The sequence below is a fragment of the Ixodes scapularis genome, unplaced genomic scaffold (assembly GCF_016920785.2).
Source record: "Ixodes scapularis isolate PalLabHiFi unplaced genomic scaffold, ASM1692078v2 PGA_scaffold3__209_contigs__length_174095766, whole genome shotgun sequence".
Lineage (NCBI taxonomy): Eukaryota > Metazoa > Arthropoda > Arachnida > Ixodida > Ixodidae > Ixodes > Ixodes scapularis.
In genome coordinates this window covers 131,002,974-131,075,062 of record NW_024609868.1, presented here as the reverse complement: position 1 = coordinate 131,075,062, position 72,089 = coordinate 131,002,974, and the positions used below count along the sequence as shown (strand labels likewise).

Here is a 72,089-nt window from a genome sequence, read left to right as displayed (position 1 = left end):
GTGGTGAAGTCCTGAATGTTGGGGATAGGGTAACGGTCGGGGACTGTAGTCACGTTCAAGCTGCGATAGCCGCCGCAGGGCCGCCAGTCGCCTGCTTTCTTCGGGACTAGGTGGAGTGCAGAGTACCGACTACTCGAGGATGGGTGAGCAGTGCCGATCTCAACCATGTGTTGGAACTCTTAGTGAGCGACGCGAAGCTTTTCGGGAGCTAGCCGACGAGGCTTCGCGTGTGTAGGTTGACCGCTGGTGATGATGCGGTGGACGACATCTTGCCTGACCGGTTTGTTCCAGTCGGGAGCTGCCGTTAACGATGGGAATTCGCTCAGCAAGTCCCCGTAAAGCGAATGTATCGGTTGGCGAAGTGTGAAAGTAAACGGATTGAGTGTGGAGGTGTGGTCGGGGACGAAAAGGCCCGTGGTGGAGTCATGAATTTTCCTTCGGGCCATGTCTACTAAGAGAGAGAAGTGGGACAAGAAATCCACTCCTAGAATAGTGTGACTGACCTTGGCTACAAGAAAGATCTAACGAAACGTTCTTCGCAAGCCAAAGTTGATCAAGATTGACCTCCTCCTGTAGACGGGGATGTTGGAGCTGTTGACCGCTTGCAGGTGGCAGATAGGAGTAAGTGTACAGTCAAGGAAGGCAGACAGACAGGAGTAAGTGTACAGTCAAGGGAATTTCCCGGTGGCACACTCACTTCAGCTCCTGTGTCGACAAGGAACTTCAGTCCACTGGTAGCGCCCGTAATGTAGAAGAGGCGACCCTGCTTACTTGGGCAAGCGCTCTTCGCTACTAGCGATCACGCGTCTTGTTTTCCGACCAGCTGCAAGGCCTGGTGCAGCGTTCCGCAGCAGCTCCAAAGCGCTGGTGATACCAGCAGTGTTGTTGCTTTTGCCGCTGTTGGTTATGCCTCGGCTGGTGGTTCGCCTCTGGCGAGGGAGAACGACGTCGGGAGCTTCTGAACTGTGAGGATCACCTAGGGCTGCGAGGTCGTGAAAGGCGCAATGTGCTTGTGACAAGCTCCTGTAGTTGTTGCACGTCTTCTCGCAATGCTGCGATTTCATCCCGAGTAACTGCGGCCGCTATTGGTGCGCAAGTCGCTGGAGTGGCGGGCTCGAGGCGCTGTACTGATGAGATGGTAGATACTGACGGGTGTTGGCTGGCATCCTCCATGATCTTATCGGCGTGGAGAGCTAAGGCTGGCAAGAACAAGTCGGATGCTGTCGCCAGGATCATTTGCGTCGACGGGGGAAGCCGCTGCAAAAACAGCTCTTTCAAGAACTGGCTGGCGGACGTCGCGGCACGGTCACCGAGGAGCGCCTGCATCTGGCGCAGAAGCTGCGATGGTCGCCGAGTTCTTCTGCTGAGACTAACTTCTGCAGGCGTTTGCGTTCCGAAAGCATTGTGCGTTGTAAGATAGCTGCCTTGAGAGGATAATACGGGTTCGTCGCAGGAGGTTGTACGAGGATGTCTTATACCTCCAGCGCTACTTCGTACGGCAGCGATGCCTAAACATGGCTGAACCGTACAGCTGCAACGGAAAAAGAGTAGCACAAGTGAGCGATCACCGGAGCGGCAAAATCGCGATACGCGGCGCTATTGCTTCCGATCGCGCCGATAGCGAGAGTGCCAGTCACGTTCCATATCTCGACGCGGGGGCGGTCGGCAGAAAATTGAGGGATAATATAGCTTTCAATATCCGGGTTTTAGGATGGGCTGCTTTCTGATAGCCACCCCCGCGTTAAGACATGGACCGTGACTGGCACTCTCGCTATCGGCGCGCTCGGGAACAATAGCGCCACCTATCGCGATTTTGCCGCTCCGGTCATCGATCACTTGTGTTATTCTTTTTCAGTTGCAGCTGTACCTCTTGGGATGTTATGTTGGCCAGTCGGAAGCTTCCCTCGACTTGAAGAAACCAGACTTTTGGGTGCTGCTCTCAAAATGGAGGCAGGCGAACAGCGTAGGCGCCGACGGTCGTTGCGGAGGTTGCAGGAAGCCCAGCATCAGCTCGGGGACCGTTGTGACGTTCCATGCTGGGACGTCCGGGTCACCAGTGTAGAGAAAGACAGACGAAACGCGACTACGTCTGACGCATTCCAAAATAGAACTGATCTCGTTTTTAATTGCGCGCGATCTTCTTCTTTTCCTTGTGGCTATCGCCACACTGGCAACCCGATGTTGACGAGTGGAAGACAAAAAAAAACGGCTTTCATCACTCCGGGTGGACTCTGAGTTCAAAGTGACTGAGTTCGGACTCTGTACGGCGACATCGACGTACAGCGCGTCGAGGAAACCGTGCTGGTGGGTATAAAATGGCAGGCATGCCTAGTCTACCACGATGATGTTGTTGTTTTTCAAGCACCTTCGATAAGCATCTCCAGCTCCTAAAGGCGGTACTCCAGGGCATCAGAAGCGCCGGCCTCACATTCAAGCCGACGAAATGGCGGTGTGCCTATGGCAAAATTAAGTTTCTTGCCCATGTCATGAGCAGCGAAGTTGTACGCGGTGATCTAAAGTAGACAGCCGCCATAGTTTCTTTTCCAAGACCATTCAACAAGGAGGCCCTCACGAGATGTTTGTGTCTGTGTTACTACTACGGGCGACTTGTCCAGAACATTTCCCGGATCGCTGCGCAACTCACTCCCCCCACAAGAGGTGCCGTCGCCTTCGAGTGGAACGAGAAACAACAGCATGCGTTCGACGAACTAAAGCGACGTCTCCAGTCAACTTCAGTATTGGGCCTTTTAGCTTAAGATGACGAAACCTAAATCCATAGAGACGCAAGCAACACCGGGTTTGGGCAGTAGTTGTACAGGTGAAGGACGGCGCCGAGAGATTCATCGCTTATGCAAGTCGGGCCCTTTCAAAGGCAGAAAATTACTACCCCACAACAGTAAGAGGAAGGCCACAAAGTTGTCTGGGCAATCACGGAGTTCAAACCTTACCTGTATGGACGCCCGTTCCGAGTTATCACCGACCGTCACTCACTGTGTTGGCCTTCCATCTTCACGGGCCCCGCGGGACGACTTGCGCGTTGGAGCCTACGGCTGCAAGAGTTCGACATCACGTTCACCTACAAGTCCCCGCGGTTTCAGTGAGAAGCTTCTGAAACGCCTCTTTGTATTCTACAAGTTTCTTCGCCGCCTTGGGCATTCGAACTACGAAGTGCTTCCCGAAGGATAATGTCATTAATCACGCCCCCCGCTGATACCCAAAGTCCTTCAGGTTATTCGCCTCAAGACGTACTATGACCGATACCACACTGGATGCTCTTTCGATTCTTTGGAAATAACTGTAGCTGTTCTTGTTATTTTTTCCCCTTTATTTGCATCAGAACGATGCGATTTGAAAAGAGGGCGTAAAACCGCACGCTTGGCCGAGCGGACAGAGAGCTCGGCTCCCATGCGGAAGGAACGTGCTCGAATCCCGCCAGTTTTGTCCAGCTTCCATTTTCGTTTCTCCCCTGGAAGGTTCCAAGTCATTCTTGTTATTTGTTGCGTGCTCTGCATTAAAACATGCTGGAACGCGAAGCGGCTTAGAGGCGGCCGCAGCGCGATGCATCAATTCAGTCTTTCGTCAGTGATTGATATTGCTGCTACGCCGGCATCGATGCCCGCGACGCCCAGTCACTGCACGTTTTGTTTGAGTGCAAGTTCACCACATTAGACCCTTAGTCGTTTTTTTAACACTGCCGTATCATGTTTGATTCGTGACAGCATTCAGAAGTCAGCTGAACTTGGCATCGCTGTGTTGTAACCGAGTGAACCTCTTGTCGATTTTTGAATACGAGGAAGGCCCAGTGAACATTTCATGGCCCTTTCCGGTTGTTACTTGGTGTTTGAGCTATTACCTTAATGTTTTTTTCCCAGGCATGTGTTTTATTTCTCACGAAACTTTAAAGGAAAACTGTGTAGCATATCCCAGTACTATCTAAAGCAGATATAAACAACAATGTTGGCGTAAGCTAGGATGACTTTTTTACATTGGAGGAACTGGCTAAAAATACAGATAAGGATGATAAATAACTCAATATACACAAAATGTAGATACATACATGAACTACTTTTCTAAAATTACAACATTTCGGCAAATATCTGCCTGGTTAGGTGATCATTATTAAAAGAAGCTGCAGGTACTCTAACCAACTGTGTTATTTTGGCGTCAGGCTATTTAAAAATTTCGGGCTATTGAAACGTCGGGCTATTTAAACACACTTGGTTAGAGTACATGGAGCTTATTTTATTAGCTGCTTTTCTACATAATCACCGCATACATTTAGGCAGATATTATTAAGTGTCACAATAGAGTAGATGCCCTCCCCAAGAAGGTTTTCCCTTGGGTTTTCTGTTGTTCCATCACGCGTCAACAAGACCATCACTAGCCGCAGACGTGTAATATGTACGGAGGAAGCTGCAGGAAGCTTCTGGGAGCACCACCAGACATCCTTGATGATGGGGGTCAGGAAAGAACGTGTATGGCGACAAATTGTATTGTTTCACTTGTAATGGAATGACAAACCCATGCGGCCACGTTCTTGGAAGAGGTCATCCAGAAGCTTAGGCCACGTCATAGCTGCCAAAATCGATCCCATGTTTATGTGAAGAAGCAACTGGAGTATGTAACTACATCACATGTGTATTTATTTACTTTGTATTTCTTTTTACATTTCATCCGGATTGTGGCGTAGAAAAAGTTATTGCAGCTTACGCTAACTGCGTGGCATGTATATGTTCCCGATAACCGTTGCGTACGATAGAAAATGATTCTTTCAACTTTCAAGTAAATTGACCAAGTAAAAAACTTATTGATTCCCCTCGCGATGAGCAAACGAGAGGAATTCCCATCACAGGAGTTTTGATGTAACTATTGGGAGGTCAAGTCGGCTGCTTCTCGCGCAGAAGTTGCGGGGACGTAAGAGCGGTGCCAAACATTTATTGGATGATTGAAAAAAAAATAGTGGATAGACCTCAAGGCCTCTAGCGCTGAAGTCAACCCACTAGTCTTGCAATCAAGGCCCATCAGTGCTCGGCGTCGTTACGACGTCACAGCAATTCCTGCGCAAGAAGCTCACGAATTTCTCTCCGCATAGAAAGGCGGCTCGTTCTTCAAGGGTCAATAGAGGGCTACCTGCAATGTTCTGAACTGGAAAATATTAAATTCGATTAGAATATACCAGGTTCATATTTAAAATTCGCTAGACTTGTGAGACAGAACATTGTGATGCAAATACGTTTATGATATTTACAGGCTTGTATATTTTGTTAAAACGTTAATTATTATTTGAACAGTATACGTGTTGCATAAATCCCCGTTGTTCAAAAGAAGACGCATGTAATACTTACGTTCATATTATAACTGTTTCTTGAGGGCGGTATACATGTTATGCATAGTAACGAATATATGTTATGAAAGTTACTATAGACGAAACTTAACTTCGAAAATAAAATATTACATAGGGTTTTAGAAGAGAATCATTAATCACTGTAACTATCCTATTAAAGTTGATAGGCTGGCTAAAAATAGTGTATATTAGACTCTTTTCAAAAACAGCAAATTCCTGTTTGCAACAAATGAGTCAATCCGTATGATATTTTTATTCTAACAAGGAAGATTCAGTTAGTTTAAATACAAAATTCAAGTATTGTTGTATTAATCATTATCATGCCACGAAAATTCCACGCAGCACGCAAAACAAAAAAAAACTGTCAAACTGGTGTAAGTTTCACAATCGCCGGAGTCTAAATCGGACCTGATATAGTTTTTCTCTATTTTTTCGGTGCATTATACTTTGCTTTGGCACTACGGTTTTCCTCTGGTTCGTCATAAAATTGCCAGTGCCACATTTAAATCGAAAAGTCTATGTATCCGCGAAACAACCAGTAGCGGAGCACACTTCTTGCACTTGTTTGGAAAGCTAGGCACAAACTAGCCACATAAAAACCAAACAACCAGAAGTTGTGGACGATCGACCCGCCACCCTGCGTTTAACAAAACAAGACGCGCCACCGTCGGGGAAGAGGGCGGTTCCCTGCGTCAAACGGACTAGGAGGGTGGCAGTGCGAGCGAAGACAGCTTCTTCTCCACTGGGCCTTCGGTGTGGGACGATGGGTAATAATTTAAAGACCATTTCGCAAATAAAACGGGTCGTCTGGTTGATCGCCCGGGGCGGACGGCGGAAGTGGAATGCCACAAAGTGAACGAAGCCTTAGCCTGGCCCTTGTCTAGCGATGTAGGCAGATAGAGAACGCCCAAACAACTAGGCAGTGAAGTCTAACGTTGTTACTTATTTGGCGATGTAGGTCCAAGATATCCCGACTCTGGCTAAAGTACAAGTGCGGCCGTACCTTGGCTTCTTCGTGCTTTTTAAGGCCCCAAATTCCCACACAATAATCTACATTTAACTCTTTCCAGACCACGGGAAAAGTAGGAATGTTTCAAGAATCTGTGCGAACGATTTTGTTTTTCTATCTAACTGGCGTAGGAAGCATTATAACAGATCAAAATATGGCCAATTAGCTGTCCTTCAAAAAAAGCGGAGGTTAGTATCATGTGAAAAAATATTTGTGAATTTGATTTCTTAAAAATAATCGGGGGTCGAATCTACGCTGTGAAAATGGTTGGCCACGGGAGCTGTGGTATATCACCGGCCACGACTTCCCGCTGCACTATACCAAATAGCTGACAAAAGAAAAGTAAATGCCACTGTACCAAAGCTTTGCATATAGACCCTTTCCACGGCAAACGCCACCAGCCGGCACTCCAGTTTTGGTCATCTCAGAGACCTTCCGGCTCATAGTAATAATAAACGGAGCTAACTTAAACAATGCGGCTTGAAATGTCGATGAAACGTTACCAATTTTCCAGGTGAACGCCAAGAAATCGAAGAAGCGCTAGATCCGTTACACATTTTCGAATAATCTTGTAAACCAACTAGAATTATCCAACACATAAAATTGTACAGCCGAAGGCCCTCGTTAAATCTCCAACGTTGTTGTCCGTGTAGTAGTTATGCCTTCTAGCACTGGTGACACAAGCAAACTCGGCAGGCTTGCAAACACGGAGCGACCGGAAACCGCTTGGGACGCAAGCGGCAGAACATGTTTGTAAACAGAGAAGGGTCTTATAATATCAAAGGCTGGTGACGTCACTCCTTACGTCGCACGCTGCCGTCGCCGCGGCAGTTAGTGCAACAGCAATATTTACCGAGAAACGTATGCGGTGAGCGCTGCGTGCTTCGCATTATTATCAGGAGCGCCTTATCACCAAATATTTGGCTTGAGTGCTTGTTTTGTGCTTGTCCTATTATTGAAACGGATACTGTACTGTATGCTGTGTGCGTGATAGGCACTTTTAAGTTCAATCGCTGAAGGCTTTTTGTTTTTCGTGAGGACGACGCATTTTCCAATTCCGCTGTAAAATGCGATGTATGTTAGAAAGGCGTCTAATGGCTGAAAAGTCTAGAGGTATGGCAAGTTTAACGGTAATTGAGAAAAAATTCGTAAAATAAAAACTTCCCCACACCCATGGCTATTGATTCTGAATCTTATTGTACTCTAAATAACGCTGTTTATTTTTGGATCGTTGGAGAGTTTGCCTCCGTAACACGCCTGCTTTTCAATGACGCAATGCTGATATTTGTGAAGCACAGCTAGTGCACCTCACATCTCCAGCTCAAGAATTTCTTTGTTTTCTACGCTTTTTATTGTTTTTTTTATTATGGATTTGATTGCAGTTTCCTTGTTTTTAGATTTCTTGGGCGTCTTTTTGGGAACATAAAAAGTGCAGGTCGGCTCAGGACAGCCTTGGAAATCATACTGATGCTTACTGATAACCACCTGTTAAGCGACGCCTATAATATAATTTAAAGTGTTCTCAGAGCTTTAGAGGTCTAAAAAATATGCCACAATACAATTTAGTTACATAATTAACAACATTTTTGTAACAAAGACTTATGCAAGCTGTTAGCCATGTTAGACAAGCGCCACCACCTTTCGCAGTACTATTTTGATCAGCCTACCACATTGTGATAAAGCGTAAACCTACCTTGAAACCAAAAGTAGCGTCCTTTGGCTATTTATGAGATTGTGGAAAACAATCTTCCGCATTAAATTTGATTTTTGACGGTGTTTGCAAACCATTGATTGCAAGCAATCGATGGCTTATGGGCAAAGTAAAGAATGAGTTACACCCAAATGATTTCGATGCTTGTGATAGCTCTGTTACGGTGCATATTATGCAAATAAAATTCCTCAAAAAACACTTGATTAAGCTGAAATTAGCACGTACGTTGTAGCATATGTTAATGATGAATTACAAAATGCATTATTTTAAGACAGCTTAAAGAAACACCGTACTAATATAAAATGTCTATATCATAAAGGGAGTGACCACATCGCCAAAAACATCATAAAAAATCACCATGGAGTAAAAGAAGTACCTTTATTCATGTGAAATAAGATATCTTGTTTTACGTTGAGTAGTGCAAGTAACGAGCAGGACACATTCAATGTAACCACCTTCGGCGTTTTCCTGAGATTCTGATGTCACGCCGTCTACAGTCACACAAATTTACAACCAGGAAGTTGCACGGAATATTTATGTGTACGTTCGGGGAATTGGTCTCCGGGTGTCTTATTGGTGGAAGCCCAATTTTCAAATATTACATACCTTATTGCCAGCCGACTTCGCAAGTTTGTGATCGGAGTATTACTGTTCAAAAATAAGCATGCGACTTGCTCTACTCTGTTTCACCTTATGATGTACCCCAGGAAAGGCTACAAACGCGAGCTCCTTGCTCTAAGGCACACCTCAGCGGCAGAAGCTCTCGCGCGTTAAAAGTAGCTCACAACGCTGTGAGCTCGCGCTTCTAGCCTGGTCTGCGGTACAACATAAGGTGAAACGCCTTTCCAGAAAAGGGCTGCTGGCCGGTTTCATTTTCAATGTTCGTGCGTATCGCGCGTGATTTGCTCGCTTTCCGAAGCGACGCACACGCGCGTGCTGAGCTGTGGAGATCGCACGGTGAGCTGTGGATTTGTAAACATTGGAAAGGTGTATAACCTTGCTCCAAATGTATTGGCAGTTGAGACGAACACTTAGTATTCTTTATAAAATTCAATACTCTGTTTAACGATAAGTGGCAAAAACGTCGTGGCTGCGAAACCCGCGATCCAATAAAAGGAAAGGGGGGGGGGGGGGCAAGGCACGTGACAAACACTTCATGGTCGGTAGCACGGAGACCTTGTTACTGCCACAAGAACAGCGCCGTTGCCGACACAAAAAAAAAGGTAGTTCCAGGCTTTTTTTTTTTTTCTTTTAACGGCAACGAAACTCGCGTGATTTTTTTTTTAGATGATATCAAAAATAAATATAAGAATTCACGAATTCATCTGTATCAATTATATTTAAAACAAAAAATCGAGGACACATCGATATCCTCTCTCGATTTTTTTTTTATCCTTGACCGTAGCGTTGTGACCGTTGGGTCCCTTTTTTTCGCTCAACTATTACGATCAAGTTTCTTCTCTTTAGGTGGCGCTTATTATAGAATTTTCGGACAGCAACAATACAACACACCGAAGCGAGACGAAGACGTGCTACTTTTCAACGATTATTGGTGTGTATTTACCCTTTACCGAAAACAACATGGCTTTCGAACGATGTTTTACCGATCGCAGCAGTGTAATTAACCATTTCCCTTTCCAAACTTCGTCCTGCCTTAGGACCCGCCACAGATTTGCGGGTAAATTGCCCGCATGGTTGTCTCATGAACTGTTCCCAAAGAGCTCGCTATTCGAACAAACGGCAAAGTTGCGGCAGTGGACATTTTCCTGAAGTTGGTGGGTTTCGCAGCATACGATTCTTGACCAGCAGATAGCCGGTTTCTCCGGGCCTCGCTTTTGGCGCAGTGACACAAACGCTTCCCGGACGTGACATCAAGCGCTTTGGTGCGACGCTGTTCTTGGGTCGCGGCGGCCCCACCCTTCACAGTTCGCCCAGTTATCGTGAAACGGAATATAGGCCATAGTGACTTCACCAATATATGTATTTGCAACCGTAAAGCGTTGTGGAAGGCGATTCAACATGTGTGATGGCGTGTTAGACGAATTTATGGCGGTATCTTCGCGACGACAGCACGAGAGCTGACCAAGCTGACCAATCAAATACTTCTGTGGACTCCCGTTAAACGATATAATTAGACCAGACCCCAGTAATGAACGAGAAATCACGAAACACCATGATTTCCTCCTATTTGGCTTCTCCATTTACGACATGTTTAATTGAAATAATAGCACATGCTGCGTAACTAACTTTTGTTGTAGAATTACTTTCTTCCTAATTTACGTGTATTATATTCTTTCACAATAAAGAGATAGAGTAAAATAATTTCGTTTTAATACATTAGCCTTTAATGAAAATTAGTTTTAGAATCTATCTATATATATATATATATATATATAAAACACCCTGTATATATATATATATATATATGTGGGTGGTTTCATCTCAAATCGTGCAGGCAAAACGGGTCGAATTTTTAATTTCGATGAAAAACATATATGTTATGGCGCCGTTTCTAAAACCGCAGTCGACACAAACCGCAAGCTCGTCGGATTTTTTGTTCTCGACTTACGAATTTTTAAAGAGGCCGCGGCGAAAAGCAGTGTTTTTCACACCCGTCGTTGGTCGGATGTTTCGCTTGATCTCCCGCCATGGATTTTCAGTCCACATTATATTATCTTTTGTGAAGCACTCTGTGGACACATTTAAAAGGCTACAATACCATGAAATAATTTTAGGCCTTTTGCTTTTTTTCTGTAAAAATGTCAAAAACGCCTCCTCGGTCAATTGTTGACGCACTTTGACAATTAATTACTGGCGATCTACTTGGGTTACACCGATATTTTTTTATGTCCACGGAGAGCCCAAAACACGCTCTTTATATTTATTATAAAATTCTTTGGCTGTATAAAATATCCTTTGCGGTACGTTTACGTTAATATTATGCAAAAACCAAAAAGTACCATTTTTGAAATTGATTTTCTAAAAAAAAACATTTTTTATTTTTTTTATTTTTTGTTGAAATGTAGATATGATAGTTGTCTACACGGAAATCAAGCCTAGAAAATGTATATTGTGTTTGTATGTTCTACATTTAAGCATCAATATCGTACAAAAACGTGTTTTTACGGCTCGAAATGGACTTGCGAATTGCGCGTCTTCACGAGCTTGGAAATAGTTTTTTTCTTTTTTTCAACGTTCCCACATAAAAATGATATACAGTATTTCCACCCTGATATATTTATTAAATATTTAAATTTTATTATAGCCGGCAAGTTACATCGGAGGAGTTCCAAAAAGAGAAAGCAACACTTCTTAACACACCAGCAGGTGTCGTAAATTTTTAACGTGTAGGGGTCGGCAGACGTCTTATTGATTCGGGGCCCTCATTGGCCTGCATGAACGTCCCGCCCTTTCGGAGCCAGCGGATGACCACGACCTTTCGCGCTCGTTGTGTTAGATGGGACGGCCCGTGACAGTAAAGCGAGCAGCGCACCCTGTGTCACCGAAAGTGAAATGGTACGATTGTGTCGTTGGCGCGGCGAACAGTGACAGCCACCCAGGAGGAGTCTGTCAGAGTATTGCACAAGGGAAAGCAAAGGAATCGTTGCCTGAAAGGATGAGGACACCACGGCCTTACAATGTCGACGGTCAACAACTGTTCTGCCAGCCAAAACAACGCCGCGTGCGCGCTAAAACCGGCGGCGCGGGACAGAAATCCCGCAGACGCACACACGAAGATGGGCCGGTTTCGTTAGGGATGTGGTGAAATTTGAAACCAGCCATCCGTGCATGCGTGAAACGATACCGCATGTTTGCCCTAGCTTCGAGCGCCCTATCCTTACCTTGAAACGGCCGTGCTCTCTCTCTCTCTCCGGGGAGATCCGATAGCACCGAAGGGTTATCTATTAAACTTGAGGAAGAAAACTAGAAGGGAGTGTTTAAGTTTAATTATCCCCACCAACCCGCTCGTTCTGTCCTTATAAAGTTTTATCTCTTTTGGAAACAGCAAAGCCCGGAGACTGACATTAAAACGAGCGTGTTGGTAAATATACTTGTGTTTGTATTCTACCCGGAGACTATAGACATTTTCCACAGGGGCGCCGCCATCTTGAATTGTCGTCACTTCCAGTATGGGCGACGACAAAATAATAAAACGTTTCAAAATGTAACTAGCAAAAAAATAGAGGGGAGCCAAAACGAGAATGTGTGACGGTGAGGTTCATGTCCTAAATGCCTTCTATTGGCGTGGCGACGGCAAAACAATGTTTTCGCCCATACTGGAAGTGACGACATTTCAAGATGGCGGCGCCCTTGTCAACTATAACCGTTTGTGAAGAGTGGGCTTCTTCCGAGATGAAACGTTAGCGCCGGCTGACGTGTTCTTTTGAAAAAGGGAAGGGGAAAGAGAAAGTTTGAGTAACTGCAGAAACTACCTCGAAAGCTCTTCTCCCAATATGAAGCTTGAAGCATAGTCTCGGTTACCTTCTCGCGCATCGCCTGCTCGAATCTATTCTTCTCTTTCTTTCGTACAGCCACTGTTCCGCACAGCCGTCGTGGATGTGCGTAATAGAGGGAGGAACAGATTCGAGCATCATCTGGACGCCGCCATCATGCCAGACTTCAATGTCGTGGGACCGACTCGTGTGTGTTTCTTCACCCCGCTGAACTTTGTTTCTCGGGTGCGGTTTTTTCTGAACGTTTTTTTTTTTTTCGTTTTTTTTTCAATGTTTTCTTACTAACTGTTTGTTAGCACTGTTCAGTTGTTGGGTTTATTTCGTCATGGCGTAGAGGCCTGGCGGTGATGTAGACAGCGTGTTCGCACGCATTTGGTTGCGTCCCGTTTAGGGAATGCCCGGGGGGAGTTGGTTTTTGTTCTTGCCATGTGCGGCTGAGTTTTCCCGTCTTTATTAAATTATTGGTATTTTTTTGTTTTACCTTTACGCGCCGTCGACTTCTTTGTCTGACTCTCCACCAGGCGTGGACCTATCGCCTTGCCACCGCTCGAACCTAAATACTTTTTTTTTTTTACGCAATTTCCTTAAGATCGGAGTTGGGCAATTTAATTCCTATTTATTTATTTTTATTTCCTACCCCTCTCCATGACACACTCTCTGTGTGTTTCGGACCGTTTCTGTGTCACCACTTTTGTGTATTACGGAAGTGAAAGGACATTCCCTGGTGACCTGTGCGATGTGCGGTGAACAAGCCCCAGTGTTTGGTTTCGTAAAGAAGTGTATATAATATATCGACGATGTGGTGACTTTCTTTGTCTTAGTAATATGACAGCTAATAGCTAGTCGTGCTAGTTTACTTTGAAAGGTTTATAAATCGAAACAATACAACGTCTGTGCCTTTTGGTTATTGAAAGTCTACTAGGCCTGCTGATTTGGTTAGATATGTATCTCATGGTTCCCGCTCTTATCAAAACATACATAAATATTCAATACCACAAAATTCGTTTATAATTGATTACAAAATGCAGAAGAAAATTCAAGAAAACTTTTTCACAATTTATAGAGACGCATGGGTCGCTATGTCTGACTTAGGTCTTGCAAAACAAAGACGTCTTTTTTCGATATTGAGGCCTAAATATAAAACATGCAAACAAAATATACACTTTCTAGGCTTGATTTTCGTGTAGAAAACTATCATATCTACATTCGAACAAAAAATAAAAAATATAAAAAATGGGTTTTTTGAGAAAATCAATTTCAAAAATGGCACTTTTTGGTTTTTGCATAATATTAACGTAAACGTACCGCAAAGGATATTTATACAGCCAAGGCATTTTATAATAAATATAAAGAGCGTGTTTTGGGCTCTCCGTGGACATAATAAATACCGGTGTAACCCAAGTAGATCGCCAGTAATTAATTGTCAAAGTGCGTCAACAATTGACCGAGGAGGCGTTTTTGACATTTTTACAGAAAAAAAGCAAAAGGCCTAAAATTATTTCATGGTAATGGAGCCTTTTAAATGTGTCCACAGAGTGCTTCAAAAAAGTTGATATAATGTGGACTGAAAATCCATGGCGGGAGATCAAGCGAAACATCCGACCCACGACGGGTGTGAAAAACACTGCTTTTCGCCGCGGTCTCTTTAAAAATTCATAGGTCGAGAACAAAAAATCCGACGAACTTGCGGTTTGTGTCGACTGCGGTTTTAGAAACGGCGCCATAACATATATTTTTTTCATCGAAATTAAAAATTCGACCCTTTTTGCCTGCACGATTTGAGATGAAACCACCCATATATATATATATATATATATATATATATATATATATATATATACAGGGTGTTTTTTTTAAGCTTAACGGAATTTTTAAGAAGAAACCATGAAAGTTAGGTTAATGCGGTCTGCGCAGGTGACTTATACGGCCAGGGGGACATAGTATAGGTGGCTAATCGTAACGATCAGTCGGCTAGTTAGTTATTATTCGTAATTAACTTTTTAATTGATGAAAATAGACATAGTTCCAATTATAAACTTGCTCAGCGTCATCGAAAGCCAGAAAATCAGTCATTTTCAGAAAGACTTTCAACGCGTGAGAAGCGTAGTTGTGCACTAAAGTTACCGCTCGTGGAGCAGACACAAGGCTGAGGCTAGATAATGGACGGAAAAATTGCGCGGGCGCCTTATTGCAACCGCTAGCTTTGTACGTGCTGCACGAGTGCTAACTTTAGTGCACTACTACGCTTTTCGCGCGCTCAAAGTCTTTCTGAAAATAACTGATTTAGGGGTTTTCGATGACGCCCAGCAAGTTTCTAATTGAAACTATATGCCTATTTTAATTAATTAAAAAGTTCATTAACGAATTCTAACTAATTAGCCGACTGATCGTTACGATTAGCCTGTATATTATGTCCTCCTGGACGTATAACTCACCTGCGCAGACAGCATTAATCTGGCTTTCATGGATTTTGAAAAAAAAAAAATTCTGTTAAGCTTAGAAGAAAAAAACTCCCTGTATATCACTCTTTCCCCTCTTCGTTCACAATATATATATATATATATATATATATATATATATATAACGGGCATGGTGGCGGGAGGCCGAAGGCGTGGGTATAAAACTGAGAAGAAAAAACCCTTAGTGAAAAACAGCAACAACGGACGATTTAATCTTCGACGTTTCGGCCGGAGTCCGGCCTTCGCCAGGAAGGCCGGACTCCGGCCGAAACGTCGAAGATTAAATCGTCCGTTGTTGCTGTTTTTCACTAAGGGTTTTTTCTTCTCAGTTTTATATGTATATATATATATAGCAGACGCCTATCCGGGGTGACGCCTTAACCGACGGACTCCATTTTTGACCAGCACCCTGTGTCTCTGTGTACTGTTAGTTTCGAATTCGCTTATTTGGGTAGACGACAGCCGTTACCGATTTAAGGCCCATGCTAGCTCCTAGTTGCAGCAGTGACGTGGCACATCATTTCACCTTGCATATGTTGGATAGGGCCTGTCTTTCAATATTCTGAACCCCCCCAGACAGGCTGCACAGTGGGTTCATTCCCCGCTCCTGGCCCAGTGTTTCGCCAGCTCTCTATCTTTTCCCCTTCTCTTAATAGTAATTAAATAATCACTCTCTCCCCTCTTCATTCACAATATTACTACGGCTGCACTTTTCAATCGCTCCTCACTCCTATTATATATATATATTCGCGCACAAATGACACGACTTCGTACGTTCAGCGTAAACATTACACAAGAGTAGCCTAAGGCGTTACGGGACATTTCCGGTCATTAAATTCCACTACAGGAGCTGCTCACTTGCATCGGCAGAGGGTCTGAATGGGTACGCCAACGTTTGCGGCGTTACGATCAAGGCCGACCTTCAATCGGAGAAACCCATCGTTTCCTACACCGTTTTTCCCTGTCAGCTGGAGGAAGCGGACGTTGCCGTGTCTTCTGACTGCTGCTTGGCAACGCAGCGTGCAATGCTCGTTTTCGTCCGGGATCGCGCTGTTTGTCTCGCGCGGGAATAACTATATAAGCCTCCGGAGGCAAATGGCTTCGATATATTCTCTGCGAGAAAGTGAAAGCCAGTGGAAACATGTCTCGTTCCTTTCTGTGCCTGCTGGTTGTAATGGCCGGTAAGTTGTGCTGCCATTTTATTCGGTACTTCTATAAAAAGCCCTATTATTTTCATGTTTTTTTTTTCAATTTAGTAAAAATCTCCTTAATTTAAATAACTCGCGTTGTAAGTTAAGGATATGCAATGTTGCTCAGGGCATATTTTTGTTTTATTATTTTATAGCACAGAAAGGAAGAAACTATCTCATTTCTACAGGACGTCACTGCGTTAACGTCATAAGAACTGGGCCTTGACTTCGTTTCATTCGAGTTGAGCGGGGAAGGGGGGGGGGGGGGGGGAGAGTGCAATTGATCTTCAATTGTCAAAACTTCCTATAGGGCGAGTTGGTTGCTCATTTAGTGGACGTAACAGACAAGTCTTAAACCTGTCACTCAAGCTTCCAAAGACAAGCGACAGTTTTTAGAGTGTGCTGCAACGCCGACAAACACAATTTTCAATTTAATTTTATTTCGAAGCTCAAGGATACCACTGATTTCGGTAACGTGAGAACAATGAAAACTATATTCAGTGCGTTACCTATCTCTCAGGTATCGGCACACTTGTTTTTATCTCGATTTCTTTATCTCGATTATCTGATATCCTCGACGACATTTGAGTTATGTTGCTATCGAAGTAATTTAACATAAACACATCGAAAGCGAGACTTTTTTATCATCAGATCACATGTCCACAACTAAAACCATTGTAGGTTTTGATTTAGTCGCTAAACGATACGCATCATACTAAACTTTCTTTATGTCGAAGTCATGCGCGCATATCAGAAAATTTTAGAAGCGAGGTAGACGAGGTATTCAGTGAACGCCATACTTGTGGGTGCTGTTTAGACCGCATGCTCAGAACGAGCTCACATTAATAGGCTGCTAAGACCAGCAACCTTGAGGCTGCTAAATGCACGCTGATGGCGAGCTTTCGCAGACATGGGAAGCTCGCCATCAGCACGCGCTCAGCAGCAGCGCACACGGATGCGGCCGCCAGTGAATACTCCCTATAGGGCGTGATTCGTACCAAATCGCCTTTTTAAAGGGATACTGAACCGAAAATTCGAGTTCACAAAACAAGGCCGGGCGGATAGGCGGGAAGCTGCAAAACCAAGAAATATAATTCATACGGCGATATATCTAACGGATCGCCGCATTTTTTGGAAAAGAAGTGCGGCGATTGAACCCGGCCGACGAGGCCGACGCGACAAGGCACGTCACGATTCCCATTCTCTCTCCTCCTCGCTACATCCCGTCAAGCTGGAAAACCGAAGCGAGGAGGAGAGAAGCGAGGCCGCTTCTCCTCATTCTCACATTCTCCCGGAGGACAGTTACGTCAAAGAACTCGCTTGATCGCGCCCTTCTTTTCCAAAAGTACGGCCATCCGTTTGAGATATCGATGTACGAGTGATGTTTTGGAGTTCATAGCGTCCCGTTCAACACTTCTGCAGCCTTACTTTGCGAAATCTAAATTTCGGTACAGTATCCCTTTAAGCGCGCTCGAAGTCACGGTGCTGAAATATTTGACTTAGGTAAAGACTTAAGGATATTAATCCTAAGTTTTTTTTTCGTATTATGACGTTTTATTTATATTTTAGATGCCCGTCACATTCTTTTTGTTTTGTGATAATCAATTGCCGCAGGTGATAACATATTATTTTGTTTTATTCCAGTTCTTGCAGTCACGGCAGCTCAGTTCGTACGTACACCATTTTTTCACTGTGTACTTGGTTGCATTCCCCTAGTTTATACATCTTGATGAAGGTGTCAAATGAAGCCAAAATATTTTGACATTCAATGGCTTCGTAAAATTTGACCCATTCGATGTCATATATATATATATATATATATATATATATTTGTGTGTGTGTGTGGGTACGCAGAAGCGTGCACAGGCGCAGCAGTTGAAGGATGAAAGCAGTACGAAAAGTTTCTTTGATAATATGAGTAGGAAGAAAATAAAGCAAGAAGTAGGTGAAGAAGTAAAACTCTGAAAGTAAAATAAAAATATAATATACACTAAAATTCGAGATAGACAGAGGTATTTAAACGAATGTGAAGGAATGTATAAAATAATAAACGAAGTTTACTCGCAAGAAATTACACCAATAGATTAGTGGGAAAATAAAAATCTTGCTTAGCGGGTAGGCGTCGACGTTTCGGCACTGTCACTGCCTTCTTCGGGACTGAGCCAGTTTGACGATTACAAGTCTATTTGATGCGAAATTTGAGAAGGAGGGGAAACTTTATCAAGAAGGTTGAGATAATTTAGTACGAGGTAGTTTTGGGAGTTTCCATCGTGCTACTATCTTGGTCAAAAGTGTATGAGGACAGTTGACATCTGGTCCAGGTAACAATGTTCTCAGGTCCAGATAACTCAAAGTTATCTGGACCCGAGACCAACTGCCATCAACGACATTTTTTGCACAGTTATTAGCATGATAGCCTCTCGCAAAACTACCATGTACTAAATGGCATCAAACTTCGCGATAAAGTTCAACCACCGTTTCGAAAGTGCATAAAATAAACTTCTCAGCGTCAAATGGGCTTAAGTCCCGAAGAAGGTAGCGCTTCTGCCGGAACATCCACGCCTCCCCGCGTAGCGCACTTTTATTTATTTGGCCACTAATATTTAGCGCTAATTCCTTGCCTGTAAACTTGTTTTATTATGTTATATATTTCATTACGTGCGTTTAAATTGTTCTGTTTGTCTCGAATCTTGGTGCATATAATATTTTTGTTAATATACTGTCAATAGTTTACTTCTTCACCTATTTTTTTGCTTTATTTTCTTTTCATTAGCATTATCAAATAAACTTTTTTTTTGCCATCCTTCAATTGCTGCGTCTGTGCAACCTCCTTCGTACCCATATATTTCCCGGAAGCGTAGCTATACCTTTTGCCCGTTATATATATATATATATATATATATATATATATATATATATATATATATATATATATATATATATATATATATATATATACACATATATATATATATTGTGAACAAAGAGGGGAGAAAGTGATTATTTAATTTATTTGAATTTATGAATCAAACTTTTACGAAGCCGTCGAAAGCTAAAATATTTGGCGAAGCTAGGATTTGCACTCTAGGCCTCTCAATGTCCGGTCGGGTGTGCTAACCACTACATCACTCCACTGTAATTTTCCGGAGTTTTTTATCTGCTTTTTTACTGCACAGGAATGAAATGTGGGCAACCACGAGTTTTGAAAGCACACACCGCCGCAAGGAACGCAGTACGTCGATTGCTGGCCCCTGGTACGTGCATGTGCTCCAGGATGCTTATCACTGTTTTTCTCGTCACATGTACACGCATTTGTTTTGCTTGTGAGCTCTAGATACACTGTATCATCATCCTATGAGGGTATCAAGAGTCACGTTTGAATATATCATCGGCCCTTTCATCATCGTACGTGGTCTCACGGAGGAAATATTCGAAAATATAGATATGATCTAACCGCATTTGAACGAATGAATCAAAATTTTCGAAACTGCCAAAAAAGAAACAATTTGACGGATTCAAATTTTTTGTGTGGGCCTGTGTTCAAACAATCGCCCCGCGAAATATTTGAGCTTTCGGTGGTTTTGTAAAACTTTAATTATTTCGATCCTGCACGGTTCATTAATGTGCATATTTTCGATTATTTCTCTTATGGAGACCACGGATGATAACAAATGTGGCCGTGATATATTCAAACGCGGCTCTTGATTCCTGCAGATGATGACGGCGTGTCTCTAAAGCTTATAAACATAAAGAATACATGTGCACGTGACAAAACAAACAATGAGAGGAAGTCTGGAGTTAAACGAGCACGTACAACGTGCCAGCAAGCGTCGTATCGCGTTCCACGTGGCAACGTGTGCTTCCAGAACACCTCTGATTGAATACAATGCATTTCTGTTGATTAATAACACAAATAGGAAACGCCAGAAAGTCGTGGTGGAGCGGTAGAGTGGTTAGCACATCCCGTAGGTCATTTCAGGACGCGGACTTCTAACTCTTACGCCGTCAAATATTTTGACTTTCGGTGGTAATGATGTCGCATTTCGAAGCGTTCTTGGTGTTTGAAAGCATTTAGGGAATCAAGGTTTCGGCCTGATATAATAACTTATTTATTTATTACCATTTATCATGCATGAAGCATTGAAAGGTCTTGATAGATGTAGTTCGTGTGCTTAACAGTTACTTTTCAACTTTGGTGTTTTCCCTGTTCGTTTTTTGGTGCGGTGTCACGTTTGCAGATTGATCCCTATTCGTAATATTTGCGAATGAAGCGACAGCTTAACATTCCCCGCATCACTAAAATTCGGAGTACAACAAGGAAATGCCTTAGGACCCTCATTTTTGCTTCTTTTTATTCACGACTTATCTCTTTATTGATATCGCAATTTCTCAATTTCTTCACTAAGGATTCAGATCTCCACTACCGCATTGTTCATCCAGCAAGTGTTTTTCTTACTTAAAGTGACATTTACATTTACACCTTTTGATATTTCATAAAACAAATTAACATGACTCCTCCGTCGTTCGAAAATATGAGTCAAGTTTTGTTGCCTTTTTTGGTCAATTATTATCTATAATTTCCACTCTCAGCGAAAGAGTAACAGAATGTCTCTCAATTCTTTTTGTGAAAATATGGCCCTTTTAGTTCTGGGGCATTTCTTTATTACAAAATAAAAGATAGCATGGAAGCGAACCGACGAAATAACATAATAGAACACATCCCTTTGTCCCTATGTATTAGCAGCTCCTGCTAAGGTTACAATTATTTTTACTTTTTATTCTATTTACATTAACGGGTGAACGATATGTGTACTGTAAAAACGGGAGTTTCTTATAATTACTACAATTCTTGCGTTTAAAAAAATTCAAGAAGGTACTACTGATCATGGCGGGCGTCAAAGACTGCGCAAGACACACTAGTTAGCAAAATAAGTACCTAATTTTGACTAATTAAAAATTTAATTCATTAAAATTGACGCGTGGCTCCGACTAAAAACTTGCTCAGGGCCGTCGAAAGCCGTGGATGATATTCTTATGGTTCGCATTTCTGCAATCCTTGCGTCGGTTGCACGAGTGGTAAAAAAAAGTCAAATTGCACATTTTAGTGATTTATACAGCGTAAGGTTGGTGTGTCAGTAGGGACGACACTGGTCTACACTGTAGATGAGCAATTTAGCCAGTGCAGTACGACGGCTAACCTGGGGTCTTTAACGTACTCACGCAGTAGTGATACAAGACCGCACGCCGATACGATGCTCATCCAGATTGAAACAGGCAGAAGTGGGGCTCGAACTCAGAATCCCTGGGTTCTGCAGCGCGAGCTTTCGCTCCACGCGCGTCGAGCTGGGTATGCGCTTCAGCCTAACAAGGGAAAGCTACACTGTTTATGTGCTCCTGGTTGTTCTAAAATTGACTGATTTGAAAATGATCTATGGCGCTCATCGGGTTTCTCAATTGAGTATATGTTTATTTTCGCTCATTAAAACGTAAATAAATTTTTTTGAATAGGTAATTATTTTGCTAAATATTATGTCTCGTAAAATTCCTGACGTCCGCCGTGGTCGGCAGTCAATTCTCAAAAAGAGATTTTTTTTTTTTTTTTTTTTTTGCAAAGCATATTTTGGAGGTTTAAAAAAATCTTCTCATATACACGCGGTATATAATACGACTGTGTTCGGGAACAGAGGCACCGAATATTACAAATATTATTTTTTTGCTTCCCTTATAAGATACACATCATAAACATTTTGAGGGTCCTAAAATAGAACTTGCACGTGTTTTTTGGGGGGAAAATAGCTTCATATATATATATATATATATATATATATATATATATATATATATATATATCTGTAAAAATAGGTACTATAAATACGTTAATAGACTGCAACCTCTTTTTACATATTTCTGTGTTACCTGGCTTAAGTACAAAAAGCTAATTAATCTCTTATTTCCCCTCAACTTGACGCTGTCCGGAATTTGACCTCAAGGGTTCATCTCCTCGTGTAAGTATAACCCATGCCATATTGTTCATTTTGTGAATTATCCAAAATAAATACGTTAATTTTCTACATGTAAATTTTGTTTTTATCCTAAAACGTACAATATTTGTGTATTGGCATGCAAAAGTGTGTTCAGTGAAATACTATTGTATATTCAAGCCGCTTCGGTTTTTTTTATATAAGGTTTGAAGTGACTACGGCTTACGTCACCAAAAATAAATTTCCTGCTTACGGCCAAAATATAGACCATCGGCGAAGTTCTGACGTAATTTTTATGAATATATGTGGCGATAAATATCCGATACCAGCAAACCTAAACGTATTTAAATTGTTTGTTGGGGGAACTTACCTGCATTTTTATTATTACCGTTATGTTCATTCATAGTTAACTGATACATAGTTTTGATATGTAATATCCCTTTTAAATTTGACGAAAACCTTGAAAAAGTATGTGTTTAACGCAGTGGCATTTCGATTTTATTTACAATTTTTTGTTGAGGGACATTTTTATATGTCGAATAGTTCGTAGATGAATCTTGCTTATGCTTAAATATTATCTCTATGTTTTTATTGTAAGCTGATATCTTGTTATTATATATAATACACATTTTAAACTTGGTCAATATGTTTCAAGACTGCATTATTAGACGAATTGGATTTGCGTTTGCATGCCCTGTTTTGCTAACATATTTGTTCCGTGGATATTTATGATCCACATACAACATGAAGCTTCTCGTGTGATTTGAGTTTGTACTAAGCATAATCTTGATCTAAAACTGAAGCTCTCATAATAGAGGGTATCTATGATAATTTTTGTGGTGAATTGAAGTTACGTTCGTAAAATCCCTGTCCGACGGGCAAATTAAATTCCTTCAGAACGAACTCCTTTAAAGTATCGGCGAATTTGCACCCGATATTACGCCTATTGGCGCAGGCTAGTTCGCCGATCCTTTAAAATAGCTCCCGGTGAACGCCTTCCACGTGCGCGTCTGACAGGGGTATACGCCTGTGAGCCTTCCTATTAACTTATCTCCGAAGAATCGCGCGTACTGCTATCAAGGGTACAACTTTATTGGTGTCTTCCTTATCACAAGCACTCGTGAGTTATAAGTCCATTTTATGAGAAGCAGAACCCTACACACCTATCATATTTCTACACAAAACAGTCCTCTACTGGATATAAATTCAATTGGTCAAAGCGACTTCACCAACTCCGTTCGGCACACGAAGGAGCTTCGTGCTTCGCAGCGGACACCTTGAGCTAACACATCAAAACCAGAACTGTGAAACGATCAGTGACACCTCCTCCCGCGCGCCCCTGCGCCCGTTCGGAAGCTTACGTTATCCACTCATCGCAATGAATTGCTTCAATAGATTGTCTTCAATGGCTCCTAGCGTTTTATGCTATGAATATTTAGGTGAAGCTGAATGCAGTTTTAGTTCTCTGAAAATCTCTTAATGAAGTTCCGGGTCTAGTGATTGTTCCCTGATAGGCGAAATTGCCATCGTTCTAATGTTCCTTTTTTTTTTTTTTTAGCACCGTATCGGAGTGTTTGGATCTGCAAGCGGCAACAACCGACGCAACTTCGGCGCCAACGTAGGCATCAGGGGAGAATATGACGTACATCGCTTCAGAAATGGCGGAAAAGTGACGGCCTACGGTGAAGGATCGCAGAGCTTCGGCCGAGCAAACGGACAGTCGTTTCGAGGAAAGCCACAGGGAGAAGTCGGCATCCGCATGACGATCCCGCTGGGACGTTAGACTTCCGAGACACGTGGACACTTAAAGACATGTTGTGAGGCACTGTGATAACGAAGATTGACTGCCATATTGCGAGCAAATGCACGCGTTCTTTTTTTGGTTCGACCTGTTTAAGGTCTTCGAGCATTATATTTGTGACATATGTGTGTTCGTCCTTAGAGATATGTAATAGCAATATCAATTTCTGCGAACCTTGTTCCACTGGCTAGAGACTCCATCCCACCTCCCCCTTAATTCCTCATCAAAGACTGACGCAGTTGAATAAACAAAAATAAGGAAGTACACTGACTCTTAATTTGAGTTGCTGGTCTTGACTTACTTTCATTTTTGATCGCATGGTCAAGGAAGACCGATTGGTGTAATTGTTGCTGAGGCCTTATCAACTTATCTGTGCATTAGGTAAAAACCAGTAGAACTAGGAAAAGTGGAGTCGAGTAAATAGTTATTATTCATTCGAATGCTATAAAAATGTCTTATATATGAGAATAACACAAGCAAGCGTCCGGACTTCCGCTTCCCTATGCGTTGGCAGCCGCGATCAAGTCTAATTTATTTGAGTGTGTGGAAAGGAAAATGAATTGTCTATATTCTGTTGAGTTATACTCCCCTTAGCTTGTTCTAGTACTCTTGCCTTCAATTAGTAGGGAATTTTATTACATAAACGGAGAGTCTATGGAGCTTGTTTTAGTATGGTGACACAGGGGGGAAGCGACGGGGTGATCGTTTCACAGGCACTCCCCCCCCCCCCCCGGGAATCAGCATGCTAGAGGGGGGGGGGGAGGGGGAGTGGATAGTATGAGGTCAATGCTTCAACGCGCCTATCTAAGCCAAAGAATGACAACAAACCAACAGACGCTCCTCCCTATCGTTTCTACTATAAGAAACTCATGCAACTTTTTTGTGTTTTTTATTCGGACGTATTCTGTGTTCATTGAGCCGAGCCTCGTACTTCTACCGTTAATTGTTAGAAAGAAGAAGGGACTCAATCTTTGGAAAGAAGGTACAAATGAAGCAAGAAACAATTCCCACCAGTTGAAACTCTTTTCGAAAGCAACCCCCTCCTCTAATCCTCCATTTTTGTTTTTTCTTTGAAAAGTTTGCACCGCCGTCGTGAAGTTAGGTCAATGGTTCATTCGAGTTCAGTGTTCAGTGCACGGGCCTCTCTTGCTTCCTTATTTCTTTTTATTATTGCTATTGTTATTATTATTTTAATTTTGACCTTTCACAGCTTTGTAGGAAACATTGACTAGAGCCACTGCATCGCCGCGGTCAAGTTTATTCGCCGCGCCTCGCTGTTTCATATTTGAAGCGGAGTCGCGTTTCGGCCTTAGTTTTGAAACCATTGTTGGCAACCGGCGCCAGCTCATTTTTGCGCGGGGCAGTTATAGAGTTCTGCTGATTTTGTTGGTTGCGTGTGTGTTCGTGCTGCCGGTACCAGCAGAAAGCCAAGCGTCTGTCTTTTGGCACTCTGCCCCTTTGCTTTCGCTCATATAACCATAGACTAGAAATGGACTGACCTTAAGTGTTTTTTTGTTTTTTTTTGCCTTCCCTCTCCAAACTGGAGAGAAAGAAAGAGTTTCAGTTTGAGTTTCAATTATTAAAGGTAGTAGGGCGCCAGCTAAAATCAAAACAAGCGAAGCATACACGCGTAGCGCCGCTTAAAATAACCAGTTGTCCTTTGTAGTCAACCGCATGCGTGGCGCTTTTGGTCGTGGCGTCTAGTTTTACAGGCAAGAAGGCACAGTCCGGCTTTCTTCATACTGCATGAGCAGGATTAAGGCGTTAGCTTGCGAAGTGTCGATGCCACTCTTGTACCTCCGAAATTTCCCTCCTGCCGAATTCCGCCGTCAAAAGATGTGATGATGTCACTAAAGCTTCCGCAGGGAACCGTCACTGAAGTGTGCCAACTGCTCGAATATTTCCATACGGAAGTTATACAGTCTTGTGCCTGCGTGTTTGCACCATTTTAAGATACGTACAATCGGAATACATTGGAAGCTTCGGCCATGAAATAAGAACGAAAAGGACACCGCTGGATGGATCTCGAAAAAGTGACTGCTGAGAAGGAAAAACCAATCGAAATCTCGGGAGGCATCGGGAGCGCAGCAGGAAATAATCTTGAACAATGAGCAGCATAGAAACACAAGACATTAGGTAGGAACATTTTTGTATATATATATATATATATATATATATATATATATATATGGGTGGTTTCGCCTCAAATCGTGCAGGCAAAAAGGGTCGAATTTTTAATTTCGATGAAAGAAATATATGTTATGGCGCCGTTTCTAAAACCGCAGTCGCCACAAACCGCACGTTCGTCAGACTTTTTAGAGCGCAGCTCTTATGGGCCCGTTTCCGGCTTGAGCGGCGTCGGCGTCGCCGTTGGCGTCGCCGTCGCCGTCGGCGTCGGCGTCGGCGTCGGCGTAACCGCGAGGTCACGTGACCCCCCCCCCCGAGGTCACGTGACCCACCCAGGTCACGTGACCCCCCCTCCCCCCGAGGTCACGTGACCCACCCAGGTCACGTGACCCCCTTAGGTCACGTGACCCCCAGAGGTCACGTGACCCCCTTGAGGTCACGTGACCCCCTTAGGTCACGTGACCCCTAGAAGTCACGTGACCGCCTTGAGCACGTGACCCCCTAAGGTCACGTGACCCCCTGAAGTCACGTGACTTCTGGGGATCACGTGACCCCCAAGGTCATATGACCCTTCAGGTCACGTGACCCCCGAGGTCACGTGACCCCCAAAGGTCGCGTGAGCCCCTGAGGTCACGTGACCCCATGAGGTCACGTGACCCACCCAGGTCACGTGACACCCCTAGGTCACGTGACCCCTAAGGTCACGTGACCCCCTGAAGTCACGTGACTTCTGGGGATCACGTGACCCCCTAAGGTCATGTGACCCTTCAGGTCACGTGACCCCGGAGGTCACGTGACCCCCAAAGGTCACGTGACCCCATGAGGTCACGTGACCCCCTTGAGGTCACGTGACCTCAAGGAGTCACCTATCCCTCAGTACGCTTCCATCTTCCTCCTCAAGAGCTGCGCTCTAACCGGCGTTACAGGGAATTGTAAACGGCTTTCATTTTTTTGTTCTCGGCTTATGAATTTTTAAAGAGGCCGCGGCGAAAAGCGGTGTTTTTAACACCCGTCGTGGGTCGGATGTTTCGCTTGATCTCCCGTCGTTGATTTGCAGTCCACATTATATTATCTTTTTTCAAGCACTCTGTGGAAACATTTAAAAAGCTCCAATACCATAAAATAATTTTAGTCGTTTTGCTTCTTTTCTGTAAAAATGTCAAAAACGCCCCCTCGGTCAGTTGTTGACGAACTTTGACAGTTAATTACTGGTGATCTACTTGGGTTACATTGATATTTTTTGTGTCCACGGAGAGCCCAAAACACGCTCGCTTTTTACGAATTTTAAAATGTCTCTGCTGTATAAAATATCCTTTGCGGTACGTTTACGTTAATATTATGCGAAAACCGAAAAGTACCATTTTTGAAATTGATTTTCTCAAAAAACCCATTTTTTTATTTTTTTTATTTTTGTTCAAATGTAGATATGATAGTTGTCTACACGGAAATCAATCCGAGAAAGTGTGTATTTTGTTTGTATGTTTTATATTTAGGCCTCAATATTGGAAAAAGACGTCTTTGTTTTGCAAGACCTAAGTCAGACATAGCGACCCATGCGTCTCTATGATTTGTAAAAGTTTTCTTGAATTTTCTTCTGCATTTTGTAATCAATTATAAACGGATTTTGTGGTACTGAATATTTATTTATGCTTTGATGAGATCGGGAACCACGAGATACATATCTCTAACCAAATCAGCAGGCCTAGTAGACTTTCAATAACCAAAAGGCACAGAGGTTGTATTGTTTCGATTTATAAACCGTTCACAGTAAACTAGCCCGACCAGCTATTAGCTGTCATACTAGTAAGACAATGAAAGTCATTACATCGTCGATACATTATATACAATTCTTTCCGAAACCAAACTCTGGGGTTGGTTCACCGCACATCGCACAGGTCACAAGGGAATGCCCTTTCACTTCCGTAATACACAGAAGTGATGACACAGAAACGGTTTGAAATACGCAAAAAGTGTGTCACGGAGAGGGGTAGGAAATAAAAATAAATAAATAGGAATTAAATTGCCCAACTCCGATCTTAACGAAAATTGCGTCAAAAAAAAAAAAGTATCTAGGTTCGAGCGGTGGCAAGGCGATAGGGCCACGCCTGGTGGAGAGTCAGACAAAGAAGTCGACGACACGTAAAGGTAAAACAAAAAAAAGCAATAATTTAATAAAGACGGGAAAACTCAGCCGCACATGGCAAGAACAAAAACCAACTCCTTCGGGGATTCCCTAAACGGGACGCAACCAAATGCGTGCGAACCGCCAGGCCGCCAGGCCGCTACGCCATGACGAAATAAACCCAACAACTGAAGAGTGCTAACAAGCAGTTAGTAAGAAAACATTGCAAAAAAAAAATGTTCAGAAAAAATCGCACCCGAGAAACAAAGTTCAGCGGGGCGAAGAAAGACACACGAGTCGGTCCCACGACACCGAAGTCTGGCAGGATGACGGCGTCCAGATGATGCTCGAATCTGTTCCTCCCTCTATTACGCACATCCACGCCGGCTGTGCGGAACAGTAGCTGTGCGAAACAAAGTGAAGAATAGAGTCGAGCAGCAATGCGCGAGAAGGTAACCGAGACTATGCCTCAAGCTTCATATCGGAAGAGGAGCTTTTGAGGTAGTTTCAACAGTTACTCAAACTTTCTCTTTCCCCTTCCCTTTTTCAAAAGAACACGTCAGCCGGCGCTAAGTTTTTCATCTCGGGAGACGCCCACTCTTCACAAATGGTTATAGTTGGCAAGGAGGCTGACTTCGACCCAACTAGTCTCCGGGCAGAATACAAACACAAGTATATTTACCAACACGCTCGTTTTAATGTCAGTCTCCGGGCATTGCTGTTTCCAAAAGAAATAACCCTTCATAATGACAGAACGAGCGGGTTGGTGGGGATAATTAAACTTAAACAGCCCCTTCACGTTTTCTTCCTGAGAGAGATAGAGCACGGCCGTTTTAAGTTAAGGATAGGGCGCTCGAAGCTAGGGCAAACAGGTGGTATCGTTTCACGCATGCACGGATGGCTGGTTTCAAATTTCCACACATCCCTAACGAAACCGGCCCATCTTCGCGTGTGCGTCTGCGGGATTTGTGTCTCGCGCCGCCGGTTTTAGCGCGCACGCGGCGTTGTTGACCGTCGATATTGAAAGTTGTTGACCGTCGATATTGAAAGGCCGTGGTGTCCTCATCATTTCAGGCAACGATTCCTTTGCTTTCCCTTGTGCAACACTCTGACTGACTCCTCCTGGGTGGCTGTCACTGTTCGCCGCGTCAACAACACATTCGTACTATTTCACTCCTTGTGACACAGATTGCGCCGCTCGCTTTACTGTCACGGGCCGTCCTAACACAACGACCGCGAAAGGTCGTGGTCATCTGCTGGCTCCGAAAGGGCGGGACGTTCATGCAGGCCAATGAGGGCCCCGAATCAATACGACGTCTGCCGACTCCTACACGTTAAAAATTTACGACACCTGCTGGTCTGTTAAGAAGTGTTGCTTTCTCTTTTGAACTCCTCCGATGTAGCTTGCCGCCTATAATAAAATTTAAATAATCAATAAATATAACAGGGTGGAACTACTATATTTCATTGTTATGCGGGAGGGTTGGAAAAGGCAAAAATATGTCCAAGTTTGTGAAGACGCGCAATTCGCAAGTCCATTTCGAGCAGTAAAAACACGTTTTTAAATGATATTGATGTTTAAATATAGAGCATACAAACAAAATACACACTTTCTCGACTTGATTTTCGTGTAGAAAACTATCACATTAAATTTTAACAAAGAATACAAAAAATAAAAGTGAGTTTTTTCAGAAAATCAATTTCAAAAATGGTACTTTTTTGGTTTTCACATAACATTAACGTAAACGTACCACAAAGGATATTTCATACAGCCAAGTTATTTTATAATACATAATAATAGCGTGTTTTTAGCTCTCAGTGGACATAAAAAATATCGATGTAACCCAAGTAGATCGCCAGTAATTAATTGCCAAAGTTCTCAACAATTGACCGAGGGGGTGTATTTGACATTTTTAGAGAAAAAAAGCAAAACGCCTAAAGTTATTTTATGGTATTGGAGCCTTTTAAATGTGTCCACAGAGTGCTTGAAAAAAGATAATATAATGTGGAGTGAAAATACACGGCGGGAGATCAAGCGAAACATCCGGCCCACGGCGGGTGTGAAACACACTGCTTTTCGCCGCGGCCTCTTTAAAGATTCATAAGTCGAGAACAAAAAGTCTGACGAACGTGCGGTTTGTGGCGACTGCGGTTTTAGAAACGGCGCCATAACATCTATTTTTTTCATCGAAATTAAAAATTCCACCCTTTTGGCCTGCACGATTTGAAATGAAACCACCCATATATATATATATATAATGTTTGTCTTAAGAGGGCAGGGGGGGCAGGGCCAATCACCCCCCCCCCCCTTTCGAGAGGCAATCCTGTGTACGCCGCTGGTGTAGTGCCTGCCTGCAAAAACTCAAACGGGTATTTATGATTATTATTAGAATGCCGTGTCATGTCTAAATACGAAAAATTCCCGGCTGCGGAAGACTATAATTGGTGACAGGTTATGGAGCGCAGGGCAAAGCTTATCATGCTCGCGCATCATCGTGGCCCGCTCTTTGTTGATCTCATTCATTGACTAATGCCTGAATCTCTTACCATGAAACCACATTAGGATTCTTCAGGCTCACGACTCCCTAATTCGCTTAAGCCGTCAATGATGTATGAGTTCAGACTGAGAAAGCTTGTTTTTAAAGTGCGAACGATAAAAGTTAGAAAGACATTTTGAGTAACAGCGAGCTTCTACATCGCTTTACAGATATACAGTTGTAAACTCAGTTCATCCCAAAGCTGACTGTGCACGAACTATAAAGAATGTCTGACGTTCCAAACTAGACTATGCAGGGCTGATATGGCAAAAAGAAATTAAACGAGGAAAAAACAGCACGCCCAAATCAATATAGCCCAATCTCCCCCCCCCCCCTCCCCCCATAGAAAAAAAAACGTTTGCGAAGCTTTAAAGCAACATCTCAAGGGGGGAATACGGCTCGTTACCAGTGCACTTATTACGTAATTGCGACATGGGTGAGTAGCTGAGGTCAATTTATTTTCTAGTCTTGGGGTCCTTGAATCTCGTTGCTTGTGTCACGAAAGCTGTGTCGCAACGATACCTCCACTTTGAGGCTTCGCAGTATATAACCCGAAGGCCGTAGGTTGTACGACGCCACCCAGACTTTGCATGAGGCTTCTGTTGGCAAATCTGCAAAAGAAAAGATTCGGCTTTTTAAGTTTCCACTGGTAAGCAAACCAAACTCTACTGCGAACAGAAATAGCAATCCCCTTACGTTTGTGAAGTACCAATTATGTAGGCCTAAAGGCAAAAAAAAAGAAGAAGAAATATAGATATTCGCCGACCGATTTGAATAATTACATCAAGAAGTTGAGCCACATAAACCAAGCCGCGTTTTGCCAATATTAACGGAAACGCACGAAACTGCATGCTATGCCATCCAATTCCTAAACATCAATTTATTATTTCTTGTCATGCACTCAGATAAAAAAAAAATTCATTTCTGGTCAATAACTATAGTAATAGGAAATAGAAAGGAGATATCGCAGAATATAATGGCGAAACAATCTAAATTATGGAGAAGCAGCAAGCCGTCTTCATTTCATTTCATTTTCATTTGTTTATTTTCTGTGCTCATGAACAGCTTGACACCTTGGTAATGATGCACAACAAAATGTTCACAGGTTAGTTACGAAAGTCTTAAAAGCTACGAAATTTGGTTAAAAAAAATCAATATCTGCTCCCCTGAGGGTATTGTAGAAGTGTTGAATACGGGTCATGGGACTGGTTTGGATGATGTGATTAACATGAAAAGTTGGAAAAACCCGCAAAACTCGACTCGGAACGTCTTACTAGCCAGACTGCATCCTATTTGAAGCGCTTTTGCCAACGCGCTTGTCACTAAATAACCTAATTAAATAAAGAATGAAATATGTTACTTTGAGCAAATTGACGCTGCGTGTGCATAAAGTCATTTCTGAGAGCGTACGAGACTAACGCCTATATGCGATAAATGGCCTAGCGATCAGTCGGCAGACAAATGTCACAAATCAGGGTGCCGTTTTGGTACGACGTAGAACAAAGCTCATTGATCTTTCATGATTGCTTTCGGAAGTTAATGAGAGACAGTTTGTTACACTCTCAATAAGGTACAAATGTCACCTACTATTGACTCTGAGCATCTTCTGTTATTTTTTGAGCACTGCCAGCAAAGATCGCGACAAGCGCCGCCATTTAATGTTTATGTATTTAAACAACGTTTATCAAAAGTCTAGCAAGCAGCATTGGCTGTCATCATTGCTTGCCCACAAAGCGCGTGATTGTGTCCGATTCCTCGCCGAACGCCGACGCGGGCTTCGTGTCCAATGCAAACTCAGAGAGTGTGAGCAAGGAGTGGGGGACAGGTGTTGGCGCGGACTTTTCAGAAAGGTCTTTCGGTGAAGAACATGAAAACCACAAAAACAAAGTACTACTTGCTATCGTCAAAGGCTAATTTGATTTACTTAGCCCCAAGATGTCATATATATATATATATATATATATATGTAAAACGAAAGTGGAGGAGATCCAGGAAAGGCCTTTCTTTACTGCACCGACGTTTCAAGCGGGGACCGCTTTTCTTCAGGGTGAATGGTTGTGAAATGTCCAAGAGGACATTTCACAACCATTCACCCTGAAGAAAAGCGGTCCCCGCTTGAAACGTCGGTGCAGTAAACAAAGGCCTTTCCTGGATCTCCTCCACTTTCGTTTTACGTCCAACCGGCCCGTTGAACCTTCTTACCGTATATATATATGTATATATATGTGTGTGCGTGTGTGTCCGCATTTCGTTCTGGGTGCATGTAAGAATCCTGTGCATATGGGCTCTTCGGAGGGGATATGTTTTTTAACACCAATTTGTGATATTAAAAGAGAGGTTTCATTTTAAATCGTACTGAAAAACACCAAATCTTAGAACACATGCTTGAAAAAACAACAAAAGCATATGGTGGGAAAATTCTTTCCCAGGAAAAAACTAAAACCGTTCCTGTGTCATATTTTTCGTTATCGAGCTTTTTTTTTTTTTTTTTTTGCTGCTAAAGGACCAAAGACAAATATTAGAGACTTAGGCAATCGTCATAGGTCGCGTATTTGGAAGCTGCGCTATACTCAGATGCCTTCCTCAGCACAAAGAGAAAACCCTTTAACATCGCTTTTAAAAGTCTACTGAATGCGGAACACCGTCATACAGATTTCTCATCGTTTTTATTTATTTTTATCATAATCTTCTTTGAAGATAATTTATCGGGTTTAGACGATGAAAACTTTTGTAACAATAAAGTTCGTAAATTACTTATCATACATTGAAACCTTAAACAAATACTACTCAGAAGTACAATACCTTAGAGACAAAATGTTATCTTTCCCGGAAACGTATTTTGACAAAGAAGGAAACTTTAAACGTTGAGATTTTTAACATTAATTTTCTTAAAATAGACTTTCTTATATATAGTATAGTTTTCTCGTATAAAGAGTCCTCGCATTGGTGTAAAATGTACAGTAAAATTCAGATGTAACTTACAGTTTGGAATCATAAACCCGTAAATTAGCAAGGACAGTATATTTGTAGATCTAGATTAAGATACAATGCTAGGTCTTAACCATGGGTTTCTGCCAGATTGTTGGTTATTTGTTGGCACTCACACATGGTGGTGGCTGACTAAACTTTAACCAATATTTAATCATGTTAAGTATAATATATGAGGGTTTTCATACGCACGTCCAGCTTGTTTACTTTAAAACTTATAACAAATCGCAAGTAAAAAAATCGTTTTCATAAATTGAGTTAGGCACGTCCAGATATAAATATTTTCATCAGAAAGTATTATCGGGGACACTGTTACACTAGGGACAAAAATATTATTACGCATAGGCCGAGAGGGCTCGCGCGAATTTCGTCTCTTGTCTAATTGCCGCTTCGCCACGCAGGCAAAGCCTAATAAAAAGATGGGTTCGGTTCATATTTTCTATCTTTGTTTCTTCTTTAAAAAACGAAAAGTTCGGATGGCCCGTGGTGAAGTACAATTTTCCTCAAAGTTAACTTCGTTATGAGACGAACCGATGTGGTCATATTTTGTGCTATGCCGACACCATAGGGTACAACTATGTGGTGTCATTTTAATCAGCGACCATAACCTGGCATCGTGAAGGCATTTCAGTTGCTGCAGTGTCCAATTTAACTTTGAGTAGACGGCGTAGATGTACATTTGTGTAACTGAGTGGCGACGTTAAAGGGCTGCAAAAGCGTTTTTTTTCCGTAGTCCCTAATTCGGCTAAAAAATTGCTAACCAGAACAACAAACAACTCTTAATAGTAACCCAATAATGGGCCAAAATTTTTTTTCGAAAGGTTATTGAATTTACAATTTTGGTCCTCATCGTGTTTTTCAACGTGAAAGTCTCTACTGCATACAATAAAAACATTACATCAACGGAAGGCAGGGGTTCACTCTTTGGAGTGGAGAGTCTGTTCCCAAGTGAATAAAACCAGACTCATGGTGCCAAATGAATACTTATGATGTGCGCTTCAGAACCCGCGCAGCAGCACGAAACAACTGCTCGGAATAGTTCACATTTAGACAGCCCGCTGAACCTACAAATATGCCCTCCCTTGACGTCAAGGCATGGTAAAGCGCGGGTATATCTAAATATTGGTTTTGGCATAATTTTCAATTAAAAATTTCAAAACAGTCACTCTCAATCCAGCGATACTAGATAGCATACACGAGAGCGTATAAGGCTGCTGATTACGATAGCATATTGTTAGTTAGGTAGCTTCAATTACAAGACCTCTGCAGATATAAATATATAAATTATCTAAAAATGTAATTGATAAGAAAGTTTAATGTGACCACAAAGCGGCATTAACATTAGTTAAAGGTTTCCTGTCAAGGCTTAGCAAGTCGTGTTAACATACAGTTGAAAGACAATCCTTATTTGAATTTTCATCTACAAGTCACGCACCAAATGACGGTGACAGGTCTGCTCTTTTTGTGCATCCCAGCAGTGGGCCAAATATGCTGCCTACATTTTTGGGAAAATAATTTTGAGTTACAGTGATGACAATCGGGACGAAGTCATCAGCACGTTCAGTTGTATTAAGTTCTGTCAATAAGCGGTTGTGAAATGAGGTTTGATACTTGAGGTGTGTTCGCATGCCGCAACGCCCACTTCGCACTTCCCTAATGACTGAACATTACGTAAGGTCCACTAGATTGACGCCAATGAAAAAATGGAATGCTGTAGGTTTTAAAGAAAACATTCGGTTGCATTACTTATGAATGAAAAATATAAAGACAGGTTTCTAAATGCTAACCTAAAAAAATTGCTAACAATTGAATGCAATGTTGTGCGGCGTTAAAGGTGCTTTTCGATCACATCTGCAAACTTGCTTTGCCATATATGTTATGTAATTTTGTGTATTTCCTTATGGTATATATGCAGGCATAATCTTTCACAAAAAAAAAGACAATGAACATCGGTAGTTTTAAACAAGCCTACCTTCTTACAAATGTTTATGTGCGTGGAAAAGCTGCAGCTGGGAAAACCTGAAATTTTGTGCTAAGGATGTCAGCACATTGAAAATATTTTGTTTCACCCGATTACTCTAATTTTCCACATGAAACGTTTGGTGCAAATTTTTGATAGGATTTTAATCATCATGACTAAAATGAAATGTTTGATTTAATTGTGATTTCATATTTTATTTAATAAATTAGACATGCATAGGAAAAGGTTGATATACTAAACAAAATATCTGTCTACAGGCCAACCTTATTTTTTAATTGCGTGTTAAATCGAAGCCCACAAATACACTAACAAGGTGTCAAGAATGAATTAAGTGATCGGTATTCAAATAACGACGAAGGTTTGCATCATAAAATATAATCTAAATAATTCGGAATATTTAAATGCACGGATCTATTTGTCCAAACCAAACATTACAACTGATTTATGTTTGTGTTTTATACCATGGTGAGGACACCTCAAATGGAAAAAACGAAAATATTTAAAATGACAATTTTGAGAAAATGTCTGTTGAACTTTGAAATTTTAGTTTTCGTTCTTATTTAAGAGTGTGTTTGGCCAAGCTAATGTCATTAAATAATAGTCATATTATGTTTTTGCACAGGCATTTTTTACATATAATTGATTGTTTCAAAAGTTATCGTTATACAAACCTGGAAAATTATTGAAAAATGGGTGAGATCGCAATTTGTTTTTGCAATATTAAATGAAACAAAAAAAACACCTTTTAAGAACGTCTTCCGATTTTAATGTAAATTAAAAAGTCACGCAAAACGTTTTTATTGTTGAGCGGAATGTGTTTGAGTTTGAACAAGCTCCTATATATGCGACCTGTTCGGTCTTTGGTCCCTTAGAAGCCATAACTCAAAAACGAAAAATCTGACGCTAGAACGGTTTTCAGTTTCCTTCTAGTGGAAAAGTTTCATCATATACACATTTTTTTTTCAGACGTTTTCGAGATGTGACCTTTTTTTCTGCACGATTTGAAATGAAATCGACCTAAATTACATCGCTGAAATGCAAGTTTGTCGAGTCACTGACAGGTGTAAAATCGCAGGGTGTCTTGGTCTGTTCATAGTACATGCTTCTTTATCCATTATTCTGCGTTTCTATCGGTTGGTACCGCTTTTTTGTTAGTTGCGAAGCGATAATAAGCTCATTGCGAGTGTCCACTGCCTGTGTGTCTGAAGCTTTCAATGACCGCAGTTTTCTTAATTGCTCCTGGCTCCACCACAACTGAACTTTGCAGTATACTTTATGCAGATGAGCACTTCTGAATATTATGCTACTGTAAAAATGAAAGCCGTTTACAACTCCCTGTAAGGCCGAATTAGAGCGCGGCTCTTGAGGAGGAGGATTGGAAGGCAGCTAGGGAGAGGGGGCTATGACCCAGCTCCCTTCCTGCTCGCCCCCTTTTAGGGGAAAATTTTCCGCTGAATTTAGCAGGAAAAGTGTTTCGCTAAATTTAGCGGGGAAAATGTTCCGCTAGATATAGAGGGGAAAATTTTCCACCAAATTTAGTGGAGAATTTTTTCTGCTAAATTTAGCGGAGAAAGTTTTCCGCTAGATTTAGCGGGGAAAGTTTTCCGCTAGATTTAGTGGGGAAATGTTTCCGCTAAATTTAGTGGGGAAAATTTTCTGCTAGATTTCGGGAACATTTATTCGCTAAATTTAGCGAAAAAAGTTTTACGCTAAATTTAGCGGGGAAATTTTCCGCTAAATTTAGCGGGAAAATTTACCCATCATGCACCGCGCGGTTACGCCGACGCCGACGCCGCTCAAGCCGGAAACGGGTGCCTAACAGCTGCGCTCTAAAAATGGTAGGTCAAGAAGCAGCTCCATACATGCGCGTCGCCGAGCGAGCGCGCGCGTGGCCGAGCGGTTACCGTGCTCGGCCTTCGTGAGAAGGCTCCCGGGTTAGATTCCTGCGAGCGGCGCGTCTTTCGTTTATTCTTTCACTTTAGCGTTCTCGTAAGGTCGAGAACATTTTCGTCTGATCGAGGCACGAATGTTCTACGGGCCAGATGTTCTATGCCGAATATCCCAGAAGCCCCCGCGAGTGCATAAGTGACTCCCGTGGCAAGCCAGAGTCAGTCTCACCCCAGCGCTTGATGGCCTGCTGTCACACCGCCATCGACGCTTGCGACGCTGGCCAACCTCTGTTATGTTTCGGGCACAACTTTGCCTCATTAAAAGTTCAGTTTGTTGCAGTTTTCGTCGTCTCATCAGTTGTCATTCGTGACAATACATATCAAATTTTAGCACGAGCAGTTTCCGGTTCTCGGCGTCGCTTTATTCTTTCTGTATCTTCACTTCAAAAACGCTTGTTTAAACTGGCTCACAACGCTGTGCTAATTTGAATAAAAATTGTAAATAAAGCAACATTCGGGTCCCTACAAACGATTGATATGCATGCTTCCCAAATCCAGTCATCAGCACGATTGAGCGGCGACTTTAAGCCGTAATACCTATGATGGTGGCCCTGGAATCCGACACAACAATGCTCCTCGGATCGCCTGGTTGACAAAGCCACGTAACTTCGTAGCCCATTCTCGGAATTGCGGGCTCCTCGGGTGACTTCCACTCCACCAGTGCCGTTCCTTTCGTCAAAGGGGTTATCCGGAGGTCGGTTGGCTTGCTTAAACCTAAAAAAATAAAATTGGTAGACATCTTTATCTTTAAAATGCTATGAAATGAATGCTATGGAACTCCCTGGAAGCAACATTACTTTGGGCTATCTAGGCTGTGTTGCTAGGAGGTCCAAGTGGAGGAGAGGGAAGGGATGAGAAGGGTGGAGTAAGGGAAGTGGTGTGACACGTGATGCATATTTTCCCGCTAAACTCAGTAGGGAAGCTGAATGGTTGCCTAGGTCACGTGAAGTGAAGTAACGTGAGGTCGAGTTTCCCCCATAAGTTTGACGGGAAAACTGGATTGGTGTCTAGGCCACAAGACGGGAATTTTCTCGCTAATTTCGCAGGAAAACTGAGTTGAGCTATAGTTGACGTGCCGCCCATTTCCCCAAGGTGTATATGTCACGTGACGCCACTTTTCCCGCTAAATTTAGCGGAAATCGAACGGACGGATGGGCGGAAAAAATTTGCGATTGGGGGTAGCGTTGACAAAATGAGACGTTTACGATTCCCTGTAACGCCGAACTAGAGCGCAGCTCTTGAGGAGGAGGAGCGGAAGGCACGGAGAGGAGGTTATGCCCCTCCTCCTAATCCGTACCCTCCCCTCCTCCTCTCCTGCTCGCCTCCCATTAGGGGAAAATGTCCGGCTAAATTTAGCGGGAAAATTTTCCGCCAAATTTAGCGGGGAAATTTTGCGCTAAATTTATCGGAGAAGTTTTCCCGCTAAATTTAGCAGGAAAAATTTTGCGCTGCATTTAGCGGGGAATTTTTTCCGCTAAATTTAGCGGCGAAATTTACCTATAATGCAACGCGGCTGTGACACCACGAGTGACGTCACTAGTAGGCCTCGTGACGTCACACGTGACGTCACGTGTGACGTCATCATGTGAAACGTCCCATAATACACCCCGCGGTTACGCCGACGGCGATGGCGACGCTGCTTAAGCCGGAAATGGGCGCCTAAGAGCTCCCCTCGAAAAAAAAATGCATGCTTGAAATATGGCACATGATTTACCTTGGAATATAAATGTAAATCTACAGTACGAGCGGTGCACATGTGTAGTTTATATAAGACGAATGCTCCAACGATGTTATAGTAAACACTCTTTGAAGCGGGTCCCGCTATGAATTACCTCAAGGGAATGTCCGAGCATCTAGATAACATATAAAAGAGAGAACAAATAAATTGAGGTAATTAACGTACCGAAAGCACACTTACAACAGGAACAAAACAAATGTTAAAACGAGCATATCATTGCGAAACCACGAGAGCGTATAAATCATTCATTGTAAGTCACAAGTGTCTAACAAATTCAAGAACGGTAGTTTACGCTAACAAGAGAGAGTCGAACTCGCGCTACCTCAGCTACCTACACAGTTTTCCTATTTTTTTTTATGCGGTTTCGCGCCTAGGTAGCAATATCTACAGTCCGGAAAACGTGCTAATGGTCGTTTCTAAGCTACTAATAGTTGTCTACGTCTACAGATTAAAGTCCACTACACTAAGTCAATAGTCTTGAGCGACGAATCAGCTGAATAATGAAGTGTTCAGTTGAAAACTTACAAGCTTAGGATTTCCAGTAGTTAAGGGTGCGATGGTAAAATTGCAAGCCTACGATTTCAGTGAGGGTAGAATATTAGGAACAAAATGTTGCTGAGCATCGATGCACTCTGGACTTTCTCCGGCAATCTTTGGGTGTGTTGAGTCCGTGCACCCTTACGGCGAATTCTTGCTGGCGGTTGCCCTGCTTTTGAGGAGTGGTTGAGGACGCGGCTCGCGAGTGGCACTGTACAGACACACCAAGACGTGTTTGGCGGTTTCTCGGCGATTACGCGTTATATTTCAGGACTTGCTTTTAGCAACCTTGTTTGCGATTCAAAATCCAAGTGAGTCTTCTATCCAAAGTAATATTTAGCTACTTCTCCACAGAACGATGTTCTTCGTGCTGCTCGCTTGCGTCCTGAGTTCAGGCAGCGGGAGAAAAGACACAGAGCCGCGATACCACGCGGCCGATTTCCCCCGAGGTCGCCCGCAAGCATAGCCCGTCAAGGCGCGCCCTGCTGAATCGTAGCCTCCTCCTCAAATAAGGAAATATGTCCCCCACCCTCTTCTCAATCGGAAACTTCCCCTATGAAGAATTAAACCCGTCTTCTGGATAAGAGGGCCAGTTTTCCCCCTCTTCCTTCGCTTTTCCAATTCGGAGTAGTGAGCGGAATTGGTGGAACTTGGGAATGTGTTCGGTGCTAGACTGTCGTGGTCTGGTTGGTGGCGGACTTGTCTCCATTCATAGGTTAATCAGGTGTGGTAAACGTTTGGCATTTGGTTCACATAAACGAGGTGTGGATTGCCCATGTTTCATGTGGTACATACAATATATTTCTTGAATGGACGACCTTCATTCAATTTGGTGGTAGAAACGTCATGGGTCCGGCTAACGCAGCAATTCTGGCTGCAGCCCTAGCTCTATGGTTGCGTGTTGGCTAGTCAATTACACCCACGATGTTTATATCCTTCCAGGCGATTATGAACTGGGTAGATACATTTCAGCAGTTTATATCACTGCCGAAGTGAGTACAAAAGCTGCTAATTCAGGGGATCATAAGTGGCCTTCCGTGTTCTACGGGCAACGCAAAGCAGAAATGGGTTACAAACAACGCAAAGAAGAAATGGGTTTCGGCTTTGCGACGTATCCAAGTGACAGATGTGAACATTGCGTTTGTTGTTTCGTGCAAAGCTAGACATGCAGCGTCTAGGGCGGCACATCAACGACGGATGCCTTATTTCTTCGAAAGCCACCGACACCAAGTCAGCGTCGCGTTTTAATTTTTTTCCGCTTCCCGCTTCCCAAAAGCGGTTGGCTCGAATCGGTCTCCGAACGGTTGGGAAAAACGCGTCCCCATTGCTCTGTCCCAGTTGCTTCGCGGCTCAAAAAACGTGGATCCACCTTGTGGTTATGCCTCCGCTTCCAGTGTGAACGAGACATCACTCCTACTCCGACGCTCCGAGGTTCATTATCTGAGTGCTACAACAAAACAAAGCATAGCGTACAAAAACGCGCCCCATCGAAACTATCGACAAGTCGTGCAACCACTGCCGACCGCACGGACAGGATACAAACATATGAGCTGCTTTCAAAACCTTACTTGACTAGGTAAAAGTTAATCATCTGGGCTGCGTCATAGGTGGTATTAGCAAAGCCAGAGTGCCGGGGTGACGCTGTACGTTAGTTAGGGAGTGGGTGTTCGGTCGCCAAGGTAGAAACTCGTAATGGAGTGAACTTCGGTAAATTTTGGAAAACGGCCAGGATGTCGAACATACTACCGGAAGAAGCAAAAATAACTCCAAATATAAATTAGTTAAAGATGCGGTAACGTAAATTTTGACGGCCTACATTTATCATGAAAACTCAATCTATGTGCCCTAAACGTCTTAAGAAATACCAAATTACAGTCATGTGGGATATTTCCTATTATAAAATCGCGACTGGTCATCCCGACACACCTTTTTTTTTTATTTTGTTATATTTAAACACGGGGAATGTCGCAATGTTTAGTTGTGTTTTCAATTATTAAAATCGCCCTGCACGATTGTATAATGAGCAATTGTTATATGTTAATGGCACATGCACCTAGTCTATGCCACAAAAAAAAAAAAAAAACTTCAGCGACTATTCTAATGCTATTTTAAGTGCTGCGTGGACCGGCAGAGTGTAAATAAGTATACATTTGTGACAATATGAACTGTCGTGGAATGTTTTAATTCTCCGAAATGTTTAGAAACCCATCAAGCGCCGAGACGAAAAGTTTAGTGATCGAGAAAGCTGCAGACAGCAGTCTATTTACTGCTTCAGAAAATCTCAGCCACCAAGATTTTAAAGGACACCATTTTTGGGCTCGTTTCTCAACTGATGAAACTGTCAAACTTGTCAGGGGTGTTCCATTATCAGTTCTTTCAGAGCAAGAGGAAGAACTTCAGGTGTGCAAGGGCCCACCACCGTTCAGGAGATTACACGCAAATCAGTTTTGAGGCGAGATGTACAAACGAACCTTTTCTGGACACTCTTTGATGTTTCATCTTTCTTTTTGAATCTTTTCTGGCTCGCCTGAGCTGTCTCTTGCGTGAAAAGGGCAGCGTGCCTCCTTGCCTCGATAACTTTTCTGTCCGCGCAGCCAACTTGTTTTCCAAGTTACGTAATGGAGCTGGAAGAAGTCATTCGTGCTCAAAGGAAAACTTGGTGCGCGAAGAGCGCTCTTGAGTACCAGTCTATACGTTGGCGCTTCTGTTTGTTTAGTGAACAGAGCTAGCACCTCTAGCGCGCCGTAGTATGTACTGAACGCACTCACTTTCGATGGCACCGTCTCCACTCTTTGGAAGGAACGTACTTGCATTTATTTTAAAACGACGATCACCCGCAATTGTATTAAAACATAAGCATTTCTTTTAACACGATTGTGTTCTGTGGCTTACCTCTTAACGTTTCCGGTTCTCGTTCCACACACAGATCGAGAAACCACGAGTGGTTGCCGAATGCTGACGCAGCGCTTTTCTCCTCACTAATTGAACAGAAGTGGCAGCCGCGCGTCGTGCTCCAGTCGATCCGGGTTACTGCCGCGACACGTGCACGCACAGGAGTGCTGGCGGGCTGATCGTGCGCGAGAGAAGACCGCAACGCCAGCTGTGGCGATGAGGAAATCGCTGGATGCTCGGAGACTGTAGTAACATGCAGTTCGCGGCGAGAGCGACTCCAAATCCCTGCCTGAGTTTACAGTCAGAGTAAATACTCGTCCAGCAAGCACTTTCAGATGGCTTGGAGGATATGTAGTGATACTGCTGTTCGTACTCCACTTTATGATCTGATACGTTGTCCCCGCCCCAGTGTAGAAAAGAAGGAGCGCCACGGCCTCGCAGCACTCAGGTGGTGCACACCCTTTGACAACGGGCTCCTGATGATAAACTAATACATTTTTCAATGCGATGTTCACGCCATCATAGCTTCACATGGGCGGCAAGCTTTTCCGGCCTAAATGTCACATTCTGTTACCCCTGCATTTGGCACGCTGGAGTGGGAAAGGAATGATTTCTTGTTAATGGTTAAACTAAAAACAAAAAAATTGAACCCTCAAGGCTAACTGTTTGCGCATTTTGTTAGCTACATTTTTTTTATACGAGTCCTTCAAAATAACTTTTATGTGTCTCATCAGAGCGCGAGCGAAACTTAGTGATTCGCAGACAAGAAACCTAATATTGGTCAATAAGCGTGCTTAATTATTCTAGCACGTTCAATCCGATCACAGTTTGGTAGCCCGAATTAAGACTGGTTATATTAGTGGTTAAGTCACTCTAAAATAATTGTTCTTGACGCTATCTTGAAATATATTTATGGTGCCAGAAGCGCCCAAGGTAAAATATTAACAATAGTCGTGCCCCATAGAAGCCTCATGGCCCGTAAAATATGCCAGTGACGAATGAATGCGAGACGATTTGAGATCGACGCGATAATTCTCATAAACATAATGGCACCAGAGGTGCTTCACATTTTGGCATTTTCTGAACTGCGATATATTCAGCAAGGCATGTAGTTCGGCTAGTTGGTGGTACATACTGTTTGGAGGGTCACCGATATATTCGGTGACCTACATTAACCTCGTTTTAAAATGGCAGGCTCTACACAGCCTGCGTATATTAACGAACAGTACGGATAACATTTCTTTTTTGTATAACGGGCGCGATGGGTTATTTTAGGATCTGCAGCTCAAGATTATAATATTCGTGACAAGATGAATATTTGCAATATACGGTAATGTTGGGTAACACATGCTATACAATTTGGTCATGCACGTCTTGTTGCGTCCACTCCGGTAGTCGATAACGTTATTGCAAAGATATCCATATTGTTTGGAGTCGTACATTTTAAGAGTGTTTTAAGTCTAAGGACCCACGCGGGTAAAACAACCGAACGCGATTAACCAACGTGGTACAAGTTATAACAATATTTAAAAAAAAATTATACCAACCAGTTATATCTGTTGGGGCTTCAATTTCGCTCGGATGACCGCATCCGTAATCGTTGCAGCCCCTCACCGACACCCAATGGTTAGATGCGGGCTGAAGGTGCTTGAATGTGATTATTCCACTGTTCAATGTAGATTGACCTTGAAACGTCCTGGCACTCGTACAGGTTTCGTTGTATGAAGTGCAGTTTAACCACTTTTTATTATTCTTAGAAACCTGGAAGCACATATGTAAATACAAATTACTATTTATAAAAAAGCACCCAATCGCACCTTTACACTCTCATTTAATCGAATTAACGTCCACGAAATTTGTTATAACTAATATGCGTAAGTACAATACGTGAAACGTATTTTTCCATTTTTAATACCTTCAAATATCCAGTCCAAACAAATATTGATATTATTATTTGGTTTTGTCTATATATTTAATATACTTAATAACTAAAGAAAGAATAAACATAGAAGGACGAAACACGAACATTACATATTTCGAAAGATGTGCTGTCCACGTTCTGTCCTTGAATATATTTTTAAATATTGTTTAAGCTGTTTTTTTTTCGCTCTACCCATACTCTCTCCTCAAGGCAGTTTAACATGGTTAATTTTGCAATTGATCAACGAAGCACACTCGAGTGTTTATTGTAATGCTCCAAAGTATGTAGACCTGGCATTCCTGATACCCATCTTAACACACAAGTATGAGCATTTCAGATATGCGTATAAAGGGGTTATATATACAAATACATACCTGTATTAGATTTACAGGTCCTTCTTTAATGGTCCACTCAATTACCACCCGGTCAATTGCCAATCCGGGTAACCTTAATTCCGGTGCTGCTGGAACTGTATTATAAAGACAGCGTATATTATAATGGTCCCAGCTGCATTTTAGACAGGATAATAAAAGTTAAAATCTTTAAAACAAACAAATTTGAGTTTCCTAGTTGCATTTGAACAATTTTGTTCTCATTGTCAATTTTATAACTCTCCTTAACTAAAAATGTGGCGCTCTTATTTTAGTTGTTTCCAGAGTGTGATACGGTCAATACATTAAAACTGTACGAGGTATGGCCATTAACTATTGAGACTTGAGGTAAAATAGTGTTTTTCATAAGAATTTCACAACTTAACTGGTATTCTTTGAAGATACTTGCCTATCTATACAGCAGTGCACACGCATTTGATATTAATAAAAACGGTTCTGCATATCATGATGTGTCAATGCCTTTAGCAGTGTCTGTTTTATATTTTACTTTCCACAGTTTTTTCATTAATTGTCATTTTCATTTTTAATTAGAAGAGCTTTTATTGTATCCATTTTCTTTTTGTTTTCAGATTTTACGTGATAATCCCCGGCTCGGCAGATATTTTTTTATCCTTTCTTAGAGAGAAAAATCCGAGGCGCTAGGAAAAATTAAGCCCAGATCACCTTCTGATCGGGAACACCTGGCTACCAACCGCACTCAGCAAAAAAGTGAACGAAAGAAGAACAACAGATTTTTACCAGTGTCAACGGGACATGCGACACATACTTAATAATCCGTGTATCTACACATTTTCGCTACCAAATACATATCCATAATCAATAGTATTATATCATCGGAGGCTTTCTTTTTATTGTATGGAGAGCAAGTACTTTAAACGAATTAAGCGATCACAGCGTGTCTATTTAATATATGAGGGGCTGGTCATTCCATACCAAACGAGACACGGCAATTTATTTATGTCAGGAATATGTACGAAAGCAAATTTGAATAAAGAAGTCTTGGAACCGCAAGAGACGTATTTCTTTTGTGAATTTTTTTTTATTTTTGTGCGAATTTTTTTTAATTTGCATAAAACCAATGTAGTGAATAAAAACATTTAAAAAACCATTGCGAAACAAAAAAATTAAGTGGGCACCAAATTACTGAATAAAGCCCTATCTTACAGTAAAATGCAAACCTTGAAATGCGCCATTTTGAGTCCAAATAGAAGCTCTAAAAAGAAGAGATTTTAATAGATGTCTTTATATTTTTTTAGTCAATTTGGACTGAGGTGTTTGTTATAATACATACGCTTCTTTGCTCTGAGAGAACTCATAATTGAATTGCATGTGTGAAATTTTCGAAACCTCCTTTTGTTAAGTTTTATTTAAATGGCAAATTCTCCAGTTTAGGCAGAAACGGTCTTATTGAGTGCAAGAAAAAAAGCAATGTGGGCATTGGTGCCTTCTACTTTCGAAATGGCTAAACGTTTAACCACCACATCTCTTCCACATGTCGGAAAATAAGAAAAGTATTTCTTGTTGTTGCTGATGAACACATATTTTTTTTTTACATATGAGCCTCTCCGCTCATGCCTCCAAGTTCCAACCTCGTAGGTGACGCAGGCCTGCGTTCGCCAACGAGCCGGCAACGGTTTGAGTCGCCGTCGCTAGGTCTTCAACTGCGCCATGAAAACACACTTTACTCGGTTGAGGTGGACGTTATCCTTCCTTTTACGCATCCGCAGCCTCTTGACGTTACGTAATGATACTGGCGTCTTAATTTTGCTCTACTTCTGTTGAAGTAACTGCCGACGAGCGCAGACCTCCATCATCTGCTTCCCGAGTTTGGGAATGCACACTGCGCGTCGGCCTCGTCTGTCGTATGTCCAAATGTAAAACCAATCCAGACCGAATAGCTTTTAACCGATGGAAAATGATAACATTGATGTCGCTTCCCCATTGAACTTAAACGCATTGAGATAGAATAAGAATATACTGGAAGTTCGTTGGCGCACTCACCAAGGACGTGCTGCCGAGGGAGTTACGACGACATGGAAACGACAATGTCACTCTTCTAAGCGCCATTGTAGGTAGGGCTTGTGTCAATCCTTTTGTGCGCACTTTTGAAATCGGGAGTAAAAACGCGAAATCTGATCGATGAATATCTAAGAAGGGATTACATTTTCGCAATCTTCGTAAACTGGTCAATCCTCTGGTGAAGTCAATACTGCAATTGCAACATCAGCCTTGAAACCATTAATGAAAAAGTCAACAATTTGTCTAACAAGCCGACTTCCTATGAGGGTTATTGCCTTCCTAATGTCCGTCGATCGTGACATTCAGGTAGCGAAGATGGCACCCAAGTAACTCCAACCTCTTATCAAACACACTTCTAAGAATACTATAGTGAGTTTAAAATTTGAGACATGCTAGGTTGGTCTACAGTGCATTCCGTAGCCTAAAATACTGCACATGTTCCCAACCTTAGTGATTTTAGGCGCCCGCCACAGAGAGTGGAATGCTTCTTTAATCATCACACTGGTCTTGGTAGCACAACATGTTTTATCAATACATTTAAGTTCAATGGAAAAGTGTCATCACTGTTACCATTTTGCTTGCGATGAAGAGCTATCCGGTCTGAATTGTTTTTATATCTGGACAGAGGACAAACAATACCGAGACGTAGTACGCATTACTAAACTCGGGAGGCACACGTCGCAGACGTGATAACCCAGGAGCGAGGGGACAAAAATAGGACGGACAGACACAAAACTCCGAACCAAGCAAAATAGTTATTCTTCATAACACCTCCTTAAATGGACCAACAAACCCACAAGGAGATGCACGTTGCCAAAGTTCACATAACCGTGGCACAAAAGAGCAAGGAACAAACTAACGAAATTCTTGGAAGTACGGAGGGGGGGAGGGGGAAGTTCTGTCCAGGGCAATAAACGATACTCGACCTAATTTCAATCTATCCGAGTCAAAAGCAGTCCAACTGCACGTAAGGTAGCAGAAGCACAAGCCTACCAAACCGAAACCTGTGATTCGATTTAACACTTGTTCCATTTCTCTTTTTCGGGAAGTGCTCGTGTGACCGGGAAGAAGGCGACTGGAGAGAGGGGGGGGGGGGAGTAGAGGAGGGGGCCGCGAGCCGATCCTTAACACGCGAAGAGCCACAGCTTGGCCACCCCTGTTCTAAAGGCAAGCAACAAACACAAAGGGAGCCACAAAATCAGCACTTTAACCACACCCCTTCCCCTCGACCTGCGTTTGTCTGCAGTTACCTGATCAGAAGTAGAGTAAAATTAAGACGCCAGTATTTTTTCGTAACGTCAAGCGGATAAGGTGCATGGAAATCAGGATACCGTGTATTTTAAAAGAATAAAACGTGTTTTCCGGAGATCGTTGAAGACCTAGCGGCGGCATCTCGCACCGTCGACGCCTCCCTGGGGAACGCGAGCGTACGTCGCCTGCGAGGCGGGCGGTGGAAGTCACAGCCGAAGAAGCTCCTTTACAAAAAAAAAGGAAAAAAAAAAGAAGTTTTATTGAACAACAAGAACTACTTTTCCCGTTTTTTGATATGTTGAACAGGTGAGGTGAACTCAAGTTCTGTTTTTTTGGAAAGTTCCGGGCACCGCTGTTCACACTGGTTTTTGGACTCTCAATGCGGTCGTTTTTGCATAAACTGGAGATTTTGTGAAAGTATTAAAACGCATCAAAACGAGGCTATGAAAATTTTATACGAGCAATTCAATTATTAGTTCTAAGAGAACAATGGAAAAATGTATTTTAGCTAACACCAAGAACTAAGTTGACTATAAAAGATAAAGACATCTCATAAAGTCTCTTCTTTTTTGAATCTCCTCTATGGACTGAAAATGGCGTCTTTCAATGTTTGTATTTTACTGCAAGAGATTACATGTTGTAAGGTAATTAGGTGCCGACTTAAGTTCGTGTGGTACGCAACCGATTTATATGATATTTTTCTTAACTATATATGTGGGTTTTTGACAATCTAGAAAAAGTAAACTATATACGTGGGTTTTTGACAATCTAGAAAAAGTGAACTTGATAACAGCAACAAAAAGTTTTCACAAAAAAAAAAAACATTTTTACAGTTGAGAGGTTTGTTTATCCAAAATTATTCTTTGTACTTATACCGGACATAATAACATTGCTCCGGAATTCTTGCCATGGAATGACCCGGTTAAGATATTCTAGTTGTTATAGTCCATTACAGGCTATAAAAAAAGTTTTAGAGAAAAAGCAGTGCTGTGGAGGACGAAGCAAGGGGGATGCTGGAGAAGAGGGGAGAAAAGCCCATCTTCTCTCCAACATTCCGTCTGATTCCTTCTCCCTAGCCTTTTTTTTATCGGAAACCTTTTTAACCTGTACCTGACTATAGAAGCCATAGTTTGTGCAAATTTTGCTTTCTACGTAATATCTGCATCCAAAACTTTATTTTCCTGGGGTTTTAGGATATACGCTAAAAGTGATTGGTTGCGCCTAATTTTCTAAACATGATAACTGATTCTTTAAAGGTCGTGATTTCCTCAAGATTTCATGGTCTGCTCATGAAAGCTGGTATTGAGTACTGATGCCTGTAAAGGTGCAATCACAATTTATTTTTGTTTGTTTTATCGCTTAAATCATCATTCCATATTGTAGGCGTGAATAGATAAATTAACTGTATCGTTGTGACCTAAACCATTTTGGTACTAATTGTCTTAACCTGTTTAGGATACATATAGCTCTGGATATCTGACGTCTCATTTTTCAATACTTTGTGTTGAAATGAGAGCTTCTTATAAAAAACACCAAGAAACCTGTGAAGCCTGTGGGTTTTAACGCGCTCAATTTTTAATGATTTAAAATAATATTTCTTATATTTTTGTTTTGTTTTTTACTAAGACAGCACAGATGCCCTTTTTTAGTTTTTAGATTAAGCGTATTGTATTTTAAACACAGAGCTTGATGACCGAGCGAGATATTTAAAATCTCTTGCAGATGAACAGTTCATTTTAGAAAAAAAAAAAGACGTTGGTATGACCAGCATATAAAACAATGGGCCCTGTGTAAGCTATGCTCACAATATAACGGGTGTGTAAAATAAAAAAGAACAATATTCTATATTAGTAAATATTAAAAAAACCATATTTTATATTAGCAAATATTAAAAAAAAACAATATTTGATATTAGCAGATTCTAAGGGCCCCAAAGATTATGCCCATGGCAGGCACATTTGTCCTGTTACTGTGTTTAGATATGGTTGAATAAAATTTATATGGGCTAATCAATTAATCTGGGAGCCCACATCAATATAGAGAAGTTTTTATTGGACAGCATACTGGCGCCAACGGTCCTGCACCAGTTGCTGAGGCGCGCAGCGGCAGATTCGCCTTCCTCGTACGAGGGAAGGAGGTTTGGTACAATCATGGTCAAAAGAAGTACGAAGATAGGTGTGTGTGCCTTCCTGAGGCATAGAGCATGTTCCGATGGAAGTTGCTGGTACTTCTCCGGCGGGACTATTTTTGTTGTTTCTCGCCGTGTAGTTATTTCCACTATTTACTACACGCGGCGCAGCTAGCTCTTTTGAAGGTAGGCCCTCCCTTGAATTGCTGCCCTTCATAATCGAAGGGCTGTCGTGATGAGGAGGAAACGAGAGCACTAACAATGTGGCCATGTCATGTGCTGTGCAGTGTGCTCTAAGTGCGTGTTTTCTGTTTCTTTCATCAAAGAAGGTCGTCTTATGTTTCAACATAATGATTGAATTGAAAGCTCACAAGCAACAGTGACTGTGGGCTATCGAAAACCGAAGCCTTTTATAAACGTAGAGCGTCTTCAACCGGATGACTAGGCAGTATCTGTATCTAGAATACGCAGCTCCCGCGGGTACACGGTCTGTCATCGCAGTGACACAAATTCCTATGAAGGAGCGGCGCTATTTTCGAAGCATAACCCTCAAGACCGCAGCGTAAAGGCAGCGTCGTTGGCGGTGACTCACAAAACTAAAATATTCATGATGAAAGAAAAAAAAAGAAGATGAACCGGTCCCTTTGTCCGTTGTTCGTGTGTCTTTGACCATGACTGTACACGCGCGTTGCACTCGCCGACCATGGGGGTCAGCACCGTCCCAAATTGCGTCTTTTAACGTGGTGATATGATGCACCAGCTTTACATATTTCTGCTATTTGTTTGCTCAGCGGTTTCCTTTAATGTGCAGCAAGTTTCCAATTGAAACCACATCCTTAGATTCAACGATGAAAATGGTGATTACCACGGAAACCCTGAATTATTCAAATATTACGAACTTGAGTGATGTTTTAATATGCCCTTGGGCAGGTACCAAACATATATATACTTCTTTTGAGTGTGTGATGCGTAGTTTTCGCAGAATGGAATTTGCTGAAGTTTCGTAAAAACCAATTGCGTATAAAACGTACTTAGTTGTATCATAATCAATGAGAGGCAAGACAAATTCAAGGTATCCAGAATATAACTCATAAACATATATTAGATCAAGGTTTGACTTGTAAAATGGCGAAGGATGAAGTAAATACCTGCAACAAGCGTGGAAACGTTGACAGTAGCTTGAGCGCCGCAACCGTTCTCGTTGCAGCCCCTTACAAAGAACATGTAATGGGTCGCTTGCTGAAGGTTCCTGAGCGTTAGAGTTCCATTTTCTTGTAGAGACGTCCAACCCAAATCCATGTTTGTGCTACAGATGCTACCATTTCGTGTGCAGTTGATCCATGGCGCGTTCTTTTTAGCTATCTATTTTATGAAATAAAATAAATGATATCGCGCTTATTAAGGTCTGCTCTGAAGAGTATTTATATTTAGTCTATGAGATTTGAAGCTAAATGAAAGGTCATCAATTTAGAGACTAGGCGGTTCATGATTGCTTTTATCAGCCAAGAAGTGTACGATTCAAGCGGCTTATTTAATAAATTAACAATAAACTTCAACAGCATCACTATTTTAGTCAGTGTAAAGCATTGAAGCTGGGTACATATCAGTGTTGTCCTTTGATTAGGGTAATATTTTTATTAACAGTACTCACATTGCAGATTATAAATTAAACATATTCAAACACCAGCCTTCTTCTGTATCGTTCGCCCTTATTGATTTACTGCTTTTGTTTTTGAAGCATGGGTGTGAACAGGTGCTCTACGGGCCTCATTTTCATTCATATTAATTATTTGTCAGTAAAAATATTTCAAAACGAAATACAACATATGTGCATTGTTTGAGAAACAACTCTTCCAAGCACCATCGGAAGAAGAATCGCAACTCATACCTGTATGACTGAAACGGTGCTGTTGACAAACATCCATGACAAATCCACGCTCATTGCCGACGTGCTGTTCACATCCACGGTAGGTCGAGATGGAACTGCATATTTTTAACCGGTCTGAGTGATACTCAGCATTTTAAGTTTAGTATTTTGTTTTTTGTTGTTTCTACATTAGAACTGAGTATAACATCTATCGCAATGCTTCCTGATATTCACTTGAATAAACTATTTTCAACATTATAAAACTCTCTTAAACAAAATCATCAAGAAATACGAAAATGGGAATCATACTGCTTTAACCTATATGTTTCAGAAATAAATTGTGCAAAGACTTTGATCAAACTTCGTGATTAATGCTTTTATATCCTTTATTTATTTACAACTATGTGGGCCGAATCGGTGCAGCGATTTCCAAAATGAAAAAGGCCGGTTTCACATAACTAAACGTGTTAACTCACCACATAGGTACGAATTCCTAGTTGAAGAAATTATGGTGGCTAATGAGATGTTTTAACAAAACACCTGGGCGACCCTTGCCTTAACCAGAAGTTTAAAGGAGCAGTTTTTTTTTTTGGTTTGTTCTTTTTGTCTACCGTGGCAAGACACAATTCGGGTGCTCCTCTTTATGCAAGCTGCCTAGTGACTGCATAAGTATTCAACCTTAACTCTCGAGCAGTTTGATTCTAGAGTGAAAAAAAAAACTAATAAATTATAAGGATGCAAATCCTGAAAGCAAATTTTCGTCTACCCAACCAGAGCCAGTTGAAGGTAAACTGGTTAACCAGCATAAATAAACTTGAATAAATCCTGCTTCCCCTATATTTACTTTCGTTCTGCGATAAGTTTTTCTGCCTAAAATTCTTCTATATGTATTAAAAATACGTGAATTTAAGAAGATTCGCGTTAAGTATTATAAAGAAAAGACTTACCGTCTGCCCATGTTGACACTATTGCGGTCGCAACGCAACCGAGATCGTTCTTTCCCCAGCCGTGGCTATTGAGAACGGCGCCAACGTTTACGCGAAAATGCGTTTCGGGCTCCTGGTGAGTCACGGTCACGTGGCCCTTATGCGTGTGCTTCACAAAACAACCAGAGTGATCAAACTTGCAATAACGAATCTCAAAACCGTCGAAGATGTGCGCTCGTTCGTGAGAGTCGTACGTCCAGTCCACATAGAAGGATGTGGAGTTATAAGCCCCGATGCCCACGATGACTGGCTCCGGAACCCCTGTGGTATGCAAAATACACATGCCTCGAATGAAACTGAATCGGCTCTGCTTTTAGTTTTTGAATGCTATCACATATATACCCTGAATAAACAGCACAAACAATTAAATTAGATCATAAGAATCCGCGTGTGCTTTCTGGTAGAATTTGGTTTAGAAAAAAGCTATTGAAAACAAGGTTAACTTATTTTAAATAAAAAGCACAGAGTCGAAATAGTTTAAACGGAAGTAGCGAAATAGAAATGAAGCGCCTCGAAATAACGCGGAGAAAAAGAATGGCTTTGGAGAAAAATCTGCAACCAATGCTATATTGTAACCTCGATCTAAACGAGGTCAAATGGTTCCCATGTGAAATGATGGCCGAAGGAATAAGGCAACACGAGCACGAGAGTTGGCGGACGGTAAACCTAGAACATACACAAATGAATCATAAAACAATGGCGTCTAGAAGCGCACTTCCAACACTCGTGATAATTATTTTTTAATTTAATTTAATTTAATTTAATTCAGTTTATTCACCTCAAAGGCTTCTTTTAGGGACGCATGACAAGAGAGGGGATGGCGGTAAAAGACATCATTAACAACAGGATTACGCAAACATGTAATTAACAAAAAAGGGAAAGACGTTTACCATTTATTGTGATGCCAAATCAGAGCGGAGCTCCTGACGAAAAGGAGGGGAGTGTACGGAGGGGAGGGTATGCCCCTCCGCTCCCTCCGTACCGTCCTCCCCTCCTCTCCTGTTCCCATCCCATTTAGCGAAACATTTTTGGTGAATTTCCCGCTAAATGTTTTTGCAAAATTTCCCCCCTAAATTTACCGCGGAAGCATACCCATTAAATTTAGCGTGAATTTTAGCGAAATTTTTTTCTGCTAAATTTAGCCGCAAATTCATCGAACATTTTCCCGCAAAATATAGCGTGAAAATTTATCGAAACTTTTTTCGATAAATTTAGCGCGAAACTGAATTGATGTTCCCGTCATGTAACGTCAATTTCCCCGCTAAACTTAGCCGGGCAACTTAACCCGCTAAATAAAGCAAAGAAATATTCGCGCTAAAGTTAGCGGGGAAACGTTCCTTAATGTAACGCGCGGTTACGCCGACGCCGACGCCGAAGCCACTCAACCCGGAAACGGGCACCAAAGAGCTGTGCTCTAAAACAAGTTGCGTATTCAGGTTAGTACATTACACTAAACTCATTTTCTACTTAACATAAATCAGAAATAAGGTGAATAAGGCGTACGAAAATTATAGCCTTTCTACTCGGGACACAGACGCTCGCACATTTCAGTAATGACTCATAATTTTTATTAGTATCCATCTGTCCTGGCAAGTCGCTGCATTCTGTAATCGACCATATGAGGGGATAAAATAGCAAAGAACAAGAGGGGCAGCGGAACTTATGAGCATTACATGAACTATCGGTTCGATCAAATATGTAACGAGCAGGATGGCAATAAGTGTTACTGAATCATGCGCTGGCGCAGTGCACTAGAAGAAACATATACGGTAGATTTTGCGAATCTTGGATAATAAAGGAAGATTGAGATTGAATGTTAAAGCAGATACACTACTTCCAGGTGAGAATTTTTTAGAGATAAACCGTGCAGCCTTCTTTTGAGCAGACTCTAAATTGGAAGTTAGGTAATTTTGATGTGGATTCCATATAACGCTCTCCTATTTCAGTTTAGGTAGACTTATTGTTTTATAAGCTAGTAATTTAGTTGCTAGGTGGGCAAGATATATGTTCCGGCTTTAAAAAGTACAACTGACTTCAGTGAGCCGTTGATTGTGCTCTCGATGTGTTGATCCGATTCTGTTTATGAAAAATGAACACCCAGCTTATGTGGTCCTATAATGCTGCCGCCTCCAGTTGAATCGTTACTAATAAATATTGAATGAAGGATTTCGTTGGGATTGTGGCAATGTTCGTTACCTTACATTTTGTGGACTTAATGCTCATCGCCATTGTGAGCACCACGCACATATAGCGTCAAGGTCATTTCGAAGTATATCATGGTCTATGGGAATATGAAACTTTCGATAAATAACGCAGTCTTCTGCAGAAGCGACAAAAATTTATATAGACGAGAGAAACAACTTCCACGCTACCATAGGCATATGTGGCGCAATGTGCCTGTCTTCCCAACATTGACAAATTTACGGGTTTTCGATGACGTCACTAGCAAAAACAATTCGGTTGTTGTTCTACTAATGTAGAACAACAACCAGCGCAGACCAGCGAGATGCCTTATGCCCAGAGCTAAGCGCTGCCTTTTCTGTTTTAGGCAACGATCGTCTGTAAACGGTGTCAAGTCTGATTTCCCACGACCGCAGCCCTTCGGCTTTGCGAAGCAGCGCCCAGCGCAGGAGGGACAAGCAACAAGATCGCCCGCTGCCCAGTCATCGGCAGCTTTCGTCACGTGGAAGTTCAGCGAGCCGCAGCAGGCCACGGCGCTAGCGCCACGGTTATCTGCTGTGACACCGAGAGCCTGGTTTCGTCGCCTACAAAAGCGCCAAACGCAAAACAGCACGCCGCAGACCAGTGAGATGTTTTATGCCCAGAGCTAAGCGCTGCCTTTTCTGTTTTAGGTAAGCTTGATTTTGACTCAATACGTTAGCGTGAGCCTACGGGTTTGCAATTCGCTGGACTGCCTATTAGTGTTCTTTGCGTTAAAAACTGTGATATGGCGGGAGAAAACGAATGTATTGCGTGTATGAATTCTTTGTCTGCAGGGGGTCTCAGTCTAAAGTGCTCAGAATGCGAAAACAAGTACCATACTGGAAAGTGCTCTGGCGGTACGAAAAAGTCCCTGCAGGCAATGACGGCAGAGAGCGTCAATACGTGGAAATGTAACAAGTGCAAACTTCATGTTTCCCGTCAGTATGAAACGTCCGATGAGCGCGACCCCGCAGAAGGGGAGAGGGCAAATTCGAGTGGCTCCCGCGAGCTGAATGTAGATAAGTTGCTGCCCACAAACGAAATTATCTATAAGAAACTATCTGACATCCTAAACAGGATGGAAGGCGTTGAAAAATCTCTAGAAAAACAAAGCAGTAAAGACGATGAAATCATGAGGAAGCTAGATGCGCATGGGAAAACTGTCGAAGCAATTGATGCATCAATGAGCACCCTGTCAGGGAAGTACGATGAACTTCTTAAACGACTGGATGAGCAGAGCGCTACAATCAAGGAGCTGACAAAGAGGACGGGTCAACTAGAAGCAAAAGTAAACGAGCAGGACCTGCAAATCAGGGAACTAAAGATAGCAGTGGATAATGCGGAGCAGTACCCCCGGCGCAAAAATATCGAAATTCATGGAATCGCCCAACGACCAAACGAGAATATGTTAGAAGTTGTAAAGAACTTGGTCGATAAACTCGAGCTGCCGCAACTTGCCCCTGAGGACGTTAAGGCTGCTCACCGCCTAGGGGCGAGGGAAGAAAAAACAGCGCCAATCCTGGTAAGGTTTGTCGAAGAGAGAACACGGGACCTCTGGATGACAAAGCGCGTGACCTTACGGAATGAAAAAAAATTATAATAACGAAAATCTAACAAAAACTCTGAAAAACTTGTTGTGTTCTACTAAAGAATGCGCAAAAGCAAAGTCATATAACTTTGTGTGGGTGTGAAACGGTAAAATCTTTGTGAGGCGAAAAGGATGCGCCGGTGCCCCTCGCATCGAATGCGAAAGAGACTTAGCTAAGATTACATAGAAATGGAAAGCACATTCGCCACCATTCAAGAATGGGAGAGTCTTATCGCACACTTGTTAGCAGAACACGATAGTAGCGATCGATAACTCAGTCTGATACACGTGAATGTTAGAAGTTTACGCAAACACTGGGACGAATTATTGGTTCTGTTATTCGGAAAGCTGTTGTCCCTGGACGTACTGATACTAAGTGAAATAAACATCGAAGAGGAAGCATGTGTGGAATATAGTTTGGTTGGTTTTCATTCGTGCTGTCTTTGTCGGGAAAGAAAAAAGGGAGGAGGTTTGCTGATGTTTATATATGATAGCTGTTTGTCGGAAATAATTAACGTTTCCCTTGACCATGCAGAACTCTGCGCAATTTCTGTTCACAAGGCATAAATTTTTTTTAAATTGTATGCGCAGTTTATCGACCGCCAAATTCTAATATAAAAATGTTCTGTAAGGAACTCTCACCATTATTGCGCCAATTTGATAACAACCAGCATATCACACTCCTGGTCACTTTAACATAGATGTCTTAAACGAGAATAAGTTTGGGGTTTCAAACTACTTAGACACACTTTCCTCCTTCGGGCTCGAGAACGTGATACGGGATTACACAAGAGAAGAATATTATGACATTACAATAACTAAGTCATGCATTGATCACATAGTTATCAGAATTAGTAGTGCAACATTAGTGCCGGCGGTAATTCAACAGAAGGTAGCTGATCATTGTTTAGTAGCACTAGCAATATTGGGTGAAAGTCCAAAAAATAAAATGTCAAACCAGAGGGTATTTAAACCCATTTTGGATAACAAAAAGGTAGACCATCTTATCAGTATGTATGACTGGAATTCATTATTAGTACATGACCATGTTACCGCTTACGACTTACTCGTTGATAAATTTAAAGAGATATATAAAATATCTGTCAAAAATGTAAAATTGAAGCAAAGAAAACAGGAAAATGTCTGGACTAATGAAGAGATTTCAGAACTATCCCATTTGAAAGAAAGGTTATGGCATAGATGTAAACAAAATCCGGGTAATACCACTTGAAAAACCGAATATCGTGTACTAAGAAATAAGTTAACTGCTAAAATTAGATTAGCCAAAAGAAATCATTATACTAGCAAATTTAGTTCTGCAAAAAACCCAAGGAAAACATGGGACCTCGTGAATGAGTTGATGGGTAGGAAAAGGAAAACTAACACTGACGATGCAATTGGAAAGAATTTTCCAGCATTAGATAACTACACGGAATGAGCCGAATTTTTTAAACACCAGTTTCATTAGTACCGTACAAGTCCTAAGGCGAAAGATAGCGGTGCATGTAAATGATGAACCGGTTCACCAAATTGACTGTGTAAATTCAGCACATCTACCAGAAATAAATGAGTACGATCTCATGAACATTATTAATTCAATGTCAATAACGAAAGTGCCTGGGACAGACCAAATTCGCATTAGGGATTTGCGCTACACTTTTTCAAGTGTAATACTGGTCCTCTTCGCTATAATTAACGGATGCCTGACAACAGGAAAAATACCGAAAGAACTAAAATTGTCAGTAGTGAGACCGCTATACAAAAAGGGTAGTAAGAAAGAATTAGGAAACTATAGGCCGATATCGGTATTACCAACAATTGCTCACAATCTCGAAAAATGGGTACAAATATGTATGAATGACTTCTGTGAGAGATTTTCGTTATTGAACGACCGGCAATACGATTTCAGGCAACAAAGGAACACTATTTCATTACTTGAAGTTTTCTCGGACTGTGTTAATGAAACGCTTGAAAATAATAAAGTGGCCCTTGCCTTGTTTTTGGACTTATCCAAGGCATTTGATACAATTGATCACGCACTCCTCCTATCAAAACTCAATAAACATGGTTTCAGGGGCCCGTTTCAGAAATTCTTCACTGACCACTTAACAAACAGGTTTCATATGGTTAAAATTGGAAGCAGCACTAGTACAAAACTCAGAGTCGATTGCGGCGTCCCACAGGGTAGCACACTAGGTCCGTTATTGTTTAATATTTATGTGAATGATCTAGGGTTATTACAACTACGATCTAGAATGTTTCAGTACGCGGATGATACCGTTCTATTCCTACCGCATGACAACTATAACCAGGCGTTTTCGCTGCTTCAAAGCGATATAGATGTATTAGTTAACTAGTTCTCAAGCAATTTTATTTCTGTGAACGTCAATAAAACTAAATTAGTTTGTTTTCGTAATCCCCATCAACAAATTACTCTAGTACCAAACATATATCTTCACCTTCATGATCATCCTCAACACATTTGTACGTGTGGACCATTACCTTATGACCCCTCGGTTAAATATTTGGGGTTAATATCTGACCAGCATCTCCTTTGGAACCAACAAATCGAATATATTATTAAGAGAATGCGGGTGGTATCGGCGTATCTTTACAAGCTAAAAAGTGTATGTTCTGTAAACTTGCGGACCACTATTCTCAGATCGCTAGGAGAATCTGTGATACGGTATGGGATTACGATATATGGGAATTGTTCAGAGTACAAAAAAACAGGGAATTGACAGAATCATAAAATATAGTGTAAGCAATATTTCTTACGCGTCGGTGTTCGATAAACTAGACATTGAAGAAAAAATGCGCGCGTTAGAAGTATTGTCATTTAGTTAGTTTCATAAATATGTGATAATAACAAGTAATTATTATAGTAGAACATTTAAACAAGAGGTAAAAAAAAGAAACTTGCGCCGTACAGATAGGTTAAAGGTCCCTAAGATACAAACAAACTATGGAAAAAAGTTAAAACGATACTATGTCCCTTCGATGTTCAACAGTTTGCCAGAATCTTTACTGAACTTATCATCCTTTCGTGCGGTAAAACGAAATGTAAGAGAATGGTGCCTCAACGCTCGCGCAATAATAAATAAATAATTACTTGGTGCGTATTCGTTGCCCAAATGCCTACATTGCTGTTGTTTGTTTATTTTGTTTCTCCAGTGTTCAATGTGTCACGGTATTTTGTTGGCTGCCTGGTCCCACATACACGCATCTTTGCTTTCGTGGGCCAGCACGCTTACACCTGTATTTTTTCAAAACTAATAAAGATATTATTATTATTATTATTATTATTATTATTATTGACCGTATTTTGAGGGCCATTTTGAAGAGCGTCGGGTATCATCTGGATTTTTCTTCCGGTGTGAATGTGTTTGAATCTCTGCGGATGCCGAACTTCTCTTCCCTTTTTGTGCAGTGTGTGGTACTCCGCCACTTCTGGAGTAACGATTTCAGGGCTCCTTTTGTAGGCCACAGGAGCCTTCGCCACATATCGCGTTTTATAATACCTCGTTGTACTACGCGTAACGGGAAAAGAGTTAGATCATATTATGTGCCTTTCATCTTCAACAACCTTCCAGAGCACGTCATCAAAGCCAGCACGAAGAAGCAATTAAAAAACATGTTAAATAATTTAGCCGTATAACGTTGCTTTCGCTCCAGTGTTTCCTGCGTCCTACGACTTTTGTTTTGTTGTGTGCTTTTCTTGTATAAAACGCTCAGTGTTTCGTCGCTCGACTTGCCGGGTCATGTCCCACAAGCCTCCTATGGCTTTGACAGACCCGTATTTGTATTGTGTTACTGGTTTCCTGTTGAATACAATTATTATTATTATTATTATTATCATTCATCATCATCATCGTCCCCGAAAGCGGTTGTCCCTTTTCGACAGCTCTGCTGATTTGAACCTGTACTCGCTTCCTTTTGAAACATAAGGCGCCAGCAAGCTCTCTGTGACTCAGGAAGTCCCCGGCATCACCGCAAGCACAAGCCTTGGTCAGAATCAGGTGACCTAACTTTTCACTGGCCAGCTCGCACTAAGTAGGCCTAAGCGGCTTCACGGCTTCACCAGACGTCCCTTCTGGAACGCTCGTCCTGCGCGAGCTCGCCTGGAACGACGATCTGCACGGTGAGCGAGCAGCTCGCGCCGCCCTGCTCAACGCTTCAGTCCAACTCAAGTGACACGGACGCGCTGTACTGCATACCGACTCCTACGCTTCTACAATGTCCCCTCCACTCCAGTGCGCGCAATGCAAGGAGAAGATTATGAACGACGGTCGGCACATGTCCTGCGCCGACTGTAGAGCATTATACCATCTGGGGAAGCTTTGCTCCGGTATTGCAGACAGTACATTCAAGACCATGGGCGCTGGAAAACGAAAGGCCTGGCGTTGCCGCGTATGCAGACAACAGCAAAGCGGAGATGGGTCTCGTAGTGAGGCAGATTTGTCGCAATGCGCATCTCCTGCCACTACGGAACATTTTCAATCTCTTGAAGCTAGGCTGGAGTGCCTTACTTTACTCAAGGCCAACGTTGACACCCTCCTCGAGTTGCCAACCCAAATGAACCAACTGCTCACGCTGAAGCCGGTAGTCGAGAGCCTGAAATCTGCAGTAACGGAGGTTCAGGAGTCCATCGCCTTTCTCTCGGCTAAGTACGACTCTGTGCTGTCGACAGCCACGAACAACGCAGCAGCTATAAACGAACTGCGCAGCGAAACCACATCACTGAAAACAGTGGTAACGGAGCAATCTCAGATAATCGAGCACCTGCAAGAAGAGCTCAATGACAGTGAACAGTACAGTCGTCTCTCAAACATCGAGATACATGGACTTCCTCAATCCCCAACTGAAAATTTAGTCTCCGTTGTTAGTGAGTTGGCGTGTAAACTAGGCCTTGGTGACTTTCGGCCAAATGACATAGTGGCAGTGCATCGTCTGCCTTCTCGACGCGATGGCCCTCCAGTTGTCCTGGTTAGATTGGCATCCGTGTCACTAAGAGAGCAGTGGCTTGCCACACGAGGTAAGCTGCGTACGTTGGCGGCAGACAGTTCGTTGCCAAAACTCTACCTGAACGAGAATCTAACGCGAAGGAACAGGGAACTCTTTTGGATGGTGCGTGAGAGGGCAAGGGTCAAGCAATATAAGTTCACTTGGGTGAAAACTGGGAAGCTATTTGCGAAGAAGTCAGAAAGCTCGCCTGTAGTGCGCATCTATCGGACGGTCGACTTGGAAAAGATTGTCTAGTTTTTTTCGTTTCTTAATGGGTTGAAAATAAGGCGAGATAACTACCACTTCGAAAAATGGAAGTAGAGTTTCACCGATGTTCAGATTTTTCTTCTTTTCAACGTCTCTTGAGCCCAGTCAACGATACTGCTCTTGGCTTATTACATGTTAATATTAGGAGTATTCGTAAATATTGGGACCAGTTTGTAATAACTATCAACAGTGTGATGTCAATAATTGATGTTTTTGTGCTAACAGAGATCAATGTTAACGAAGAGTTTTGTAGTGCCTTTCAGATACCGGGATATAAATCATTTTTTCTTACACGACCGATTGGTCGAGGAGGAGGAATCGCGGTATTCGTTAAAGATTCATGGTGTACTGAAAACTTTGAAGTAGATTTTCTTCATTGCGAGTCTTTGTCCTTAAGGTTATGGAATTCTGAGTGGTCGTTGTTCTTATTGGCACTGTACAGACCTCCGTCATCTAATGCTTTAAACTTTTTGGAAGAACTCAGAGATACACTTGGTAAATTTCAGTCCGTCGACATCTGTATGATAGGTGATTTTAATATTGACACCCTTCAACCCATTAACTTCCTTGTTTGTGACTATCTGAATTTCTTAGCGGAGTTTGGTCTAGAGGAACTGATTCTAGCTCCGACTCGAGAGGAACTTCTGGGTGATCATCTCGTCGCTTCATGTCTTGACCATATTAGCGTACGCGCCGCAAATGTCGTTGCGCAGTCAGCTGTAATAGAACAAAAACTAGCGGACCATTACTTTGTTGCGTGTCAACTTACATCAAAACTTAGCGTTAAAACAAAAACAGAAACAACAAAAAGAGTTGAAATAATTGATAAAGTAAGGTTTGATAAGTTAGTTAAGGCCTATAATTGGGATAGTTTGTTGTCCATTCAAGACTTCGTTGAAATTTACAGTACGTTTAGAAATCAATCCGGCTCTTTCAGGGAGCAATCCAAAAAGATTATTACTGTCAGGCGGCGTCAAAATGCACAAGTGTGGTTAACAGGGGATATCTTGTCATGCATTAGTATAAAGATGCTTTATGGGCTAAATGCCGACGTTCTCCTAAAAATGTTCAGTTAAAAATAGAATTCCGCGCTACGCGAAATCGTGTAAATGCGCTTATCCGGTGCGCTAAAAGGAAATACTTCCGAGAGAGATTTTTTAAGGTAAGGTCAAATATTCGTGAAACTTGGCGTTTACTAAATCAATTACGTGGCTCTGGTGTTAGGAGATCCATTGATGATTCACTTGAGAAAGTATTTGATCTTAATACGACAGTGGATGAGGATTTCAACAAGTTTTTTGCTAAATTTTCTGGAGTAGCGCCTAACGATGCTACGTTCTCTACAGAATATCTAGAGTCTAATGTTTCCTCGGCTTTCCTTCCTCAAATGACCGAGCTTGATCTACGAACTTGGCTTTTCAGTTTCAAAACAAACAAGGCGCCTGGCATAAATGGCATCGGTGCAGAAGACCTGCAACGCAATTATAATTCTATAAAACACGTGCTTCTTTACATGTTAAATGGTTTTATTTATTCCGGGATTATCCCAGATGATTTAAAAACTGCACTTGTAAAGCCTTTATTTAAAGGAGGAGAGCGCAAGAAGCTTGACAATTACCGCCCAATTTCTATTTTACCCTGTATAGTCCAGATCTTAGAAAAACATATCCTTCAATCTAGGACGGGGTTTCTTGATCGCTTTAACATTCTATCGCCAACTCAATATGGGTTTGTCAGTGGACGTGGGACCCAGCCACTTCTAGAAGATTTTGCTGATGAATTGAATCATACCTTTGAGAAGCATCAGGTTGCTTGCGCACTTTTTATTGATGTGGCAAAGGCATTCGATACCGTGAGTCATAATATTTTACTAACTAAATTGCAAAACATTGGATTCCGCGGCCCATTCCTTTCACTACTTCAGAACTTTTTGTCGGGAAGGACACAACTAGTTTCCATAGCGAATATCCGAGGCTCCAAAGTTAGCTTAAAAGCTGGGGTTCCTCAGGGATCCGTTTTGTCACCTCTCCTTTTTAACATCTTTGTAAACGATATGTCCAGGGCAGTTTCCTCATGTAAATTATTTCAATACGCTGATGACACGGTATTGCTATCGCAACACCTTGATTATGTTGCAGGAATCACTTTACTCCAAGACGACACTTGTCACCTACACGACTGGTTTAGAGCTAATTGTCTCACGATCAATATACATAAAACTAAGCTTGTTTGCTTTCATAACCCACTTAAACTTATAACTACCGATTATCCACTTTATATGCATGCATCTCTGTGTACACCTTGCGACTGTCGTCCTGTGTCTTATGTTGATCAAGTTAACTATCTAGGAATACAATTTGAGAGTGACTTGTCGTGGAAAGCCCATTTATCCCAACTTTGTAGAAAACTGCGAAAAGTATCCTGTTTTCTGTATAATGCCAAATCTCTAATACCCATTTCAACCAAAAAGACAATAACTCACGCTTTAGCATACAGTGTATTACGCTACGGAATAACTATTTTTGGTCACAGCCCAGGACTATGGGGCAAAAAAATTGACTCAGTTTTAAAAGGAACATTTAAAAGCATAATGTACTTTTTCACAAACTGAAGAAGAAATGCTAACATGCTTGGGTTTGCCTTTTTTTATTCTTTAGTTGTACAAACGGTTGTTCTAAAATACTTCTGGAGCGATACTTTTAAGGTGTCTCGTGTCTTATGTAGACCTCTTCGGCGTGTTGAGCGGTTTGAAGTGCCTTTCGTAGAAACAAATTACGGAAAAAGAGTGCGAAATTTTTACGTTCCATTTATTTTCAACAATTTACCAGATGATATCTATGCTGTGGATTCTTTAAAAAAATTGAAAGAATCACTTCAAGGTATTAGGGAGAAGTTGTGACTGCATGTTTCTGTTTGCATATGTTGGAATGACCATCATCACCTACATTGTTCTGCATCTGTAGTTGAATTTGAGCTGTGAACTTCTTGTTTGTGGGGACTCTTTCAAGCATGAATTGTAGGGTGCTGTCCCACAAGCCGCTTCTGGCTTTGACAGGCCCGTGTATCTGCCTTGTTAAATGCGTGTTCCAATAAAAATGTAATATTATTATTATTATTATTATTATATATGTATCATTCACATCCTTGATATCCACTGGGACTAGCAGTTTGCTCAAAATATATTAATTTTTTTATCAGTGCTTGCTGAAACGCCTTGCATAATGAACAAAAAATACCCAAATAAAAAGGACTAGTTTGGAATAACGTCGCGTACAGTGGCAGACGTCGGGCCACAGAATAAAACAACTACTAATACTTATTTTATAAACAAAATACCGATTATCATATTCAATTTAGAAAGCAGTTGCCCGTCGTCCTAAATATTGTTTTCTAAACAATTTTGGAATTTAGAAAACTAAATTATCCGCACCGCTAAAGCATGCAAATTCATATTTCATTTAACTTTATGAGGTATCCTATTGGGTAAATGTGCTGGTGTCTTTGCTATTTAGATACTCCGCGTAATACTATTTTCTGTCTTTAATTTACTTACACTGAGCCTTTAGGACGACCCAAGTCTCTTCCGGATTGCCACAGAAACTGGAATCCAGACATGCCCGGACGTTAATGCTTGTATTCTCCCAGGTTGGCAGATTGCTGATGAGCGCTGAATACCAACTCGGGTTTCCAACATCTTGGGATATGCTGATGAGCGGCCTTTCTGTGCAATGCATTTTTCTCATGCAATTGGACGTGGCGGACACCTAAGAAGGTATAAAATGAGATAGTTGTTCAGTATACCAATCAGGAAAAAAATGAGGAATTAAATATAAATTATTGAAACCAAACGGAACATATAAGCTTAAGGTATATGTCCGTAAAATGGTAGCGCGTCTTCCATACAAGTGTGAACATTTCTAAATATCAGACAGACCGTTTTAATACAGTAAAGCATTTTTAAGCGTTTCTATATAGGAATAATATGCAGATATTGCGCTATCTCTGACGATGCACACTAACGAAGTTTCTTACAAAAATTATAAAACAAGCAGTCTTTCTTTAAATATTCTCTTACCGGAGGGCAAGGACTTGGACTAAGACAAAATAAATGTATACAAACACAACGAAAGTTGAGGGAAAGCAAAAATGTTAAGGTTTCGTGAGTACCACCGCAACTTCCTGTTTTAGACCTTTTCATTGAAGACGACTTCGTGTGTCAAAATGGTATTCTTAAAATGTTATAAACCAAACTAAATATTCACTTTGCACTCAAATTATGTTCAACAAGGCCTCCGGGCCGTGCAGGTACTGAAATAAATATAAAAGTATACATTACATGAAAATGAAAATCAAATATACTAAATATAAACGACTTCATATTTTGCGCATAAAGCCCGAGCATTTGGAATAGGTGACTGGCGTTGAAATATAAACAACACCATCGAAAATAAAGAATAATTCGCTCACAGTAAAACTAAATCACATGACAAATGAAATTTTAAAAAATAACACTCCTGCTTTACCACTTTTTTGGTTATCACATGAGGAAACCAGTCGCCTTAGATGTTTTCCGTTCTAGCCTCCAATTTAGTAACGTTTACGGTTAAACTTTCATTTGACATGAAACGACCACTGAAAATTTACAGTCGTTCAATACACGTATTTTGATTACACAGTTCTATGTTTCCATTTTCTCCACCGCGCGAGTAGTTCTATAATTCAAAGATTTCTCAACATGCCTTGCCTTCGTGCAGGCTATGACGTTGCTTATGGCCAGGATAAATACAATATTGCAATATATATATATATATATATATATATATATATATATCAGAAATGGGCAGTATTTCAAATACAAGTATTTGAAATACGTATTTCAAATACTTTGTGTATCTTGAATTTGTATTTAATTACAAATTGGGTAATGTATTTAACGTGTGTATTTAAATACTAAAACGTGGGTATTTCACATACAATTGTAATTAAATTCAATTTTGTGGGCAAAAATACATCCCTCAAATTTATTGTCACTGTCCAGAGCAGGAAGAAAACTACGTTTTGCACCGAATGCAGTGTCTCTCAATCAAGCACAAGCGTTTAGTGACTTTGTGATTACAGTGCTAGTCCAGGGCAAGAATTGCAACGAAATCGACGTTCACAGGCAGACTGGCTAAATAAGTGCCTGTGACAACTTGCGATACTTTCCAGCCTGATTTCCATCCATATTTTTTTCCTGGTACATTCTAAATGCGCGGGACGTCCAGATTTTCGTAACTGGCGCGAGTTGCAACAATAAAAAATTCTCTAGCTAGTGCTGCGCGTCTTGGTCGTCTCGGTTCTTTGTTGGTCTATACCAAAATGTAATCGACAAAAAAAGCTGCTTGAAGCTCTGTACTTTTTTCACCTATTGCGTCCAAGCTGATTACATTTTTTTGTGATCATATTTCTATTACGTTACTAGAGCCTCGCACACTAACTCCCGAGTGTGCGATGAAAAAATTAAAATGAGATACCCAGAAACCCGTTGCAGGTGCCCTCAAGACGCTGACGCAAATTTTGAGGAATGTATTTGGAAAGTATTTGGAGTAGACCAAATACATTTGGTTGTATTTGTATCTTGTACTTAAATGCTTTTTGGGAAAGGTAATTAGATTTATAATTAAATGCATTTTTGACGAAGTATTTTGAATTTGTATTTCGATACATATTTGCATGCATTTTGCCCATCCCTGATATATATATATATATATATATATATATATATATATATATATATATATATATGTTAAAATATTCGAAGGTTGTCTGGAGAATAAATGTTAATCCACTTACGTCGAATGTAGCCCTTTGGCTAAGTGATCTCCACGTCACGAGTGCACCGAATGGGCTGAGAGCTGTCACGCTGAGATTTGTAATACCTGCGTTACACAATAAGCGAACTATATACAATGGGCAAAGTAACTACGAACAACACTCATTTACGCTTCCCCCGTTACACGAGGAATTGCGGCATTCGCGAGTGAAACCTGTTCAGCTCTTGGCTGAGAGCGCGTGGGAGTGTTCGAAAAGCAAGAAGACGAGAGAAAGTGATCTCGGCGGCGCAAAAAGCAAGAAAGAAAAGGAAGTTGAAGCTTTCGATCGTGAGCCGAAGGAACGGAACGCGAGACGCACTAGACAGGAGACGGGCGAGACAGATTGAACGGTACGAATCGAACGAGACGAACGCCATGAACTGGCTGAGAATCTTCAACTGTAAATATTTATACGTTCATTATATCAGTGTAAATAGAGTTGTTGTTGCTTTCCTGCTAAAGTTATTGGCCATTATTATAACGACGACACCCACTCGCTCTTCGATTCAGAAACAACCTGTGTTGCAGACAAGAAAGCAATTACTCATGGTTATTAGAAATTACAACCTCCAAACAACAGTTACATTGTTTAATTTTGAAAAGCGGATATACTTATTTAATCAGGGTCCACACCTCTTCTGACAGCATTCGTGGAAGGGAGTGTGAGAAAACTTCATACAACGGCATTCATGCGGTTGACATATTCACTACGTTTTCTAGATTCATCAAGTATTTATATTTTAGCTCAAATAAATATGTTATGGCTTTAAAACTTAACACGAGCGATGCTCATCTTAAAAGTAAACATTATTTTTCCTCAGTTCATTACTATCAGCAACAGGCGAGCAAGTAACAGAGGGGTGACTGTTCTACTATACCACATTTTTATTTTGGTTCACAGAATCAATCTTGAGACAGCACTCAGCTTTACGCATTAATAGGTGAAAACCTATTTATCAAATAAAATAAACACAGAAAGGATATTTTAAATAATAAACTTACTGGTTGATGCTGATGAATCCAATGTTTCAAATAATTCGACAGAAGATGTGTTTTGAATTGGTGATGTTGACATCATTGTCGAGTTGGCTTCACATAAATCTAGAACAAGAAAGTAAAAAACGGAACAAGCCAAAATTTGTCGGCAGATGAGCTAGCCGTAAGGTGAAACACTCTGACAGCTAAGGTGTGCCGTCGGGGCCGCTGATATGTTATTTTGCAGCAGATGTACTAAATAAACGGTAAACATGCGAGCGGGCACCAAGAGTCCGCATAGGCGTTTTGTATTAAACCGAGTAACACACCGGACAAAAATTCTATAGCGTTTTGGAACCAATGGGGGCGTATTAAGTAGAGATTATTTCCTAAGCTTGTTAAACAATTTTATTGTATGCAAGGACTTCCTTGCGGTAACTGAAGGTAACTTTTGAGATCGCGCGCCCATGTTTGTTATCGAGGGAACGACGAGACTATGCGTATGCATGCACTGTCCCATGTTGTTGGTGTGACTGCCTGAACGTCTGATGCATTGTTATTAGACACAAAATAACACCGCCTTATGGTCACTGAACAACACTTTGGAAATCGCTCACTTAAGTTTCAATGTGTAGCTCCACCGAATTTCACGCCCATGATTTCGCCTGCTTAACACGCACCTAGGTTTATTCGTTTTATCGCCCGAAAACCTCTCTGCCATAATTAGCGAAAGCGCTTTATTGTTTCCATTATCAGCAGTCTCATGTTTATGTTTCTACGAGGCGTCAGTGAGTAACATGACGGCGTATTGTCACGTGGCGTCTGGATGTCACATGACGGTATGACATCACGTGACTTACAGTGCCATGTGACGTCATTAAGTCGCGTGGAATTTCTGTACAACATGAATTGACATGACCATGTCACATCATAGTTTCAGCTGATGCCAGGTAAAAGGTGACGTGACGCGCGGCGTGAGGTCGGAGTCATGTCGGGCGGCGTGACATGAATGTGGAATCTTGTAGCTGTGACGGCCCAACAGCCACGAAGTGTCCCACTAACTGCTATCGCAGTAAACTAATATCCTATGTAGGGTTCATTAATTGTTTCTATAAGATATATTTACTGCATTGCATTATTTATAGTAATCGTACACGTCGATGTGAATCCGAATATTATCTTAGGTTTTTCTTGAGCAAAGGGTGAGTTTCAGTGCTTAAATACATTTTACTATCAAGATAATTAAATAAGGCGTTTGACTGGAACCAAATGATAAACAAAACAATATATATAAAAAATAAAAATATAATAAATCTACAGGTAGCATTTCTACACGGATGTTAATTTGTACGAACGTTAATAGTAAATCTAAAATGGAACTAACATGAACCTCAAAACAAATGATGATGCTGGGAGTAAACAAATTAAGTAGACAACAATAAAACAACTTTTTTTTTCTTTGAGTCTAGACTCGTTGGGTCTAGAGTTGATTAAACATGCAAAAAAGCACATATTACTGGTAGATTTAAAAAAAGCATACGGTAAAAATGCAACAGTTGAGACTTATGAGTCATCACTCACAGTTACTGAGCAGCAGCAATCCAAGAAATCTGGTCAGAAGAACGTCCATCCTGTCCAGATAAGACTTTGTTACCCAAGGCAACAATCATTTCCAAGGCCAAATTCTCCTGGTTAAAACTTTTTGACAGTATTAGAAATAATATTAATGACTTTGCATGTCAAAACGCGCACGTCAGTATCTTTTTCATAAAACCATTACAGAGCGTAAGCGTTAACATATAAAGTTATTTGTATCTCCTAAGGAGTGCTCAATTTTAAGATCAATAAGAATTTAACAAGAAATTCATGTTTTGTGAAGATAATACAAAGTAGGCGAGGGTTTACCATTAATCCAATGTTGGTAACCGGCAACAAAATACCTTCTTATAGAGTAATTTTATGATATGATTGAAATTCAATTTCCGACAACATTTCGAAACACTGGCAATTTCAACGCATGGGCATTACAAAAGGCCGTAGAGCCAAGCTACAAGAGGCAGTTTTAACCCCAAGTATTCAACATCAAGATTTAGAAAGATGGCGTTACAACCCATTTGTTTTTCAGAGGCAGAAATTGCACAGAATTGAAGCGTAACACGGTGAACCTTAAGTTTGGAAGAGCTGTACCAGCACTAATGTTCTTTTACGACACGTGCAGGAAATAAAGAAGTGAAGCTGCCACTGTCAAGGGCATATGAACTAGGGGAGCCTACTTACACGACTGAGCGGAGGCGCCTCTCGAGGCAATGTGACACCAAAGAGGAAGTCGTCCCATTCATGACCCTTCTGTCTATCTGGCGGCTGAGATTCCTTTCTGGCGGTTGAGATTACAAGAAGACTGTTGCAATAGCGACAGTCGTCCATGTGGTGTGCTAGGTTTATGGGGAAGGACATGCATGAACGTTGACGTTAAGAATTTTCCTTTACATATCGTTGTCTTCAAATTAATCTGCAGTAGTTGAAACATACTGTAGATTTAGCTGAAGCGGATTTAATGAGGGAGAGAACGTAAAGAGATATCACAAGCAGATACGCGCACTGCTTCGTTTATTTTAACTATTAAATGTTTCAAAAAGAAGTACAATTTTGGCAATGGTACCGAAAAAAACGTATGTGACAGCGGAACAAGTATATAGAATTTATTTTGACGGATTTATGCATTCCCTTTCTTGGCCCGAAAGAATCTGCTCATTTTGAAAACAACAGCTCTTTCTCGCTGGATTTTGAGTATCTCAGAAACTGTCGAATTGTACCTCT

The 72,089-nt window shown here is 41.6% G+C and overlaps 2 protein-coding genes across 2 annotated transcripts; one reads left to right on the top strand and one right to left on the bottom strand.

Annotated features, from left to right (window-relative positions):
- The first annotated feature begins 15,856 nt into the window (after positions 1-15,856).
- On the top strand, positions 15,857-24,131 carry LOC115312452. Its single transcript, XM_040212432.3, has 5 exons — positions 15,857-15,860; positions 16,069-16,158; positions 17,812-17,837; positions 22,158-22,172; positions 23,707-24,131. Exons 1-5 carry the CDS (start codon positions 15,857-15,859, stop codon positions 23,929-23,931), a joined length of 360 nt encoding a protein of 119 aa, XP_040068366.3. The 3' UTR covers positions 23,932-24,131.
- A 7,037-nt stretch (positions 24,132-31,168) lies between these two features.
- LOC115312448 lies at positions 31,169-71,576 on the bottom strand. Its single transcript, XM_029971250.4, has 12 exons — positions 71,550-71,576; positions 70,854-70,903; positions 69,300-69,398; positions 68,278-68,363; positions 65,999-66,209; positions 53,346-53,645; positions 52,420-52,514; positions 51,680-51,893; positions 45,116-45,210; positions 44,368-44,581; positions 38,191-38,367; positions 31,169-31,346 (listed from the first exon to the last, which is right to left on the bottom strand). Exons 2-12 carry the CDS (start codon positions 70,900-70,902, stop codon positions 31,198-31,200), a joined length of 1,689 nt encoding a protein of 562 aa, XP_029827110.4. The 5' UTR covers position 70,903; positions 71,550-71,576; the 3' UTR covers positions 31,169-31,197.
- Positions 71,577-72,089: the final 513 nt, after the last annotated feature.

Excerpts from the sequence above, each read along its gene's own strand:
- LOC115312452 (XM_040212432.3), top strand. Across the intron at positions 16,159-17,811 it reads CCTGCTGGTTGTAATGGCCG|TTCTTGCAGTCACGGCAGCT; the intron begins GTAAGTTGTGCT and ends GTTTTATTCCAG.
- LOC115312448 (XM_029971250.4), bottom strand. The coding sequence starts at position 70,902 with ATGGACGTTCTTCTGACCAGATTTCTTGGATTGCTGCTGCTCAGTAAC. Across the intron at positions 68,364-69,299 it reads GGATTCATCAGCATCAACCA|GTATTACAAATCTCAGCGTG; the intron begins GTAAGTTTATTA and ends TGTGTAACGCAG. Across the intron at positions 31,347-38,190 it reads TTCCAGGGCCACCATCATAG|ATTTGCCAACAGAAGCCTCA; the intron begins GTATTACGGCTT and ends TTTCTTTTGCAG.